This window comes from Muntiacus reevesi, chromosome 1, assembly GCF_963930625.1.
Source record: "Muntiacus reevesi chromosome 1, mMunRee1.1, whole genome shotgun sequence".
In the NCBI taxonomy this organism is placed as follows: domain Eukaryota; kingdom Metazoa; phylum Chordata; class Mammalia; order Artiodactyla; family Cervidae; genus Muntiacus; species Muntiacus reevesi.
Window position 1 is genome coordinate 144992423 of NC_089249.1, and position 72089 is coordinate 145064511.

At 40.9% G+C, this 72089-nt stretch overlaps 1 protein-coding gene across 1 annotated transcript; it reads left to right on the forward strand.

Annotated features, from left to right (window-relative positions):
- Positions 1-17217: 17217 nt before the first annotated feature.
- On the forward strand, positions 17218-49500 carry LOC136163986 (cytochrome P450 2J2-like). The gene is made up of 9 exons (XM_065928804.1): positions 17218-17427; positions 25497-25659; positions 28381-28530; positions 28757-28917; positions 33059-33235; positions 35639-35780; positions 36132-36319; positions 44605-44743; positions 49322-49500. The coding sequence occupies exons 1-9, from the start codon at positions 17218-17220 to the stop codon at positions 49498-49500; spliced, it is 1509 nt and encodes a 502-aa protein (XP_065784876.1).
- Positions 49501-72089: the final 22589 nt, after the last annotated feature.

Genomic DNA, 72089 nt, shown 5'->3' on the forward strand with positions numbered 1-72089 from the left:
CATGCTGGGTGCTGAAACTCAGGCTTTAAAGGACAAGACCAGGGAAAGGACTCGGATTGGCAGCTGCATAGAAACAGCCTGAAGAGACTTGAGTGTGGTACAGCATAGAAGTAAAGCACCATGGTTAAAGGGCATTCAAAGAAGGGGCGGGGCCTGCTGGAGCAGCCTGTGCTATCTCAGCCTCACAGCACTGCCTCTGCAAGTCCTGGAGGCATAGTTGCCTACACACAGGTAGGGTTGAAATCAGAGCGAAGCCCCATGGCTGTGAAATCCATGGATTTACACCACGGCAGCCTGCTTTGTAAAGTCAGCACCTGCAGGACAACCACATGGACATTGGGTGCCCCCACAGCTGGGTTGAGTCTGGCTTTGTGGGCATATGCCCATGCAGGCTGGGCTGGGCCAGGGTCTAGGCTGCCTCCATAGCTCCCATGGTAGATCCCAGAGTGCAACTCCGGTGGTTCTGGTACCTGACATTGGTGGATCTGCACTGGTGGCTTTGTGGAAACACCACCTGAGATCACCAGGGCTGACTGCCAGCATACCAATGGTTGAAGCAGGGCCAAGGGGCAGTGCCAACAGCAGTGTATTTTGTGAACCCCATAGTGGGTGCCAGGCAATACAACAGAGCACATGCCCCAGTAGACTGCTCCAGTGGAGGAATGCTCAGTGGTTCCTCTCCCAGTGGGAGTGCTCCAATCCCATCCACCTCACATGCAGCTCAGAAATGGATCTGGGGCTTTCCACTCCAACAACTAGGGAGCAGACCCTGCCCCTACAGGTGTATGACAACCACAGAAAAAAAGAAAGCGCCACTCAACATCCGTGTAGGCTCTGGTAACTGAACATCAGTCACACCTCCTGTCAAGGGGATAATGGCCAGCATACACTGAGAAAAGAGGCTGCATGCATCCATACTAAAAATAACCCTCACACCAAACATATTAACCCATGCAGGCTATACAGAGATGGTCTCAGATAAAGATATCTCACCAAGAACATGGTAGATAGTTGTTTCTCCTAAACTCATAGAGTAAGAAAACTAAAAGTAAAATGAGAAACACAGGACCCACGCCCAATCTTTTAATTTTCAAGAGAAGTCCCCTAAAAGAACAAACAATGAAACAGATCACTTTGGTCTATTAGATAACAAATTCAAAAAGTAGATGATGAAAATATTACAGGATTTAAGAAAGATTATTGATAAAAATGCAGATTAAAAAGAGCTAGAAACTAAAGGGAGGAGCAAGAAAAATGAGAACACATTTGCCAAAGTGAAAGCTGAGGTACAGGCAATGAATAACAGATTGAATAATGCGGAAAAGCAAATGATCTCAAAGACAGAATAATAGAAATCCCCTAATCAGAACAGCAGACAGAAAGTCAAATTAAAAACAAACAACAACAGACAAACAAAGAAAGAAAGAATCTGAGAGACATATGAGATAGTATAAAGTGTACCAATCAATGCATAATAGGGATTCCAGAAGAAGAGGAAAGAGAAAAGGGGATTAAAAATGTATATGAAGTAGTTATGGCTGAAAACTTCCCAAACCTAAAATGGAAAGAGGTATCCAGGTACAGGAATCACAGATGGTCGCAAACAAGGTGAACCCAAACAAACCTACACCAAGATGTACTATAATTAAAATGGCAAAAGATAAAGATAAAGAGAAGACTCTAAAGGCAGCAAGAGAAAAACAAAGAGTTAATTGCAAGGAAACCAAACAAATGTTGCAGTCCTGAAGGAAGTGATAAAATATTCAAAGTCGTGAAAGGGAAAAAATACCTAGCATATTCTGCCCAAGAAGATTATCATTTAGAATAGAAGGAGAGAGAAACTCTCAGGAAAGCAAAAGATTAAAGAATGTAGAAATACTAAATCAATCCTAAAGGAAATATGGAGAAGTCTTTAAATATAAAAGAAGTAAGAATCTAAAGAAAAGAGAAAATCACAGTTGGAAAGTAAATCACTTAAATAACCCAGTATACAGTTAATTTTGTGTGTGTGTGAAGGCAAAAATAACCACAATGAACAGCAAAAGGATAAACATGAAGATGTAAAAGAAGACATCAAAATCATAAAATGAGGGAAGGATGGTAAGAAAATGTAGGGTTAATTTTAAGAATATGATTGAGCCTCCATGATTTTTAGTCTAAAGCAAGTATATATAGGAGGGGATTAACATATTTGAAAAACAAGCTAACCACAAATCAAAATATGCAATAGACTTAAAAAAACCAAAAAGGGGAAACACAAGCATGACATGAATGAAAATTGTCAAACCACAAAAGGAAAAGCAAAAAAAAAAAAAAAAAAAAAATGAAAGGATCAAATAAGAAATACAAATATCACCTGGAAAACAAGGTTTGAAAAGTGGTGAAAATGTTAGTTGCTCAGTTGTATCCAACTCTTTGCGACCCCAGAGATTTCAGCCTGCCAGTCTCCTCTGTCCATGTAATTCTCCAGGTAAAAATACTGGAGTCAATAGACTTTCACTTCTTCAGGGATCTTCCCAGCCTAGAGATGGAACTACTACTTCTGCACTGGCAGGAGATTCTTTACCATCTGAACCACCATGGAAGCCATTAAATGTTAATAGACTAAATTCTCCAATCAAAAGACAGAGTAACAGATTGCATTTAAAAAAAAAAAAAAAAAAAAAACCCAAGAACCTACAATATGCCACCTACCAGAGACCCCATTTATGGCAAAAAACACACATAGACTGAAACTGAAAGAATGGAAATATATATTTCATTTCATGCAAACAGAAATGACAAAAAAGCAGGGGTAGCTTTACTCATATCAGACAAACTAGAGTTTAAAACAAAGTTTATAAAGAGAGATAAAAGACATTATATACTGATGAAAGGATCAACATCCTTGTCAATATTATGCATCCAGTATAGAGCACCTAGCTTCTCAGGTGGCAGAGTAGTAAAGAACACCTCTGCCAATGCAGGAGCTGCAGGAGATGTGGGTTCGATCCCTGGGTCAGTAAGATTCCCTGGAGGAGGGTATGGCAATCCACTCCAGTATTCTTGCCTGGAGAATCCCAAGGACAGAGCAGACTGGTGGGCTACAGTCCATAGGGTCACAAAGAGTCAGACATTACTGAAGCAACTTAACACACATAGGAGCATCTAAATATATAAAATAAATACTAATAGACATAAAAGGAGAGATTGACACATATACAATAATAGTTCAAGACTTAAACACCCTACTCACAGATCTTCTAGTTAGAAAATCAACAAGGCAACAGAGATCCTAAATGATACAATAGAACAGTTAGACTTAATTGATACATCCAACATTATCAGTTCAGTTTAGTGGCTCAGTCCTGTCTGACTCTTTGCAACCCCATGAATCGCAGCACGCCAGGCCTCCCTGTCCATCACCAACTCCCGGAGTTTACTCAAACTCATGCCCATTGGGTCAGTGATGCCATCCTGCCATCTCATCCTCTGTTGTCCCCTTCTCCTCCTGCCCTAAAACCCTCCCAGCATCAGGGTCTTTTCCAATGAGTCAACTCTTCGCATGAGGTGGCCAAAATACTGGAGTTTCAGCTTCAGCATCAGTCCTTCCAATGAACACCCAGGACTGATCTCCTTTAGGATGGACTGGTTGGATCTCCTTGAAGTACAAGTGATTCTCAATAATCTTCTCTGACACCACAATTCAGAAGCATCAATTCTTCAGCACTTAGTTGTCTTTATAGTCCAACTCTCACATCCATACATGACTACTGGAAAAACCATAGCCTTGTCTAGACAGACCTCTGTTGACAAAGTAATGTCTCTGTTTTCTGATATGCTGTCTAGGTTGGTCATAACTTTCCTGCAAAGGAGTGTCTTTTAATTTCATGGCTGCAGTCACCATCTGCAATGATTTTGGAGCCCCCCAAAATTAAAGTCTGCCACTGTTTCCACTGTTTCCCCATCTATTTACCATGAAGTGATGGGGCCAGATGCCATACCTTAGTTTTCTGAATGTTGAACTTTAAGCCAACTTTTTCAATCTCCTCTTTCACTTTCATCAAGAGGCTCTTTAGTTCTTCTTCACTTTCTGCCATTGGACTTCCCTGCTGGCTCAGAGGTTAAAGCATATGCCTGCAATGAGAGAGACCTGAGTTCGATCCCTGGATCAGGAAGATCCCCTGGAGAAGGAAATGGCAATGCACCCCAGTATTCTTGCCTGGAGAATCCCATGGATGGAGGAGCCTGGTGGACTACAATCCATGGGATCGCAGAGTCGGACATGACTGAGCGACTTCATTCACTTTCACTTTCTGCCTTAAGGGTGGTGTCATCTGCGTATCTGAGGTTATTGCTATTTCTCTTGGCAATCCTCATTCCAGCTTGTGCTTCACCTAGCCCAGCGTTTCTCATGATGTACTCTGCATATAAGCTAAATAAACAGGGTGACAATATACAGCCTTGACATTCTCCTTTGCCTATTTGGAACCAGCCTGTTGTTCCATGTCCAGTTTGAACTGTTGCTTCCTGACCTGCATACAGGTTTCTCAAGAGGCAGGTCAGGTGGTCTGGTATTCCCATCTCTTTCAGAATTTTCCACAGTTTATTGTGATCCACACAGTCAAAGGCTTTGGCATAGTCAATAAAGAAGAAATAGATGATTTTCTGGAACTCTCTTGCTTTTTCGATGATCCAGCTGATGTTGGGATTTTGATCTCTGATTCCTCTGCCTTTTCTGAAACCAGTCTGAACTTCTGGAAGTTCACAGATCACGGATTTTTGAAGCCCGGCTTGCAGAATTCTAAGCATTACTTTACTAGTGTGTGAGATGAGTGCAATTGTGCAGTAGTTTGAGCATTCTTTGGCATTGCCTTTCTCAGGGATTGGAATGAAAACTGACCTTTTCCAGTTCTGTGGCCACTGCTAAGTTTTCCAAATTTGCTGACATATTGAATGCAGCACGTTCACAGAATCATCTTTTAGGATTTGAAATAGCTCGATTGGAATTCCATCACCTCCAATAGCTTTGTTCGTAGTGATGCTTCCTAAGCCCACTTGACTTCACATTCCAGGATGTCTGGTTCTAGGTGAGTGATCACACCATCATGATTATCTGGGTTGTGAAGGTCTTTTTGTAGAGTTCTTCTGTGTATTCTTGCCCCCTCTTCTTAATATCTTTTGCTTCTGTTAGGTCATCCCATTTCTGGTTAAGTATGAATGAATAGAAGAGATGGAAAGAGAAGGTGGTTTCTTTGTCTTCAAGAGTGGAAAACTGTCATCCCCACTGGCTCCCTGGTAAAGAACCCACTTGTCAATGCAGAAGATGTGGCTTTGATCCCTGGATTGGGAAGATCCCCTGGAAAAGAAAAATGGCAACCCACTCCAGTATACTTGCCTGGGAAATCCCATGGAGAGAGGAGCCTGGCGAGCTGCAGTCTATGAGGTTGCAAAGGAGTCAGACACAACTTAGCGACTAAACAACAACAACTTGTCTCCATGACTGTTTTGTTTTCTCCATCAACTCTACAATTTCTTTCCAAGGATAATGAATTTTCTTCCAGGACCCCACCAACTTCTCTTTAGTAAATGGGAGAAACTGAACATGTTTATTACCAGTGTGATTGAAAACCACAAGAGAGACTGGAATCCTGCAGAAGCAAGAGACTTCATTGATGCTTCCTTCTGGGAAATAGAAAAGATGAGAAACCAGACTTTTCTCCTGAATTTTGTTCTTAAAAAGAAATGAGGGGATTCGGGCTTCTTACTGCTGCTGTACCAAATCACCAAAAATGTGAAATCTTAAAAAAACACATTTATTCTCTTATAATTCCAGAGGTTAGAAGTCTGAATCCAGTTTCTCTGGACTGAAGTCAAGGTGGGGGCGGGGCTGCTACTTCTGGAGGCCCTTGGGTAGAATCCATCGATGGACTTTTCCAGCCTGTAGAGGCTGCCTGTACTCCTTAACTCAGGGCCCCTTCCTCCATCTTCAAAGCCATCAAATTAGCGCCTTCTCTGTTCCCATCCTCACATCTTCCTTTACGCCTTGCTTTTACCCCTCTTATGAGACTCTTGTGATTGTATTCGGCTCCCTAGGATAGTTAAGGATAATCTTGCCATGTCAAGATCTTTAAGTTGATTGTATTTACAAAGTTCTGTCTGCATTTAGCATTCATGGGTTCCCGAGATTAAGACATGGACATCTTTGGGGGCCATTATTCAGCATACCACAGGGAGGAAAAATATAGGCAATATTTTATAGAATATAGGAATGACATAACTCAGCATTGTTGATACAAGTAAAAATAAAGATAGAGATTTAATGGTATTTGACTTGAAGTCTTTTGAAAGCCGAAATACTGCCTTTTTGAGGTCTGTTCTCTATTCTTCCCCCATATCTGAAGGAGATACACACAAAAGGAGAACTAAGTATTGTTTCGTGGTTCGTTGGATCAATACTCAGTCTCCTACCCCTTCCCCCGGCTCTCCAGTGCAGAACACAAGTGAAACTGAGTCAGATGCCAGATTTAAGCGTGAGGAAATTTTGCTTTCCTCCCTCATCCCCATATCATACACTTTTCCAACATTATAGGCCAGAAGCAGGAAAAAAAACTGAAATTGTATGTATATTCTTTAGCACAGTAACCCCTCTGGTTAATACACATCACTGTATGGTGGTATCATCTTTGACATAGATTATTTCTTCCTTCTCCTAGAGTTGGCAGAATTGTACACTTCTTTGCAGCTCCTTTTTTATTTCCCCTTATTGGTATACCATTAATAGAAGCACTGATATCTCCTCGGAGGAGGATACTTCACTTGCTGTAAGGTGTGCAAATGTGGAACCACACACAGGGAGGAGTGTTGACACTTTGAAGCTCCTGGAGGAAGGTGGGAAAGATGCTGGAGTGCCGGGAGGAATGGCTGATGGAAGCAGACATGTTTAAATTAACCTAAAAATTTGAGCACAACGAAGGACAGAAACGGATTTGAACATAACAGAAGCAGAATATATTAAGAAGAAGTGGCAAGAATACACAGAAGAACTATACAAAAAAGATCTTAATCACCCAGGTAACCACAATGATGTGATCACTCACCTAGAGCCATAAATCTTGGACTGTGAAGTCAAGTTAGTCCTTAAGAAACATAACTACGGACAAAGCTATTGGAGGTGATAGAATTCCAGTTGAGCTGTTTCAAATCCTAAAAGATGATGCTGTTAAAGTGCTGCACTCAATGTGCCAGCAAATGTGGAATTCTCAGCAGTGGCCTCAGGACTGGAAAAGGTCAGTTTTCATTCCAGTCCTAAAGAATGACAATGCCAAAGAATGTTCAAACTACTGCATAGAAGCACTCATTTCACATGCTAGCAGAGTAACGCTCAAAATTCTCTAAGCCAGTCTTCAACAATAGATGAACCGAGAACTTCCAAATGTTCAAGCTGGGTTTAGAAAAAGCAGAGGAACCAGAGATCCAATTGCCAACATCTGTTGGATCAGAGAAAAAGCAAGAGAATTCCAGAAAATCATCTACTTCTGCTTCATTGACTATGCTAAAGCCTTTGATTGTGATTGTGTGGATCACAATAAACTGTGGAAAATTCCTTAAGAGATGGGAATACCAGACCACCTTACCTGCCTTCAGAGAAACCTGTATGCAGGTCAAGAAGCAACAGTTAGAACCAGACATGGAATAACAGACTGGTTCCAAATAGGGAAAGGAGTATGTCAAGGCTGTATATTGTCACCCTGCTTATTCAAATTATATGCAGAGTACATTATGCAGAGGTGGGATGAGATGGGGTCAAGCCTGCGTAGGGAGCCCTGGGAGGGAGATTCCAGGTCACAATGGAGGGAAACGTGGTATAGAGAGAGCATGCCTCATACTTGAGAAGCCTTCATCTGATATTCACTTTCTTATACTTCTCAACAATTTTCTTTGAAGATCGAAAAAAATTAAAACAGAATTTTGCTTTTTGTGTGTTTTTATAGTCATTGTTTGCTCATGGATTTTTGAAAGATGTTAGGCTAGATGTCATTTGTAGGTCAACTCAGCCCCTCACTTGTTCTGTCCACAGCCTGCATCTTCACCCTGTGCCTCACCTGCCTGATCCCTGAAGGTACTGAGTGTGCACTTGTGGACTTAGCTCCTTGGGCTTCAGTTTACCCAGGTGGCTGTGATTAAGTAAGTTGAGTACATAAAACCCCAGGGCCTAGTCAAGTATGTGAACCCCTCCCCCCCACTTTGCTCAGATTTTGCAGAACTTCATAGAACTTTGGTTTTCATCTAGGAAATATAAAGTAGAAAATGATCCTTCTCTAAAGAATGAATTACTATAAAAACCAGAGGAAATAATGGACTTCAAGTGGCTTGGAAACCATAAAGTGTATCACAAAAGTCATAACTCTGATCTGCCTCCTTCTGTTTCCTTCCTTAGATGGGGACTTGCTTCTGGCCTGTTGAGATGGCCTGGGTCAAAGTGATGCCAAGTGGCAGATAAGAGTTAGAAGTTTGGCCTGGGGCAGCCATGGAGGTCTCTCAGAAAGGCCCTCACACTTGGTAGCATTGGGAAAGCTTATCCTGCTTCTGCCTAAGACTGGCCCCCGGGAAGTCAGTGGACAGGTAAATTCCTGATTGATAGGCAGAATTCTATAGACAAGCAGTTTATCTGGTTTACCTAAGAAACCTTACCTTGACCTTGGACACTAGAGCTAAGAATAATGTCACTACATATATAGAAATGTGGAAACCAGGTTAGGGGGAAACAAATATGGAAATATTTCCTGTCTGTAAGGTGCTTCCTTACCTTCAATCCTCTCTCATGCATTTATTCTCAACCCCATTATTGCTGTTAACAATGTGGTTGTTGTGATCTTTTCTTGAAAATTGATTGCCAGCTGTGGTTGAAAAGCATTTCCAGTCTAAACACAACTGATGAGCACTGGTAGAATGGCTTATGCTGAAGCTGATACTTTGTGAAATATGTGAAGAGCCAACTTATTGGAAAAGACCCTGATGCTGGGAAAGATTGAGGGCAGAAGAAGATGAGGGCAACAGAGGATGGATGGGATGGTTTGATGGCATCACTGACTCAATGGACATGAGTTTGAGTAAACTCCAGGAGATAGTGAAGAACAGGCAGGAGGCCTGGTTTGCTGCAGTCCATGGGCTCGCAAAGAGTCAGACATGACTTAATGACTGACAGACATGACTTAATGACTGAATAACAACAACAACAGCGTATTTTATAGCAGGAAACAGAAATGTGGGAATCCTGCTCAGCCCTCCTGTGTGGGATCACTGAGGGGAGAAAATGGCATCAACCAAAGGGCCAGGTCCCACTGAGCATCCTTGGGGTTTGGATACCGACCCCCATTTAGACATAAAATGAAACCCAGTAAACTGCCCTAAACCTTATAGAAGGTCTTTTTTCCTAAGGCTGTTAGAATTAAGGAATTTAAATAGCTCAAAACAAAAAGGACCGTGAGAACATGGGGATATTCATTCCTATTGCTTAGGATTCAGTAAAATCCAATTCAATGAATACCATTAGAAAGGGAAATAGACCAAGTTAGGGGGAGAGAAAGAGAATCTGATGGAGCTAACCTGAGCCTGTTGGAGCCAAGAGTAAGTCTCGGTGAAATGATTTTGTTTCCTAAACAGGAAGATTTTGTTTCCGATACAGGAAACAGAGGGAGAGCTTGGTGTAGACTAGACAGGCATGGCCTGGAACCCCAGTCTGGGGTGCTTTTCAGTAAAAGCTGTGTCTCATCCAAAATGTCATAGAACTTGTCACAGAATCTGAATTTGGTCATAGAATTTGGTCTGAATCCCCAGCCACCCCCAACTGGAATGCACTTTCTGTGTAACTTCCTGGAAAGTTGCATGTCTGCAAAGCACCATAAATGATATTTCTAGAATACAACCAATATAACCAGGCCTTGAACTTCCTGAATATCTGAGACCTTGTCTTCCACTTCTTTTTTCCCCAATCGGATCATCCATATAGGAAACAGAAATCGGCCAAATTTCTATCCATTATGTGCTCAGTCTTAACTGTTTAATGAAGGACTGTGTTGGAGTCATATCTGAGGTCTATTCCTGCTCTGCTGTACATTTTCCATGATTCCAGAAGAAGAAGCATTTACCTTCTCCAATGGAATTAGTGGAAAACCCCTGAATACTCATCCTGCCTAATAGATGCAGCAGGACCCAGGCTCAAGTAGCATGTCACCACAGTTAACCAAAAGCTTGGGGACACAAGACTGGGAGTAGCTGAATTTTCCTCAAGCTCATATTTTAGAGACTCTAAAATATTAATTCACTAGTGTAAAAGCATTACACAAGGATTTTGTTTTCTGTCCTTTTGTAACTCTCTTATTCCTCATCTGTTTTGGAAGCTCCCAGTCCCCTTTCCCTCTTCCTTTGTATCTGCATGTGACACATAGTGTGGACAGCATATGACATGTTCTGTGACATCGTGGGTGAGATGCAGATTTTACTAAAAAGCACTCCAGACTTGAATATTCCCTTCACCCTTGTCCTGCCTTAGAGATTGTGCGCCAGAGAGGGGAGTCTATCAGACCCCTATATATAAATACATAGGGGCCTGACAGGAGGTGAAGGCTGGCAGATGATTAAGGAACAAGGGCAGCTACCTGGATGTTTCTTTGTTAGACCTGGGAACTCCACAGTCTACCTGCATGTCAGGCTCTTCTCCCTGTGATCTGACTCAAGCCTGCTTGTTGCTAAGATACCATGACAGAAGCTGAAGGGCACTAAGAATGAGAGTCCACGGTCATTCGTCCATGTCAATCATCCCAAACTCCAATCTATATTTTCTCTTCTTAGCAAGATGAGACTACTCAATTCTAAATCTACCCCACCCCCCAACTTTCTTGTGTTTCAGTGAATTGGCCCATTTCATCTAGGTTATCACATCTGTGTGCTTATAGTTATTCATAATATTCCTTTCTTACAATGTCCATAAGATGAGTAGTTATGGCACTTGTTCAGTTATGATAATAATTTATACACTCTCTTTCTTTTTCTCAGCTACTTGGCTAGATGTGTGCCAATTTAGAAAGCATTTTTTAAAAAAATTTTTATTTTCTTCAATTTCTCCATTTTGTTTCTATTTTCAATTTCATTCGCTGCTGCTCTTGTTTTGTTATTTATTTTCTTGTGCTTTCTTTAGATTTAATTTTCTTTTCTTTTTATACAATCATGAGTTTGGCATTTAGATTGTTTATTGCAGACCTTTCTTCTTTTCTAGCATATGAATTCAGTGCTTTAAATTTTCCACAAAGCACTGACTTCACTTCAGCCACACATATTGATAAGCTATATTTTCATTTGTTCAAAGATATTTTTATTTTTTGGAGATTTCTTCTTTGAGCCATGTTTATATGTATCAGTATGTTGTTCAATACTCAAGTGGTTTGAAGTTTTCCACCTGCTATTCTTTAATTAATTTCTAGTTAACTCAGTTTTGTTATGAAAGCATAATTTGTGTGATTTCTATATTGATATTTGATAACGTGTGTTTTATATTAGAATGTAGCCTATTTGGTGAATGTTCTACATGAGCTTCAGAAGAATATGCATGCTGTTCTTGTTGGATGATGAATTCTATATAGATTAATTGGATCAAGGTAATCGATAATGCCATAGAGTTCAACTTTGCTTTTACTGGTTTTCTGCTGCTTTTCTTTCTGCCATTGATGGTAGAGGGGTATTCAAGTCTCTAACTATAATAGTACATTCATCTGTCTTTCTTTGGCGTTCCATCAGCTTGCCTGCATGTATTTTCAAGCTCCCTTGTTAGGTGCACACACATACAATTACTATGTCGTCTTAGAAAGCTGACCTGGTTTCGTTACATAATGCCCTTTTAAAGTTTTTGATACTTCTCCTTGTTCTGATATCAGCAATTAATACAGTTACTTCAGCTTTCTTTGATTGGTGTTAGCATGATATATCTTCCTTTAACCCTTTAATTTCAAACTATCTATGTCTCCATAATTAAAGTAGGTCTGTTCTAGACAGCATATAGTTAGGTCTTTGTGTGTGTGTGTGTGTATGTATGATCAAAGCCAATTAATAAGAGATCTACTTAGGAGCTTCCCAGGTGGGACTAGTGGTAAAGAACCCGTCTGCCAATGCAGGAGACACAAGAGACACCAGTTCGATCCCTGAGTTGGAAAGATCCCCTGGAAAAGGACACTGCCACCCTCTCCAGTATCCTTGTCTCTGTGCATGGAGAATCCCATGGACAGAGAAGCCTGGGGGCTACAGTTCATAGGATCACAAAGCGTTGGACACAACTGAAGCAACTTAGCATGCACACTCTTGTTTTAGAGCTTCTCTGGTGGCTCAGTGGTAAAGAATCTGCCTGCCAAGCAGATGTGGGTTTGATCCCAGTAGGGAAGATACCCTGGAGGAGGAAATGACAACCCACTCCAGTTTTCTTGTCTGGGAAATTCTACGGGCACTGGAGCCTGTTGGGCTGTAATTCATAGGGTCCCAAAAAAGACATGCAACTGAACAACAGCTATTTGCTGTATGAAATTTATGTATGAAGTATAATACTCTTAACTCTAAAGACAGTTGTGCACAAGACTTCTAGAAATTTTCCATCTCACATGGCTGGAACTCTACTGATGGAACAGAAATTTTTCATTTCCTGCTTCCCCAGGGGCTTCCGGGTGGCACTAGTGGTAAAGAACCCACCTGCCAATGCAGGAGATATAAGATATGTTGGTTCAGTTCTTAGGTCAGGAAGATCCCCTGGAGGAGGGCATGGCAACTCACCCCAGTATTCTTGCCTGGAAAACACCATGGGCAGAGAAGCCTGGAGGGATACAGAATCTCAGAGTGTCAGATATGACTGAAGCGAATGTCACACACTCATGCCAGTCCCTGGAAACTACTAAGTGTAGGGGAAATTGGGACATTGGGCACTGTTGGTGAGAATATAAAATGGTGCAGTTAGGCCAGAAAAGAGCTTGGAGGTTCTCCCGTTTGATCCACTGATCCCATTACGTGGCATTTATCAGAAAGAATAGAAATAAAAATCTTAAAGAGAGATTTTCGTTTCACTGCAGCATAATACATAATAGCAAAGAGATGGAAATAAATGTCCATTAATGAATAAAGAGATAATGAAAATGTGGACTGTACATACAATGAAATATTCCTCAGAAGTAAAAAAGGAGGGAATCCTATCAAATTCTAGAAATAGATAAGCTGTGAGGACTTTATGCTAAATGAAATAAGCCAGCCACAGAAGGACGTGATTATATGATCCTGCTTCTCTCAATTATCTAGAATAGACAACTCTTACATGAAAGTGTAAGGTCTCCAAGGCTGTTTGTCTGTTTACAGTTTTGAGGTTTCACATGGATTTTAGGGTTATGTTTTCTATTTCTGTATAAAGCATGCCTTTAGGATTTTGATAGGAATTGTTTTGACTAACATGAACAATTTAATAAAATTAATCCTTCCACTTTGTGAACATGAGATATATTTCCATTTATCTGTGACTTCTTTCATTTTCGTCAGCAATATTTTATAGTTTTCAATGAATGAATCCTTTGCCTTCTTGGTTATATTTATTCCTAAGTATCCTGTTCTTTTTGATGCTGATCTAAAACTCTCTTTGTGTGCAAATGACATTATCTTAATATTTAAAAAGCCTAAAGATTATACAAGCACACACATAGTCATAAATGAATTCAGCAAAGTTGCAGGATAAAAATCAACCTACAAAATTCAGTTGTGTTTCTGAACATTGAAAACAATCATCTGAAACAATTCTTGGTCTTTTTTAATGGGCTCTGGGAAACAGTCTTTTAATTGGTGTGTTTAGAATATTAACATTTAGTGTGGTTATTGATACAGACTGTTAACTACTGTAGTCATTACTATATTGTATTCATTGCTTTTGGGGGTTTTGCCTTTCACTTTTTCTCCTCTCTTGTCTGGTTTTAACTGAGCATTTTGTATAGTTCCATTTTCTTTTCTGTCTTAGCATGTGAGTCATATTTCTTTTTTAAAATATCAGTGGTTGCTCTATAGTTCACAGTATACATTTCCAGCTGACTCAAATCCACTTTGAACTCCACTACAATGCTTGATCATTAGTGCAAGTACCTTATAATAGAACTTTCCTAATTCCTTCCTCTGTCCTTTCCAACTACATCATGCATACCACTATCTCTAAGCTAGAATCACTGAATACAATGTTAATATTTTATTTTGAACAAAATCTTATGCATCAGACCAGTTAAGAAAAAGAAAGTAAGAGGTTTAATGCACCTTAATTTTTTTCCTCTAATATTCTTACTTTATTTAGATCTGAGTGTCTGATCTACATATCTTCCCTTTTTTCTGAAGAACTTATTTTAACATTTCTTATGAAGAAGTTCTTCTAGCAACAAATTTCCTCAAATATTGCTTGAAAAGATGTTTCCTTTTCCTTAACTGCTAGATGGAACAAAGGACTGTATCTGCACAGTTTTATCATTGAAGAAATCCATGTAAACACGTGAGTTCAGGGCTTCACATATAAGAGCTCACAAGAAATGTGCTGCTGCTGTTTTTCTGATTGTTCATGAGGCTGGGTTTTAATCCTTTAGTGAGAAGTTGATTGAAAAGCACAGCTCAAGTGTCTGGTGCACTCTGAGATGCATGACCATAAACCCTAGAGCACCATTGGTCTCAGAGAATAACACACTTGGAGATGGAACAAAACAAAAAAAGCAAGAGGAGAGGATCAGGTGGGGGCCAGTTGGCAGGATGTTGGCAATTTGATCTCTGGTTCCTCTGCCTGTTCTAAATCCAGCTTGTGCAGCTGATATTTCTCAGTTCACGTACTGTCCCCTGATGGATAAGAATCTTGTGCAAGCTCCCTGATTGGAGAGACTCATTTGTTAGTTCAGTCACTCAGTTGTCTCCAACTCTTTTTGACCCCATAGACTGCAACATGCCAGACCTTCCTGTCCTTCACCATCTCTTGGAGCTTGCTTAAGTTCATGTCCATTGAGTTGGTGATGCCATCCAGCCACCTTGTCTTCTGTCGTCCCCTTCTCCTCCTGCCCTCAATCTTTCCCAGCAGCAGGGTCTTTTCCAATGAGTCAGCTCTTCCCATCAGGTGGCCACAGTATTGGAACTTCAGCATGAGTCCTTCCAGTGAATATTCAGGGTTGATTTCCTTTAGGATTGACTGGTATGATCTCCTTGCTGTCCAAGGGACTCTCAAGGGTCTTCTCCATACCACAGTTCAAAAGTGTCAATTCTTCAGCACTCAGCCTTCCTTATGGTCCAACTCTCACATCCATACATGACTGCTGGAAATACCATACAGTCCTTTTTTGGCAAAGTAATGTCTCTGCTTTTTACTATGTCGTCTAGGTTTCTCATAGCCTTTCTTCCAAGGAGCAAACATCTCTTAATCTCATGGCTGCAGTCACCATCCACAGTGAATTTGGAGCCCAAGAGAATAAAGTCTGTCACTGTTTCCTTTGTTTCCCCATCTATTTCCCATGAAGTGATGGGACCAGATGCCATGATCTTAGTTTTTTAACTGTTGAGTTTTAATCCAGCATTTTCACTCTTCTCTTTCACTTTCATCAAGAGGCTCTTTAGTTCCTCTTCACTTTCTGCCTCAAGGCTGGTGTCATCTGTATATCTTAGGTTGTTGATATTTCTTCTGGCAATCTTGATTCCAGCTTGTGCTTCATCCAGCCCGGCATTTTGCATGGTGTACTCTGCATATAAGTTAAATAAGTAGGGTGACAGTACACAGCCTTGATGTACTCCTTTCCCGATTTGGAACTAGTCTGTTGTTCCATGTCGTTTTAATTGTTGCTTTCTGATCTGCATACAGATATCTTAAGAGGCAGGTAAGGTAGTCTGGTATGCTCATCTCTTCTAAGAATTTCCTGCAGTTTTTGGTGATCCACACAGTCAAAGTCTTTAGCATAGTCAATGAAGCAGAAGTAGATGTTTTTCTGGAATTCTCTTGCTTTTTCCATGATCCAATAGATGTTGGCAATTTGATGTCTGGTTCCTCTGCCTTTTCTAAAGCCAGCTTGTACATATGGAAGTTCTCGGTTCACATAACTGTTGAAGCCTAGCTTGGAGGATTTGGAGCATTACTTTGCTAGTATGTGAGATGAATGCAATTATGTAGTAGATGTTTGAACCTTCTTTGGGAGCCACTGGCTGTGGGGGAAACTGGGTCTTGTTCTGGTGGGCAAGGCCATGCTCAGTAAGTCTTTAATCCAATCACTGCTGATGGTGGGGCAGTGTTCCCTCCCTGTAGTTTGGCCTCAGGTGGTAGGGGTAACAGCGATAATGGCTACCTCCTTCAAAAGCACTTATGCAAGCATGCCGTGGCTCCCAGGACTATTTTAGTCAGTGCTCTTGACTCCACAGCAGGCCACTGTCAACCCATGCCTCCGTCAGAGACTCCCAAACACACAAAGGCAAGTGTGATTCAGTCTCTTGTGGGGTCACCTCTCCTTTCTCCTGGGTCGTGGTGCACACAAGGTTTTGTTTCTGCCCTCCAAGAGTCTGTTTTCCCAGTCCTTTGGAAATTCTGTAATCAAATCCCACTGACCTTCAAAGTCAGATTCCCTGGGGCTCCTCAGTGTCTTTGCCCGATCCCCAGTTTGGGAAGTCTGTTGTGGGACCTAGAACTTTCCCAGCAGTGCGAGAACTTCTTTGGTATAACTGTTCTCCAGTTGGTGAGTTGTCCGCCTGGTGGCTCTTTAGTGGGGCTAGTGGTGATCTTCAAGGGGACTTACGCCACATGCTGTGGCTCCCAGGACTGCTATTGCCAGAGCCTCTGCCCCTGCAGCAGGCCGCTGCTGACTCATGGCCCAGAGAAGCCTGATGTGCTGCCTCCATGGGGTGGGGAAGATTCAGGACTTAGGGACTGAACAACAAATTGGAAAGAGGAGAGGAAAAGGTGAGTCATGGAAGGGTAAAGTGGACCAGGTGCCAAGAGGAACAAGGGGCAAGGCTCACTTGAGTGGAGGTGGGGAGGGAGGAGGAGAGGTGGGGGCAGGGAAGGACAGAAGAGGAAGGGAGGGAAGATAGGGCCTGACAGGAAGGGAGGGGCAGGGCCTGGACACAGGGCAGGAAAGGCTTTGTGCAGGGATTATAAATTCATAGGTGCAGGGCCCTTCCTTACCTCTCATTGCTAAAGAGGAACCAGACAGAGCAGCCATGCTGGAGGCACTGGGCTCCCTGGTGCCTTCCCTCTGGACCACGCTCCGTCCTGGCACTGTCCTCCTGGGAGCCCTTGTCTTTCTCCTCTTTGCTGATTTCCTCAAAAGGCAGCGCCCAAAGAACTACCCTCCAGGGCCCCTGCGCCTGCCCTTCATAGGCAACTTCTTCCAGTTGGACGTGGGGAAGGGGAACCCGATTCCTCAGCAGGTAGGAGCAGGTGAAAGTGCCCAAGTGCATCCTGACCCTGACCTGCAGGACCAGGGCCATTCTGGGTACCAAGGGTAGGAACCTGGGGATTCAGAGCCTAAAGTGGTCACCCAGGTACATCCAGCTACAAGCCTCTCTCTTCTCCTATGCAACTGGCATGATTCAACCTGTGATTTGTAGGGATGAAATATTGTTAACTGTTTACTATTTAAGTGTACTAGACAAGATGTGCTTTTGGGGTATGGTGGTGGTACAGGTTTATTGTGCAAAATATAAAGAGCTTCTTGGTCCATCTAGATGATGGAAAAAGTGTAAATATTGAGCTGTAGCACTCAAATGAAGCCTCACATACTGCCAGGAGCTTTGTTGTTGTTTAGTCTTCTCCACCACCACAGTTCAAAGACATCAGTTCTTTCACATTCAGCCTGTTTTGTCATCGATCTCTCACATCTGTACGTGACTACTGGAGTTTAGTCATATGCATATTTTCTCTCATGCCAGGGATCCTTGAATAGAGTATGGTTCAGAACCCACTCTGCATCCTCCGTAAATCTTTTTGATTGACCAAGTGACCCTTTGTCTCTCTCTCTCTCTTTCTTTTTTACTGGAGCCTCAAGTGTAACAGACACAATACATATTTTAAATCATTTAATTATGTCTTTTTACATATTACTGGGACATTCTATTTAGAGCATGATCACTTTGTCTTTTTAATATTATTATCCCTGGTTAGGGGAGGGGGAATGCTAAGCTTTCGCTCTTAGAGGTTCTGTTTCCCATGTGTAAAATGGTGATACTCCTTGCCACTTTTCAACTACATTGCTCCCATCCCTACCAAGACAGAGCCCCCACCTTCAAGCTCCTCCATCTGCAATCACTGTCAAGTATTCACTTAAAAATGTCATCCTCTGCCTAGGTTTTCTTAGTGCTTCCTGCTCCTTCCCAGAGCTCATATTCCTAGAGCTCACTCCAGGATCCCTTCTTGTAGCCTCTTTCCACTTTATAGTCTTCTCCCTTCAGGGTTCCCTAACTGTGGTCACCCAGAATTCCTTAAAATTCTCTTCAACCCAATACTATCTCAAGAATCTATCCCAATACTATCCCTGTTTCCCTGCCTCTCAGGACAGGTACCTTCATGACAGGCAGCTCTGTGGTAGGTGCTTGTGATGATGAAATAAAAGGAATGTTCAGTGTTAACATAGCTTATAGTCGGCACTCAACAAATAATAGGTCTAGTTCCCTAGGAAGGCCTGGAAAAGGTTAAACACAAGCCTATATTACAAAGTTCAGACGCACATGACTTTACCGGTTTCTGGAAGAAGCACCCCATTGCTATTGCTAAGTGATAGGATTAGTATTAAAATATTAAAGTCCTTAACCTATACCCTTTTTAAGAAATGCGTTGTTTTTCACGTATTGTGAAATATTCTTGTTTTCTTTCTGTTAATAATTTCCAACTGGAGTCCATTAGGGCAGAGGGCATACACTGTGTGATGTTCACCTTGAACAAATATGTAACGGTTGATTTTATGACCCATGATAGATACTTGAAACAATATGTCTTCTGCTATTGTTGAGAAGTGTGTTCTGTACTCTGTGTCAGGTAGACCTTATTAGATGTTTGTGTTGTTTAAGTGCGTCTGTACCCTTGTCTAGTCAATGCTATGGTTTCTCCAGTGGTCATGTATGGATGTGAGAGTTGGACTTGAAGAAAGCTGAGCACCGAAAAATTGATGCTTTTGAACTGTGGTGTTGGAGAAGACACTTAAGAGTTCCTTGGGCTGCAAGGAGATCCAACCAGTCCATCCTAAAGGAGATCAGTCCTGGGTGTTCATTGGAAGGACTGTTGCTGAAGCTGAAACTCCAGTACTTTGGCCACCTCATGTGAAGAGTTGACTTATTGAAAAAGACCCTGATGCTGGGAGGGATTTAGGGCAGGAGGAGAAGGGGACAACAGAGGATGAGATGACTGGGTGGCATCACTGACTCGATGGACGTGAATTTGAGTAAACTCCGGGAGTTAATGATGGACAGGGAGGCCTGGCGTGCTGCGATTCATGGGGTTGCAAAGAGTTGGACAGGACTGAGTGACTGAACTGAACTGAACTGAACTGTACCCTTGTTGATTTCTTATCTACTAATTCTATCAATTACTTTAACAGTCCTGATATCTGCAACTGGAAAATAGAGGTTTGTGTATGTGTTTATTCAGTTCTGGTGTGTATGTATGTATTGTTGTGTTATATGTACTGGTCACTCAGTCATGTTCAACTCTTTGCGACCCCATGGACTAGAGCCAGACATCCTGGAGTGTGAAGTCAAGTGGGCCTTAGAAAGCATCATTATGAATAAAGCTAGTGGATGTGATGGAATTCTTTACCATCTGAGCCACTAATAAATTTGGCAGCTCTGTTATGGCATACACACAGACACTAAAATTGCTATGTCATCTTGGTGAATTGGCACTTGGTGAATTGGCATCTTGGTGAACTTAATTATTACATAATGTCTCTCTTTATCTGTGATGAGTGTTTTTGCCTGAACTTTATCTGATATAACCACAACAACTCTCCTCTGGTTAATGTTTGCATAGCATATGATTTTCCATTCTTTCACTTTTAGCATACTTCTATGATTATATTTAAAATGAGTTTTTCTATGTAACTTATAGGTCAGTTATTTTTTCATTCTACCAAACTCTTTTAATTGGTGAATTTAGATCATATATATTTAGTGTATTTTTTGATGTGTGAATGCTAAAGTCTATTGTTTTACTATTTCTGTTTTTCACTTTGTTTTCTATTCCTCTGTTTCCCCTTTCTACTCTTACTGTGAGTCACTTAAACACTTTTCAAAGGATCCATTTTAATGGATCTGTAGTGTTTTTTAGTATATCTCTTTATATTCCACTTTAAGTGCTTGCTGTAAAGCTTACAGGCTATGCATACGTATCTTACTGCCTCATCTGATATTGTTTCCATTTTAAGGCTGAGGAAACTGACTAAAATCTGTCAAATGATTTGCCTAAGTTATTCAAAACTGATAATGGTCAATAAAGGACTTGAACCTAAGACTATTTGAATCCTACACCCAATCTCTACTTAGGCTATCTGACTTCTCTTGATATCAGTTCAGTTCAATCACTCAGTCCTTTCTGACTCTTTGAGACCACATGAACCGCAGCACGCCAGGATTCCCTGTCCATCACCAGCTCCTGGAGCCTACCCAAACTCATGTGCATTGACTCGGTGATGCCATCCAACAATCTCATCCTCTGTCGTCCCCTTCTCCTCTTGCCTTCAATCTTTCCCAGCATCAGGGTCTTTTCAAATGAGTCAACTCTTTGCATGAGGTGGCCAGAGTATCAGAGTTTCAGCTTCAACATCAATCCTTCCAATGAACACCCAGGACTGATATCCTTTAGGATGGACTGGATGGATGTTCCTGCAGTCCGAGGGACTCGAAAGAGTCTTCTCCAACACCACAGTTCAAAAGCATCAATTCTTCCATGCTCAGTTTTCTTTATAGTCCAACTCTCACATCCACACATGACTACTGGAAAAACCATAGCCTTGACTATACAGACCTTTGTTGGCAAAGTAATGTCTCTGCTTTTTAATATGCTATCTAGCTTGATTATAACTTTCCTTCCAAGGATAAGCGTCTTTTAATTTCATGCCTACAGTCACCATCTGCAGTGATTTTGGAGCCCCAAAAATAAAGTCAGGCAGTTTCCACTGTTTCCCCCATCTATTTGCCATGAAGTGATGGAACTGGATGCCATGATCTTAGTTTTCTGAATGTTGAGCTTTAAGCCAACTTTTTCACTCTCCTCTTTCACTTTTGTCAAGAGGCTCTTCTTCACTTAGTTCTTCTTCACTTCCTGCCATAATGGTGGTGTCATCTGCATATCTGAGATTATTGATATTTCTCCCAGCAATCTTGATTCCAGCTTGTGCTTCCCCTAGCCCAGCGTTTCTCATGATGTACTCTGCATAGAAGTTAAATAAGCAGGGTGACAAATTACAGCCTTGATGTACTCCTTTTCCTATTTGGAACCAGTCTGTTTTTCCATGTCCAGTTCTAATTGTTGCTTCCTGACCTGCAAACAGGTTTCTCAAGAGGCAGGTCAGGTGGTCTGGAATTCCCATCTCCTTCAGAATTTTCCACAGCTTATTATGATCCACATAGTCAAAGGCTTTGGTGTAGTCAATAAAGCAGAAATAGATGTTTTTCTGGAACTCTCTTGCTTTTTTGATGATCCAGCGGATGTTGGCAATTTGATCTCTGGTTCCTCTGCCTTTTCTAAAACCAGCCTGAACATCTGGAAGTTCACAGTTCACTTATTGCTGAAGCCTGGCTTGGAGAATTTTGAGCATTACTTCACTAGCATGTGAGATGAGTGCAATTGTGCAGTCGTTTTAGCATTCTTTGGCATTGCCTTTCTTAGGGATTGGAATGAAAACTGACCTTTTCCAGTCCTGTGGGCACTGCTGAGTTTTCCAAATTTGCTGACATATTGAGTGCAGCACTTTCACAGCATCATCTTTTACAATTTTAAATAGCTCAACTGGAATTCCATCACATCCACTAGCTTTGTTCGTAGTGATGTTTCCTAAGGCCCACTTGACTTCCCATTCCAGGATGTCTGGTTCTAGGTGAGTGATCACACCATTGTGATTATCTGGGTCGTGAAGATATTTTTTTTACAGTTCTTCTGTATATTCTTGCCACCAGAGGTGGTCACAGGACTGGAAAATGTCAGTTTTCATTCCACTGCCAAAGAATGTTCAAGCTACCGCGTAATTGGAGTCAAAATTCTCCAAGCCAGGCTTCAGCAGTAAGTGAACTGTGAACTTTCAGATGTTCAGGCTGGTTTTAAAAAAGGCAGAGGAACCAGAGATCAAATTGCCAACATCTGCTGGATCAGCGAAAAAGCAAGAGAGTTCCAGAAAAACATCTATTCCTGTTTTATTGACTATGCCAAAGCCTTTGACTGTGTGGATCACAATAAACTGTGGAAAATTCTGAAGGAGATGGGAATCCCAGGCCACCTGACCTGCCTCTTGAGAAAACTGTTTGCAGGTCAGGAAGCAACAGTTAGAATCAGACATCGAACAACAGACTGGTTCCAAATAGGAAAAAGGAATACATCAAGGTTGTAATTTGTCACCCTGCTTATTTAACTCATAAACAGAGTACATCATGAGAAACACTGGGCTGGAAGAAGCACAAGCTGGAATCAAGATTGCTCGGGGAAATATCAATAACCTCATATATGCAGATACCACCTTTATGGCAGAAAGTGAAGAGGAACTAAAGAGCCTCTTGATGAAAGTGAAAGAGGAGAGTGAAAAAGTTGGCTTAAAGCTCAACATTCAGAAAACTAAGATCATGGCATCTGGTCCCACCACTTCATGGCAAATAGATGGGGAAACAGTGGAGACAGTGTCAGACTTTATTTTTTGGCCTCCAAAATCACTACTGATGGTGATTGCAGCCATGAAATTAAAAGATGCTTACTCCTTGGAAGGAAAGCTATGACCAACCTGGACAGCATATTTACCTTGCCAACAAAAGTCTGTCTAGTCAAGGCTATGGTTTTTCCAGTAGTCATGTATGGATGTGAGAGTTGGACTATAGAGAAAGCTGAGCATGGAAGAATTGATGCTTTTGAACAATGGTGTTGGAGAAGACTCTTGAGAGTCTCTTGGACTGCAAGGACATCCATCCAGTCCATCCTAAAGAAGATCAGTCCTGGGTGCTCATTGGAAGGACTGATGCTGAAGCTGAAACTCCAATGCTTTGGCCACCTCATGCGAAGAGTTGACTCATTTGAAAAGACCCTGATGCTGGAAGGGATTGGGGGCAGTAGTACAAGGGGGGCGACAGAGGATGAGTTGGCTGGATGGCATCACTGACTCGGTGGACATGAGTTTGGGTAGACTCTGGGAGTTTGTGATGGACAGGGAGGCCTGGCGTGCTGCAGTTCATGGGGTTGCAAAGAGTCAGACACGACTGACAGACTGTACTGAACTGAACTTCTTAATATCTTCTGCTTCTTGGTATAGTTAATGAATAATTGACTTATTCAAAGATTCCTTTATCCAAGAGATGTTTATGGATTGCTTATCATATGGCAGGTATAGTACAAGAGAATGTATGATGTAATGTGTGTTATAACCCACTTTTGGGTAACCAAATGAAATATCATTATGTGGATTCACTGTGATTAAGAAGCCATGTGATAACCTCTGTAGAGTGTTGAAATAAATTTGGCTGAACTTGAAAGGCTTGTTAGGCAAGTGGTTATGTGGAATAAAGTAGACAGAAGATTTTTAAATAGGAGAAAGTGACATGAGCCAAAACAAAGTGACAGAGCAGTGAAGAAATAGGCCTATTTGTATGGCATGATGGGAACCTTCCTTATTTTCTCCCCCTTTTCTAAACTTCTTCTGCCATAGCTATATGACTTATTAAGAGAACATTCAGGAAATATGAAGAACTCTTATTGGCTATGGTTGGGAAATGATAGATAAGGTGGATAATGGTATTATGAGGATATACATCAGGCTACTTGTAACAAAAGTTTTCAAAATACAGTAGTGGGAAACAGTTGAAATGTATTTATGTCTCACAAGTAGAAATAGATGTAGGCAGGAAGACCAGGATAACAAGGCTGCTTTGTACCTCAAGGTCATCCGAAAACTGCAATGCTTCTGTCTTTCTGCTCTGGTCCTGTAACAGTGTCATGTGTGAGTACTGTACCATGACAAGGAGAAAGTGGGAGGTGATGAGAAGCAACTTTCCTTTAAGGACACGACCCAGAAGATGCACATATCACCACTACCCACATCCCATTGGACTCGTGAAATTGATAAAGTAAAATGACCCATTAACCCTAGAGAATTCATCACTCAGAAGGAAAGAGAGTATCTTCATGCTTTCATTTAAGGATGAGTCATACAGAGGGAGCTAGAAAGAGCCCTACTTTATGCTCATTAGCTAGGCTCTATATCTCTGTGCCTCTTTTTCTGAAACCTGGGAATAAATCCTAGGGTTGTTATAAGAATTAAACAAGTCATGAATATCAGTTAACTGCCAGGATGCCAAGCACATAGTCGATGCTTATTTCTAGATCTACCACCCTCTCCCATTCTTCAAAACTTTATAGTAACAAATTCAAGGAAAAACCAGTTGTTGGTTGCATACCAGGCATCACTTGTCTGGCCTGATCACTGCGTGGGCTCCATCCATCCAGTCTCTGGCCACTTCCTTCAAATCCTTTCACTAAAATACACTTCCAAGTAGATCAATAACAATAAATAATTTATTATTAATTTTAGTATTGTGATTATTACTTTTGCTGGTCAAAATCTTGACTTTCTCTGTCCCCTGAGGAAGAGTTTTCTGCCTTTCACAGCTGGGGACCTGAGGCTCCAAGAAAAGTGAAGAAACTATCCCGAGATCTCAGTCAATCACAGAGTTAACATGACTCCCGAGCTAGTATTTGCTTCTCCATATCTAGTCCCTGCCTCAGAGTGACATTTTTGTCATCTAGAACCTGTTGAGGAAGGAGACATCCTCTTGTGATGAAACAGATAGCATGCACTAAGAAGTCCATGCTTGATATGTTAGTCTTTCACTAAACACCTCTGACTTCTCTGGTGAGTCACATGTGCTGAATTGTCTCCATTCGCTAAATTCTAAGATGCGTAAGGTAAGAGACCTTTGTTTACTTTATTATATTTTTATGCCTTATTCTCAGGACACATAAGCTCACTCAATTCAAGTAAGTTGAATATATGCATGAGTTTTATAATGAATGTCTATGTTCTCTAGTGAATTGAATGGAAGTCTAGTTGAGCACAGGAGAAATGGAAACAGGTAGATATATTCCCAATAGCCCAAGATGCACACACACACACACACACACACACACACACACACACACAGATTCCACTCGTTACAACTCTCCACTCCCACCCCCCACCGCAGCTCCGCACATCCTCCATCCAGGACACGAAGACATGTACATATCCAACTGTGACTCTTCTACTTTTTTTCAGATTGTGAAGAAATATGGGAACATTATTAGCCTGGATTTTGGTGCAGTTCATTCCATTGTTATAACTGGATTGCCCTATATCAAAGAAGCCCTTGTCTACCAGGAACAAAACTTTGTAAACCGCCCCAGGGTACCTCTTCAGAAACGTATCTTTAACAATAGAGGTAAGTTCCATGACCAAAATAAGAAGCATGTGTTTGATATTCCTGTGGTCTCTGAAAGTGCTTCCAACACTCCCAGGAACCAGGCCCCTCATAAAATCTCTGCCCCTCAAAGAAGCTGAGTGACCCCATTTCCTGTTGAAGTCACCTCCTCAGGGAACCTGGCCCAGTCAGCCCTAATGTCAAAGGATTTGGGAGAAGTGGCATCACCTGCATGAACTCACTCTGGATGCTTTGATAAATAAGTATCCTCATCACTCAGTGATGTGATGTGTTTTTTTAAGGAGAGGAAAGGCAATGCTGCGTTCTCAGGCTCTCTTCTATTTTCTCATTCAAATCTTCAAATCTTTCCCCCTAGAAAAATATGTAGATCATCTTCCTCCTACTGACTCTGTGATCCCTTCTTGTTTCTAATTCCTTATGCTCTATTGTTAAAGCTGTGCCTACAAAGTATCTCAAGTTTTCTGTCAATGGAAGAGTTTGGCGTGAATACTTAAAATGATCACAAAATAAACTTGGTAAATGAACTTACATTTTAAAAAATCTGAATGAAAAACTAAGATCTATTCTTCTACCAAAGCACTCTTTTTTTCCCGTAGTGGTTTGTCAATTCCTCTTTGAAATATTGCATCTATTAACTTTACATCCGTTTACTCTATGTCTATAATGTGAACCTAGTGCTTGGCTCTAGTTATATAACAGTGAGTAGAACGGACAAAATCCTTGTTTTCCTATAACTTACAAGTGATCAGGAAAGACAATATCAATTACACAAATAATTTAAGGCCTCGTTGTTATGAAGAGTAGGATTCACTTATGACAGATATCTAATCTAGTCTTGAGGCTCAGGAAAAGCTAATGAAGTAAATGACAAGTATTAAAGTAAAGAAGCAATCCAGAAATCTGCTGAAGAAGAAATCCAGAATAGAATATGAAAAGTTTCTGAGGTGGGAAGGACAGTGAACTGAGGAATTGAAAGGGGGCCAGTGAAGTAAATGCAGAGATTCAATAGAGATAATTAAGTGCAGATGAAGCTGGTGAGTGTGGCCAGAAACAGTTCATGCACGTTCTTGTTAAGGATGTTGCTTTTTATCCAAATAACAATGGAGACTCCTGAATGGTTTCAGGTAGAGGAAGGAATCACCATATTTACATTGTACGTTTTAGAGACTAATCTAAGCTGCAATATCAAGAATGGAATAAAAGGAGCAAGAGACTATGGAGCCTTGGAGGTTAGAGGAGGTAGTGTCCTGGATGAGGGAGGTAGCAAGAAATGATAGCACAGTAGGTTAGAAGAGGAAAGTGACTGTGAAGATACATGGATTTAAGCTACTCAGGAGGCAAGTCCAATAGGACATGATGACCTAGACAGAGGGAGAATGAAGTGTTGAGATGGATACCCAAATGGGTAGGTATAGGAAAGAAGGGACTTGTGAAGGAGGACAGGTGTTGGCTAGCCTGTGTGGGAAGTTGTATGGAGCAAACCATGAAGTCGGTCATAGATATGCTGAATGTGAAGCCAGGAGAGTCGAGCAACAGGCAGTTGTGTATGCCCCTGAAGCTGAGAGACAATAGCACATGTTGACTATCAGTAGATGTCATTTGAAATTTTGGCGTGGAGGAGATTTCCTAGAAATGGAGGATAGGGAAAGAAGAGAAGAGGCTTCAGACCTAATCTTGAAGAGCTCCATCATTTCAAAATTGAATCAAAGAAGGTAAGTTAACCAAAGGTGTGATAATTTCTCTGAAGTCAGAGAATTAGCAAAAAAATCTGGAGAGTGTGATGTTCTGGTCTTCATTGGCAGAGAGTGTTTCAAGAAGAAAGCATCTCATGCTGCTGAGACATCAATATGAGGCTGAAAAGGATCCTGGATTGAACAGTAGGAAGAGCTATTTCACTAAGGTGATGGAGGCCAAAGGGAGATATTAGAAGGAGTTGAAGAGTGCAATGAAATGAAGAAATAAGAGGATGGTGGCCTCACCTGTGTTATAAAATAAATGCAGTCATATGGCACACATTAAGATGTGTTCTTTTTTCCTTTTTCTGTGGTATTCTTTCTGCACAGTGTTCACATTTTTTTGTTTTATTGGGTGATTTATAAGATCTTTTATTATTTATTTTATTTGTTATATTTATAATATTTATAAATATTTATTTATATTTATAATTGTTTATAATTTATAATTATAAATTATATAATTTATAAATAAATATTTATTTATTATATGTTTTACTATTTATAAGATCTTTTCTCCTTATGAATATTGACTTTGTCTAATCCATAAATTCATACTTAGTATGTAGCATAGCAAATTCTTAAATGTGTTTATGTGACAAGTAATCAAAGTGTGGGGTTTGGAGTCAGGAAGACTTGAATTTGAATGTTGTTCAGATGTTTACTAACTCGATGACCATGTAGAGTGTAGTTTTTGCCCTTGAGCCTCATTTTTCTCATCATCAAAATTGGAAGGCTGATTTGGCAGTAATGGTTATACTTACATTAGAGAGATTCTATGAGTACTAAATTACATAATGCGTTAAAAATGCTAATGTGCCCAGCATTGCAAGCAATCAGTAAATTCAAGCCATTATATCCATTGCTTAGGGATTACTTCTCTGAATAATTTTCAAGTGCCTTAAAGTGCTTCTCCTTTTCATCTGATATGTTATCACCCATGGACCTTGTTGCCTTGCTTTTCATAACATTGCATTCATTTCCCCAGGCTTGATCAGGTCCAATGGCCAGGTATGGAAAGAGCAAAGAAGGTTCGCCCTGATGACTCTGAAGAACTTCGGTTTAGGAAGGAAGAGCTTAGAGGAACGCATTCAGGAAGAGATCACCTACCTCATCCAGGCAATAGGAGAGGAGAATGGTGAGTGGGTCATAGGACAGATGCAGGGACTGTGGTTCATGCTTTCACTAACCAGAAGCTTATCAATACCTACATGCCTGTCCTAGTACCAGCACTTTGTAGGGTCCTGGGGTCGTTGTCTTGGTGGTGGTTTTGTAGTGTTTATGTCACACATCATGTAGAGTAGGCTTTTAGTGGAATGAAAAAGAAACCTATCTGAAGGCTCCATCTCTTCTTCTGTCACCAGCACAGCCTTTTGACCCTCACTTCATAATCAACAATGCTGTTTCCAATATTATTTGCTCCATCACCTTCGGGAAGAGATTTGACTACCAGGATGATCAGTTCCAGGAGCTGCTGAGGCTGCTGGATAAGGTCTTGTGTCTGCAGACATCAGTGTGGTGCCAGGTAAAACAGTTCATATTCCATGTCTTGAAAAAAATTTGGGGCTGATATCAGAATCAGATGAGATGGAGTCACCCTTTCCTTTTTAGCTGAAATCTAATCTTTTTCAACACAAGCTTATTTGAAATCAATCTGTTGATTTTACTGTTTTGGGTATTATTCTTTAATATTTACTATAGACAAAGAAAATTTCCAGCATTCATATAAAGTGCAAAACTTTACATGACAAACCATGTATGCACTTGTGTTTTTTTCCTTAAAAAACATAACATTGCCATCACTTTTGAGTTCCTCCTATCCATATCCTCCCTAGTTCCACACCTGCTTGATCCTCACATGTGTGCTTCTATGCCTGGCTCTTCCTTGGTCCATTGCTTTGAGATTCATTTCTTAGTTGCTCTTCTTTTACTCTGCATAGTATTTCACTGCATGAACATGAAACTGATTTTTATTCTCTTGAAAAACACTTTGGGATTGATGGACGCCTGGGGATTTCCAATTTGGGGATGTTATAAATAAATCTGCCATGAACATTCTTGTTCAGTCATTCCTGTGGGCACACACACTCATTTCTCTTGCATATACACCTGGACATAAAAATAATTAAAGCTGTCGAAGTGGTTGTCCAATTTACAATTTTATCTACACATGATATTATCCATTTCCTAAACTTGTAAGATATGGATTTAAGGGACCCAAACCTCGCCCCTTCCTTAGTAGTCCCCGTCCTCCCCTTTTGTCCTGCTAGGGTTTTGAGCCTGTCAAAACCTCTGCTCAACCCATTGGCCTCTCAGCCCCTTTACTGGATTTGGAAGACGCTTCTAGGGGAAAATCAGACCCAAGTGTTGAAGTAAATGCTTGAGTATCTAGAGGAGGATTTACTTTCATTCATTTTTAACAAGCAACATTGCCTGAAAGTTTATGGACCCATCTCACCAAAACTGAATAAGAAGTTAGCATGAATCCTAGCACAGTAAAGGAATATAGAATCTGCCTGCAATGCAAGAGACGCTGGAGACCTGGGCTCAACACCTGGGTCAGAAGGTTCCCTGGAGAAGGAAATGGCAACCCATTCCAGTATTCTTGCCTGAGAAATCCCGTGGACAGGGAAGCCTGGTGGGCTATAGTCCATGGGGTCACAAGAGTCAGATATGACTGAGTGACTAAAAAAAATGAATCCTAGTACAGGAAAGGGGTATAATGAATGTGAGCTATTATAATTATTATTGTTAATGTTATTTTTGAAAAACATTCTGTATTGTCACCTCTAATCATGATAACCCCTCATTCAATAATTCCATTTTCTACTCTCTTAGGAAGTCTGGGACCTCACTGAGTACCTGGCTGAGTATTCCCACTGAAAAGAAATTCCTGGGATGGTTGGATGGGGTAGTAGGTCAGGGGTAAGGAAAGGGGTACCATGCAGATGTTCAAGCTGGTTTTAGAAAAGGCAGAGGAACCAGAGATCAAATTGCCAATATCTTCTGGATCATCGAAAAAGCAAGAGAGTTCCAGAAAAACATCTATTTCTGCTTTATTGACTATGCCAAAGCCCTCGACTGTGTGGATCACAATAAACTGTGGAAAATTCTGAAAGAGATGGGAATCCCAGACCACCTGACCTGCCTCTTGAGAAACCTGTTTGCAGGTCAGGAAGCAACAATTTGAACTGGACATGGAAAAACAGACTGGTTCCAAATGGGAAAAGGAGTACATCAAGGCTGTAATTTGTCACCCTGCTTATTTAACTTCTATGCAGAGTACATCATGAGAAACGGTGGGCTGGATGAAGCACAAGCTGGAATTAATATTGCTGGGGGGAATATCAATAACCTCAGATATGCAGATGACACCACCCTTATGGCAGAGACTGAAGAGGAACTAAAGAGCCTCTTGATGAAAGTGAAAGAGGAGAGTGAAAAAGTTGGCTTAAAGCTTAACATTCAGAAAACTAAGATCATGGCATCTGGTCCCATCACTTCGTGCGAAATAGATGGGGAGACAGTGGAAACAGTGGCTGACTTTATGATTTTGTGCTCCAAAATCACTGCAGATGGTGATTGCAGTCATGAAATTAAAAGACACTTACTCCTTGAAAGGAAAGTTATGACCAAGCTAGATAGCATATTAAAAAGCAGAGACATTAGTTTGCCAACAAAGGTCCGTCTGGTCAAGGCTATAGTTTTTCCAGTGGTCATGTATGGATGTGAGAGTTGGACTGTGAAGAAAGCTCAGCGCCGAAGAATTGATGCTTTTGAACTATGGTGTGTTGGAGAAGACTCTTGAGAGTCCCTTGGACTGCAAGGAGATCCAACCAGTCCATCCTAAAGGCGATCAGCTCTGGGTGTTCTTTGGAAGGACTGATGCTGAAGCTGAAACTCCAGTACCCTAGCCACCTCATGCAAAGAGCTGACTTATTGGGAAAGACCCTGATGCTGGGAGGGATTGGGGGCAGCAGGAGAAGGGGACGACAGAGGATGAGATGGCTGGATGACATCACCAACTGGATGGGCATGAGTTTGAGTAAACTCCGGGAGTTGGTGATGGACAGGGAGGCCTGGCATGCTGCTATTCATGGGATCACAAAGAGTCGGACATGACTGAGCAACTGAACTGAACTGACTGACGATGCATTTTTAGAAACACAAAGTAGTTCAGCAACTGTGATGGACAACTGCACATACTTTATTTCAGTTAATTATTTAAACAATTCTTTAAGGATGAAATGAAGTATCCTGATGTGTCCAAGCAGATATTGGAATGTGTAAGCAAATCCAGATAGTGGTTCACTGACTGTCCATTAGGTACACTAATGATCTCATGTGATTTGGTCATGAAAGTAATCCTGACACCCCAATGTCATGACAAATTACATCACCATCATTATCATCATTATTATTGTCCCCCAAATTTCTGAGAAAGCAGCAGAGCTAATAGTTAAACCCATGTCGGTTTCATTGTAAGTCTAGGAAATTTTCCATTATGTTGTGCTATCTATTTTATATCAGAAAGTATTAGAAAAAATATATCCAAAAGTCACTTAATTTTATTAAAAAATCTTACCCACATGGAGAATACATCATAGTAGGCAGATAATCAAATATATATCTATTTTTAACATAGGTGACTAGCTAGCCAAACAGTGGTATTTTACACACACAAAAACAATAATAAACACACATATGCTAGAGACAGTGCTTCCCTGGTGGCTCAGACGGTAAAGCGTCTGCCTGCAATGTGGGACACCTGGGTTCAGTCCCTGGGTCAGGAAGATCCCCTGGAGAGGGAGATGGCAACCCACTCCAGTACTCTTGCCTGGAAAATTCCATGGACTGAGGAGCCTGGCAGGCTACAGTCCATGGGGTTACCAAGAGTCGGACATGACTGTGCAACTTCACTTTCTTATGCTAGAGACAATTGCCATGAAAAAAAAAAAAAAAAAGCAAAATTAAGGGAGTGGGGAAAGGGTTCCAGAGGTGCTGCTACCTAGGGGATTATCAGGATGAATGAAATAAAAGGCTAGTGTTATACAGATTCCAGAGGAAGACCAATTGCAATTGAAAGAATAGCAAATGCAAAGGACTAAATACTGTCTTCCTTGACGTTATCACAGAGATCAATGGGGATGAACTAGAAAGACTAAAATAGACTTAAAATGGCAGTGAGTTACAGCAGAGGAAGGGACAGGAGGGTGAGGGGCCAGGACACGGAGAGCTCCAGGCCAGGAGAAGGATGTAGAATTTGTCTAAACATCTTCAAAAGTCACAAGAATATTGAGGAATAAACAGTGAAACAATCTATTAAACTGTTAAAGGATCCCTCAGGCTGCTCAGTAGAAGAAAGACTGGGAAGGGAGTTAAGGAGAGAATCAGGAAATCTGTTGGAGGCTTTACAGAATCCAGGTAAGAAATGGTGGTGGTTTTTACTAAAATGCCAAATGCATGGAGCAGTGAAAAGTGGTTCAAAATTGATTATATTTTGAATGAAGGGCTGAAACGCTTTGCCAGATGGAAAGAAGTGGATTGAGGCAAAGAAGATGAGTCAAGGATGATGCCAAGGGTCAAGTGTAAGTAAAGAAAAGACATAGAAAGTGGAACACTGTCTCAGCCCCTTGTCCACTTGACTGTTTTGTTTTCTCCATCAGCTCTACAATGTCTTTCCAAGGATAATGGATTTCCTTCCTGGTCCCCACCAACAACTCTTTAGTAACTGGGAGAAACTGAAAATGTTTGTTGCCGATGTGATTGAAAACCACAGGAGAGACTGGAATCTTGCTGAAATGAGAGACTTCATTGATGCTTATCTCCAGGAAATAGAAAAGGTGAGGGAACCTGGGTGTTTTCCTGAGTAGTGTTCTTAAAGAACAAGTGAAAGGATTCTGGTTTCTTATGCTGCTGTGACAAATCACCACAAATTTGGGGGCTGAAAACAACCAGGGCCCCTTCCTCCATCTTCAAAGCTATTGATGTAGCTTATTCTCTGCCCCCATCCTCACATCTTCTCTTTATGTTCTACTTACTTCCCCTTATAGACTCTTGTGACTATAATGGTACACTGGGATAATCTAGGATAATCCTCCCATATCAAGATCCTTAATTTCATCATATCTGCAAAGCTCCATCTGTCAAAAAGTATTCGCCCATTCCAGAGATTAGGACATTCATATGTTTGTGAGTCATTATTCAGTCTATCACAGGGGAGAAAAACAGAGGCAATATTTCACAGTGTGTATGAATATCATTAACTCAGAATTGATGATGCAATTAGAAATAAAGATGTTGGTTAAAGAGTATTTGGTTTGTGTGCATGCTCAGTCACTAAGTCATGTCCAACTCTTTGTGACCTCATGGTCTGTAGTCCACCAGGCTCCTCTGTCCATGGAATTTCCCAAAAAGAATACTGGAGAGGGTAACCATTTCATTCTCCAGGGGATCTTCCCACATCTCCTACATCGCAGGAGTAACCCATTTGGCTTGAAATCTTTGGAAAGGCCAAATCATTCCTTTAAATCTATTCTATCCTCTACCCATACATGAAAGATCTGTACACAAAGGAAAAAGAGGCATTGTTTTATTATTACTTGTCAATACCTAGTCTCCTACACTTTTCTCAAGCTTCCCAGTACAGAATACAAAAGTGAAACTGAGTCTGATGCCCAGAGTTTAGCCTCAAGTGGGAGGGACTTTTGCCTTCCTCCCTCATCCCCATGTCATCCACTTTTCAGTATTATTTGCAAAAAGCAGGAAAAAGGCTAAATTGGATGTATATCCTTTAACACAGTGAACCCCCTGGTTAATGTTCATCATTGCATCAGTGTCATCATTTTGGACTCATTAGATTGTTTGTTCCTTCCCTGGAGTTGAAAGAACGATGCATTTTTTCTGTCTCCTCTATTTCACCTAATTTTTATAGTATTCATAGAAGCATTGATTCCTCCTGAAAGGAGACTTCACTTGCTATGAGGTGTGCAGTTGTGGACAGCACACAGGGCACCGCTGACACATTGAAGCTCCCGGAGGAAGGTGGTAAAGATGCTGGAGTGCCTTTCAGAATGGCCATTGAAATCAGAGATGCTTAACTGGGGAGACCTGAGAATTGTACTTTAGTAAAATACATTTTATTCATTCTGGTGTCAGTAAAAGCATTTGTTGAGGATTTGTTATATGCCATTTCCTACTCTCATAATCCATAATGCCACTTGATGGGTGAATATTGTTATTTCCTTTTTATGGAAAAAGCAATTGAAATAGAAACAGGGTTGTGTGTGTGCTAGTCACTCACTTGTGTCTGACTCCGCAATCCCCTGGACTGTAGCCTGCCAGGCTCTTCTGTCCATGAAATTCTCCAGGCAAGAATACTGGAGTGGGTTGCCGTTTCCTTCTCCAGCGGATCTTCCTGACCCAGGGGTCAAACCCCAGGCTCCTGCATTTCAGTCAGATTCTTTACTATCTGAGCCACCAGGGAAGCCCAAATAAGTTGTGGGCCTTAGTTCAGGGCTGAGATTAAAGCCCTGGAGGTGTGGGAGTTGAACCCAGGGCCTCATGCATGCTAAGCACAAGCTCTACCACTGAGCTACACCCCAGTTATAGACATGATTAGTGGTTTAGGAATTGATCTAGTTGTACACATAGTGAATGCTGTGGCTAACGTTGGAACTGAAGGCTGTTTTTCCAATGTAATAACACGTGTGTGTATGCAGTCTCTTAGTTCTGTCCAACTCTTGTGGTCCCATGGATATAGCCCACCAGGCTACAATGAACAGAGGAGTCTGGTGGGCTACAGTCTAAGGAATTTTTCCAGAGTATGATGGGCTACAGTCCATGGTATTTTGCAGACAAGAATACTGGAGCAAGTTGCCATGTCCCACTCCAGGGGATCTTCCCAACCTAGGGATCAAACCGGTGTCTCTGGTGTCTCCTGCATTGGCAGGCAGATTTTTTACCACAAGACCCAGGATAATAACAGATTCTCTCAAATTATGGTAGTAAAATAAATTAACTGACCCGTTTTCATCCATCAAAAGTAACAAAAGCTTCCAGCACTTGAACAGGAGGATGATAATGATACTGCAGTAATAAGTTTCTGCATCCTGGGATGGCTAAAGGGAAAGTCATTTCTCCTAGAGGGAGGAGGTGTCTTCTTCCATATTCTCTCTTGAGTGAAGCCCCCTGTGCTGTGGCAACTTAGAATCATCTGAAAAGTCAATAATCACTATGCTTTCTAGCATAAAGGCAATGCTACTTCGAGTTTCCATGACGAAAACCTCATCTACAGCACCCTGGACCTCTTCCTTGCTGGAACAGAGACAACTTCAACCACCCTGCGCTGGGGGTTGCTTCTCATGGCCCTGTACCCTGAAGTCCAAGGTGAGCACATCCATGTGTGTGCCTGGATCAGGTCAGAGTGCTTCCATACATCAGTTCTTATAAATCTTAATGTTCCTAAAAGGAAAGTTGATTTATCCTCACTAATAAGATGAAATTGAGGCTCAAGAAGTTTTAGGAACTCGTAGCAGGAATGTTGTTGAGCAAGAGTTCGGTGCCAGATTTGTCTCACAACAGGGCCCACTTCCCACTCACATACCTCCCTGAGGAGTAGTCTGGAGAGCCCACTATAGCTTTAGCCATTTTGATCGTGGTTATTCCATTCCTTAGCTTAACCAGGTTTAAGGAAATTTATGGAATATTAGAATAATACAGCCTCCTCTTCTTTCCCAGAGAAAGTCCAAGCTGAGATCGACAGGGTGCTCGGCCAATCACAGAAGGTGAGCATAGCAGCTCGAGAGTCCATGCCCTACACCAACGCTGTCATCCACGAGGTGCAGAGAATTGGGAACATCATCCCCATGAACGTGCCCAGGGAGGTGACGGTGGACACCACCCTGAATGGATACCACCTGGTCAAGGTAATTAGAGGCTCACTCACAGCCTCAGATCTCCAAGTTTCTATGTTAAATGGTGTGAATCTCAACTGGAAAAGTGACATGTTTTCCTTACTTATGGGGAGAGGTATTTTTGCTGGTGGAATACTAGATTTTTTCTTTCATTTGGGATCTTCAGAAGATTAGTTCAAATATAAGTTAATAGGTGTTTTGGAGGAGAAGGGGGATTCCTAGGTAAATATGTTTATTCAAAGACTGGCTTTTCTTTGCTACGAGATTGCTCAGTGTTCTTACTCCGTGATGTGCCTTGTGAGTATTTCTGGGGACACAGCTGCAGCAATTCTCAGACAGACTTTGCTAGGAGGTCCTTTCGTTTGCCTTGGGAGAGCTTCTCACAGGATAGGGACCTGCCAGGCTTATGTTGGAAAATTCTGCTTCTTAATCCTGGGGGCAGAAAGTGTTGAATTATGAGGGACATGTGGGACCACTTGAACCAAAATCACATCAGTACTGGTGTTTCTAACATAATATTGTTTCAAGCGTTAACTCACAGCCCCTTGATGGGACTACCTCAAAAGGGAAAAGAGTCCAAGCCTGCGCTGTATTTTTTTTTTTTTTTCAAATGTTGTCAACCTCTTTCTCTCTCTCTTTTTTTTTTTTTTTAATTTTATTTTATTAGTTGGAGGCTAATTACTTCACAACATTTCAGTGGGTTTTGTCATACATTGACATGAATCAGCCATAGAGTTAAACGTATTCCCCATCCCGATCCCCCCTCCCACCTCCCTCTCCACCCGACTCCTCAGGGTCCTCCCAGTGCACCAGGCTCGAGCACTTGTCTCATGCATCCCACCTGGGCTGGTGATCTGTTTCACCATAGATAATATACATGCTGTTCTTTCGAAACATCCCACCCTCACCTTCTCCCACGGAATTCAAAAGTCTGTTCTGTACTTCTGTGTCTCTTTTTCTGTTTTGCATATAGGGTTATCGTTACCATCTTTCTAAATTCCATATATATGTGTTAGTATACTGTAATGTTCTTTATGTTTCTGGCTTACTTCACTCTGTATAATGGGCTCCAGTTTCATCCATCTCATTAGAACTGATTCAAATGAATTCTTTTTAACAGCTGAGTAATATTCCATGGGGTATATGTACCACAGCTTCCTTATCCATTCATCTGCTGATGGGCATCTAGGCTGCTTCCATGTCCTGGCTATTATAAACAGTGCTGCGATGAACATTGGGGTGCACGTGTATCTTTCAGATCTCGTTTCCTTGGTGTGTATGCCCAGAAGTGGTATTGCTGGGTCATATGGCAGTTCTATTTTCAGATTTTTAAGAAATCTCCACACTGTTTTCCATAGTGGCTGTACTAGTTTGCATTCCCACCAACAGTGTAAGAGGGTTCCCTTTTCTCCACACCCTCTCCAGCATTTATTGCTTGTAGACTTTTGGATAGCAGCCATCCTGACTGACATGTAATGGTACCTCACTGTGTTTTTGATTTGCATTTCTCTGATAATGAGTGATGTTGAGCATCTTTTCATGTGTTTGTTAGCCATCTGTATGTCTTCTTTGGAGAAATGTCTATTTAGTTCTTTGGCTCATTTTTTGATTGGGTCATTTATTTTTCTGGAATTGAGCTTCAGGAGTTGCTTGTATATTTTTGAGATTAATCCTTTGTCTATTTCTTCATTTGCTATTATTTTCTCCCAATCTGAGGGCTGTCTTTTCACCTTATTTATAGTTTCTTTTGTAGTGCAGGAGCTTTTAAGCTTCATTAGGTCCCATTTGTTTATTTTTGCTTTTATTTCCAATATTCTGGGAGGTGGGTCATAGAGGATCCTGCTGAAATTTATGTCGGAGAGTGTTTTGCCTATGTTCTCCTCTAGGAGTTTTATAGTTTCTGGTCTTATATTTAGATCTTTAATCCATTTTGAGTTTATTTTTGTGTATGGTGTTAGAAAGCGTTCTAGTTTCATTCTTTTACAAGTGGTTGACCAGTTTTCCCAGCACCACTTGTTAAAGAGTTTGTCTTTTTTTCATTGTATATCCTTGCCTCTTTTGTCAAAGATAAGGTGTCCATAGGTTCATGGATTTATCTCTGGGCTTTCTATTCTGTTCCATTGATTTATATTTCTGTCTCTGTGCCAGTACCATACTGTCTTGATGACTGTGGCTTTGTAGTAGAGTCTGAAGCCAGGCAGGTTGATTCCTCCAGTTCCATTCTTCTTTCTCAAGATTACTTTGGCTATTCGAGGTTTTTTGTATTTCCATACAAATTGTGAGATTATTTGTTCTAGTTCTGTGAAAAATACCGTTGGTAGCTTGATAGGGATTGCATTGAATCTATAGAATGCTTTGGGTAGAATAGCCATTTTGACAATATTGATTCTTCCAATCCATGAACACGGCATGTTTCTCCATCTGTTTGTGTCCTCTTTGATTTCATTCATCAGTGTTTTATAGTTTTCTATGTATAGGTCTTTTGTTTCTTTAGGTAGATATACTCCTAAGTATTTTATTCTTTTTGTTGCAGTGGTGAATGGTATTGTTTCCTTAATTTCTCTTTCTGTTTTTTCACTGTTAGTATATAGGAATGCAAGGGATTTCTGTGTGTTAATTTTATATCCTGCAACTTTGCTATATTCGTTAATTAGCTCTAGTAATTTTCTGGAAGAGTCTTTAGGGTTTTCTATGAAGAGGATCATGTCATCTGCAAACAGCGAGAGTTTCACTTCTTCTTTTCCTATCTGGATTTCTTTTACTTCTTTTTCTGCTCTGATTGCTGTGACCAAAACTTCCAACACTATGTTGAATAGTAGTGGTGAGAGTGGGCACTCTTGTCTTGTTCCTGATTTCAGGGAAAATGCTTTCAATTTTTTACCATTGAGGATCATGCTTGCTGTGGGTTTGTCATACATAGCTTTTATTATGTTGAGGTATGTTCCTTCTATTCCTGCTTTCTGGAGAGTTTTAATCATAAATGAGTGTTGAATTTTGTCAAAGGCTTTCTCTGCATCTATTGAGATAATCATATGGTTTTTATCTTTCAATTTGTTAATGTGGTGTATTACGTTGATTGATTTGCGGATATTAAAGAATCCTTGCATTCCTGGGATAAAGCCCACATGGTCATGGTGTATGATTTTTTTAATATGTTGTTGGATTCTGTTTGCTAGAATTTTGTTAAGGATTTTTGCATCTATGTTCATCAGTGATATTGGCCTGTGGTTTTCTTTTTTTGTGGCATCTTTGTCTGGTTTTGGAATTAGGGTGACGGTGGCCTCATAGAATGAGTTTGGAAGTTTACCTTCTGCAATTTTCTGGAAGAGTTTGAGTAAGATAGGTCTTAGCTCTTCTCTAAATTTTTGGTAGAATTCAGCTGTGAAGCCATCTGGTCCTGGGCTTTTGTTTGCTGGAAGATTTTTGATTACAGTTTCGATTTCCTTGCTTGTGATGGGTCTGTTAAGATCTTCTATTTCTTCCTGGCCGTATTAATGTAACACAAAGGAGGAGAAGGAAACCAATGCTTCCTTGGTTCCTAAAGCAGTCGGGACTATATGTATTCTTTCAAAACGTCTGATTCAGTTCTCAGAATAATTCTGCTATCCTCATTTTACAAATTTTATACCCAGGCTCAGAGAGTGATTAATCTTGTTTAAGAATTCTCAGTTACAAAGTGACAAGAGTTGGGTTCCAGAAACAGACTTGTTCTGAGTCCCAGGCTCACCCTTGTCTACACCACGTTCTCTCTATAGGAGGTGCTTTACTTTGACTTTAGAAGAGTCTCCCTGCAATTGTTCTCAGTGGTTCTCTGTTAAATTCCGTGTTCACAGAGGAAATTCTGCTCGCCCTCTGCCCTGCTCTCTCAGGGTCTCAGCAGACAGCTCTGCTGTGCCCCAGTGTCCTCTCTACACACCGCACATTCACAGTCTGCTTTCTCACTGCCCTGGTCCATCTCTGAGGATGCACTGCAGTTGTTCTGAGTTCCTGTGTGTGTGGGACCTGGGGTTGACCTCAAGGGAAAAACACAGGAGCTTCTCCCGTGGGCTCCCCTTGGGCTCTGTCCCTACAGAACCTGTAAATGCAGCTATTCCTGCAGCAACTGCATTTCCGATTTTCTTGCTGATTGACTATCTTGTGTGTGAAATATGAGGTCTAAAGATTTTTGCAGGTGATCTTTGCATATTCACAGCAATATATTTAACTGCAGAGAACTATCCTAGTTCAAAAGATTCATTCCAACAGTATTTTTCTGATGTAATCTTCTGTGAGACCCAGGGAACCAACTAAACCTGATTTTTATTTTATTTATTTATTTAATTTATTTTAATTTGAAGATAATTGCTTTACAATATTTTGGTGGTTTTTGCCATACATCAACATGAGTCAGCCACAGGTGCACATGTTTCACCCTATCTTGAACCCCTCTCCCACCTCCCTCCCCACACCACATCTCAGGGCTCTCCCAGGGCACCTGCTTTCTGTGTCCTGCTTCATGCATCGAACTTACACTGGGCATCTGTTTTATATATGGTAATGTACACGTTTCAATGCTATTCTCTCAAATCATCCCACCTTTGCCTTTTCCCACTGAGTCCAAAATTTTGTTCTTTACATTTGTGTCTCTTTTGCTGCCTTGCATATAGGATCATCATTACCGTCTTTCTAAATTCCATATATATGCATTAATATACTGTATTGATGTTTCTCTTTCTGACTTACTTCACTTTGTATAACAGGTTCCAGTTCCATCCACCTCATTAGAGCTGACTCAAATGTGTTCTTTATAGCTGAGTAATAGTCCATTGTGTAGTACTACAACTTCCTTATCCATTTGTCTACCAATGGACATCTAGGTTGCTTCCATGTTCTAGCTATTGTAAACAGTGCTGCAGTAAACATTGGAGTAAATGTGTGTCTTTCAATTCTGATTTCTTCTGTGTGTATACCCAGCAGTGGGATTGCTGGGTCATATGGCAGAATGGAACTGGAGAAGTCAACTTTCCTGACTTCGGCCTATACTACAAAGCTAGTCATCAAGACAGTATGGTACTGGCACAAAGACAGAAGTATAGATCAATGGAACAAAATAAAGAGCCCAGAGATAAGTCCATGGATACCTTATTTTTGACAAAGGTGGCAAAAATATACAATGGAGAAAAGATAATCTCTTTAACAGGTGGTGCTGGAAAAACTGGTCAACTACCTGTAAACAAATGAAACTAGAACACTTTCTAACACCATACAGAAAAATAAGCTCAAAATGAATTAAAGATCTAAATATAAGACCAGAAACTATAAAACTCTTAGAGGAAAATATAAGCAGAACACTCTCTGACATAAATCACAGCAAGATCCTCTAGGACCCACCTCCCAGAGTAATGGAAATAAAAACAAAAATAAACAAATGGGACCTAAGTAAACTTAAAAGCTTTTGCACAATGAAGGAAGCTATAAGCAAGGTTAATAAAGCAGCCTTCAGAATGGGGGAAAATAATAGCAAATGAAACAACTGACAAAGAATTAATCTCCAAAATATACAAGCAGCTCATGTAGCTCAATACCAGAGAAACAAACAACTCAATCAAAAAGTGGGCCAACGAACTAAACGGGCATTTCTCCAAAAAAGACACACAGATGGCCAATAAACACATGAAAAGATGCTCAACATTACTCATTAGAGAGATGCAAATCAAAACCACAGTGAGATATCATCTCACACCAGTCAGAATGGCCACCATTAAAAAGCCTATAAACAATAAATGCTGGAGAGACTGTGGAGAAAAGGGAACCCTCTTACACTGTTGGTGGGAATGCCAACTGCTACAGCCACTGTGGAGAAGTGTGGAGATTCCTTAGGCTGATTTTTAATAGCAACTGAAAAGTCACCCTGGAGGATGTCATGTGCAGTGCTGCTCCACAAAGCCCTGATATGGGAGCTCTGAAGCACTGGTTGCCAGGCTTCAGGATGCACCCCTCTATTAGCAAGTGAAACTGACTAAAAAGAAGAGAAAGGAAGATGAGGTAATGGATGCTGAGGAAAACCAGGTACATGACCAAGGATACACAATGAGAGTGATCCTCAAGTTGTGTAAGATTTAGGTCCCACAAAGCTGGCCTGGTAGATTAGCTCACGATGATGAAATAGCAGGACATCAACTTAAGTCTTCTTATGTAAACACAAAAATCACAATTATCTTCTGGGTACTCAGTTGCTCAGTCATGTCTGACTCTTTAATCCCAATGGACTGTTCCCCACTAGGCTTTTCTGTCTATGAGATTTTCTAGGCAAGATTATTGGAGTGGGTAGCCATTTCCTTCTCCAGGGATCTGCTGAATAACCATTAACAAAACTGCTGAAATGTACCAAAAAAGACACCCTAAATAGATAGCCAGTGGGAATTTGCCGTATGACTCAGGGAGCTCAAATTGGTGCTTTATAACAACAGAGAGAGGTAGGATGGGGTGGGAGGGAGGATCAGGAGGGCAGGGACACGTGTATACCTATAGTGGATACATGTTGCTGTATGGCAGAAACCCATCACAATATTGTAAAGCAACTATCCTTAAATTAAAAATAAATAAATTTTTAAAAGGATACCCTAAATCTAAAGACAAGAGGAAGCCACAAAAAGATATCAGGAGGGGTGAAATTGCAACAAAATCAACTGCCATACCCACCAGGTGCTGTGCTTAATCACTCAGTCATGTCCTTTCTGTGACCCCATGGACTGTAGCCCACCAGGCTCCTCTGTCCATGGGGATTCTCCAGGCAAGAAAACTGGAGTGGGTTGCCATGCCCACCTCCAGGGGATCGTTCCAATCCAAGGACCAAACACAGGTCTCCCACACTGCAAGCAGATCCTTTACAGTCTGAGCCACCATGGAAACCTATCCGCCAGGTGGGCAACCTGCCAACTGGAAAGCAATTATACTACAGAAGTTCTGCCACAGTAGTGAAAATCCTGAGCCCCAAGGCAGGCATTCCAGCCTAGGGGTCTGGTAACAGGAGGAAGAGCCCCCAGAGAATGTAGCTATGAAGATGAGCAGATTCTGATCTCAGGAATTCCACAGGGCTGGAAGGAAAGAGGACAGTCTTGGAGGGCACACACAAGATTGTGTGCACACCAGCACACAGGCAAATAAAGCAGTGATCTCATAAGAGGCTGGACCAAACCAACTGCTAGTATTGGAGGGTCTTCTGCAGAGGCAGGGGGCAGTACAGCTCACAGCAGGGACAAAGACTCTTAGAGTGGCAGCTCCAGCAGGTACTCATTGGCATGAGGATGCCCAGAGTCTGCCATACAAAGAGGTCTGGAAAATATTGGGAACAAATGACAAATTGAGAAACTGAAAGAGACGTGATGCAGTAAGCATGCAGGCAGAAGGCTGGTGACTCAGAGTGGGCAGGTGATGTGCCCATAATCAGAGATGGAAGCCATTGAGGGGTATCTATCAAGATCCAAATATGGTGGGGGGATAGGAGGGACATAATTAAATCATGTCCAAAGCTAACTCAGCTTTCAATGTGTCCAGCACATTGAAGGGGAAAGAAAGGATATGGATGTAGTTAGGACTAATGTAGGAGTGTGGGCAACCAAGGTAGTAACTTGGACCAGGCAGTGATGGACCTAAAATGGAGGTGATAGAATCAAGAGAAATTTCAAGTAAAATTTCCAGCCCGGTGAAGGACTGGATGAAGGGAGAATGAGGGAAAGGGAGGCATTAAGGAGGACTCCTGAGTTTCTTGCTGCATACCAGGAAGGACAGTGGCTTCTTCCACTCAGTGATCTTGTTCTATTATTAAACTTTCTGTGGAATTTACTAGGTAATGGAGGGAAGAGAATGGGAGAAACTTAGACGAATGAGACATTTTTCATGCTGGGCAAACTGCCATAGTTACCACTTTAGTAAGCAACTGGGTCAATTATAGTCTAGAACTGCCTGCCCACTGTCACATTATTCATATGTGTTTCATACATGTTCATTGATGCATATGTGTTCCCTCCCAAGTTCTACACTGGCAAGTCCCTGCAGAGATCCATTCTGCACTAAGAGCAGTCACACTTCCCTGATAAATTCCCAGCAGACAATTCCAGTCCATCACTGTCAGCTGTCCTATGGCAAAAAAAAAAAAAACATGCTAGGGATTGGGTTCAGAAGGTGGTGGGTTGGTGAGGTTGAGGGAGTTTAGGGTGCTGTCAACCCAGGTGTGGAAGTGCCGGAGGACTGCCGCCCCTCTGTACATGTATGTTGTGTGGGTCAAGTCTTGCCTGGGTCTCTTCTGCTTTCTCCAGGGATCCATGGTCCTGACCAACCTGACTGCACTGCACAGAGACCCCGCAGAGTGGGCCACGCCCGACACGTTCAATCCAGAGCATTTTCTGGAGAATGGACAGTTTAAGAAAAGGGAATCCTTTCTGCCTTTCTCAATAGGTGAGTAGTAAGAAATAGGACTGTGGGAACCCAGGACTCCTCTGTCTGCCCTTGTGTACTCGTCTCCTTGTGATGCTTTGCTTTAGATGGAACGTCTCCTGATAGCCCTGCCCAGCATGACTCACTCTTGTTGTGGTTGCACCTCAAGAGTCCATGGGCTGAGCATCCCCAGGACCCAAGCCCTGGCTTGACTCTGATGGAAATTTCAGCTTCACATTGTTATGTCCCTGCCAACATGGGGACAGAAGCTTAGCCTCCTCCTGTTACCCACAAAGAAGGTTGAAACCTTACCATCTGAGTAGAGTTTTATGTGTTCCAAGATCGTTTTAGGACCTCCCACTCACAAAAATGTAAAGTGAATAACTAAGAAAGGGATGGGGGAGCTGCCAGTAAAGGGGCTGATTGTCATTACGGGCATGACTAGGAACTCAGTGTCATGGACTTACATAGATGAGATTCTACTCTTTAAGATCTTCCTGAAGAGATCTTTTTAAATTTTGCCTTTTTAAATTCTAATAACCCTTTATAAATATAGTTACATCATTCACACGGTGCACAACCTGAAATGTATGAAACAGAATGCAGGGAACTCTCTCTCATATTTCCAAGGCAGCCAGTTCCAAAAGTTCCAGAATCTCCAAATGTTTTAACTCATAACTGTGAAATGAGTAACAAAATTCTTCATATGTACCAGATAATGAGTTATGTATTTTGTTGAAATCGTTTCAAATAGTTTCCGAAATCCTTAATTCTATAAATGTTGCCTGAGCACCTGTTATGTGTAAAATATTCATTCCTAAAGATATGAAAAATGATTCAGTAGACAAAAAGACCATGCAACTCTCATGAACCATTTGTTCCCCTGTAACCTTACAAGGTTAAAATTTGAATCACCACTTTGGGTATAAGGAAGGTAACTGAAGTTTAGCAGGGTTAGCTATGGAATATACAGTCATAAAAGTCATGGGGGACAGTCCTAGAACTGAGTGTTATTCAGGTTTATCCAATACTAATGCCCGGGTCTCTTCCTAACAGTGTCTCCTAAAACAATAACTAAATGCTACACTGAGTTGACATTCTGAAATCCATAGTAGCTTTCTTATCATTAAGTTAAATTAAATACAGATTAATTTTATGTGACAGTATCATTTTGTTGATCATGCCACAAAGGCACAGAGAGGAAGGGTCTGGAATTTGACCCCATGTAGGCATGATCCAGAGCCCAGGCTTTCCTGCTATAGGACACTGTCCTGAGTGTATTTGAACTCATTCAATTAGATCTTCTGTGTCTTTCTTCTCCAATTCTGTGCCACTTTTGCTCACACTGGGCAAGTCACATTCTAATGTGAAAGCAGAAATGAGATGTAAGAAAACCTTCTAGTCTTCCTGTCTACAAGAGCTTCAGATTTCCTATTATAGTACAAAGTTTTAGCTGTTTTAAGTGTTATAATTATTCTTCTTTAAGTTTTTGTTGTTGTTGTTGTTGTGAGAGTTGTAACACTCTTCCAATTACAGATTTTATTTGCAAGGAAATTATTTTATTTAATATGTACAGCAATCCAGTTATTAACAGTTTGACAGGAAAGAAGTCAGTATTTCCTTTCCCAATGTAAAGAAATTAGGATTTAGAGAAAGCTGTTTCTTGTCCAAGGTCATGTGCCCAAGGAATTGGCAGAAAACAGCCTAAGACTCGTTTGTTGTTTCTTTTAATTTTTTTTGTAAAGTAGAGTTGATTTACAATGTTGTGTTACTTTCAGTAGTAGAGCAAAGTGATTCAGTTATACATATATACTTATAAATATATGTGTGTGTGTGTGTGTGTGTGTGTGTGTATAGACACACACACCTTTTTTTTTTTTTAGGTTTTTTTTTCCCTTACAAGTTACTACAAAATACTGGTATACTTCCCTGAGCTGTACAGTAGGTCCTCGTTGGTTATGTGTGAAGTTCTAATCTAGCGTGCTCCCTAACACAATTAGAATGTAACACACTTACTTACTTAAAGGTCCTTCCATTTTAAGATTCCCCAAGTTCACGTCATACATATCCATTGTTATATTGCTGTATTGCAAAGGTGGTAAACTCAGTGACATAAAACGGTAAGTGCGCATTGTTGCACGAAGTCTACAGTTGAGCTGGGAGCTTGCCTGGCCTTAGCTGGGCTCTCTTGCCTGTGTAGGAGGTCAGATGCCTGAAGACTGATCTAGGACTACCTCGGCTGGGTCAGTGGGGCTCTTTTCCAAGTTTCCTCCTCCAGCAAGCTAACCCCAAAGGGGTACATGCGGATGACAAGACCCAGGAGGGAGGAAAGCACACAGTGCCTCCCGAGGGCCAGGCTGGGAACTGGCAACCATCACTCCCACTGCGTTCCAGGGCCCAAGCAGGTCATATTGTGAGCCCCGGTTCAAGGGAAAGGGAAAACAGCACAGTTTTTAATGGGAAGGGCTATGAAATCCCATTGCAGATGATGTGGGTACAGGGTGGGGGTGGGAATTGGAACAAGTGTTGCAATCAGGTAATATCACTCTTTCTGCCTGAGAAGAATGAAATTCATAGAAGGTAAGCAATTTGGGGTTTTCCTCGGCTGTGGCAGAATGCAGCCTACTTAAATAGAGTAGGAAAAACAAACCTGAAAAATGCTCTAAATCAAAAAGTCAACACTATTATTAGGTTTTTCTCCCACCAAACTCAATTTGGGGCACAGTTGCTTTGACTCATTCTTGATCCAGCACTTTGTAAAGAGAGCTTCCTTGAAGAATGGGGTGTGGAGAGCTCCCTCCCTTCTCTTGGAGAGGTGATTAGGTGTAGAAGTAGAACACACACACAGTCAGGGCAGATGGCAGAGGTATTATTGCAAACATATTTTTTTTCTTTTTTTTTTCATTTACATTTTCCCCCCTTGATGCAGCAAAGCAACAGACATCCTCATGAAAGACAAGAGACTGAATCCTCATTTTTCAAAATAATCACTGGATCATAGGAGACAAGAAGAGAAAGACCTTTTTTCAGAAACCCTAGACCAATTCTCTCATTCCTAGTGAGGTGATTGATCTAGTTATTTAGTGGGAGCACCAGGGAGAAGGTCCACAATTCCCATAGTCCAGAATGAAGTTGTAGAATCAAGTAGCTCTCCTTTTCATGATTTTAAAATCAAATTCATGTCTCCTGTATTACTCATATCTTTGTTTAGCCACATAATGTAGTTAGGAGATTATTTTACAAGTTTGACAACTGAAAATGGTGTAGGTTGGTGTGAATATTTACTCATAGCCCAGAACTGGTTACTGATGAAACAAACACGGTAGACCTGGACCCTCACTCTGTGGGTCCATTTTTGTCACAAATCTGGATTGCTCGAGAAGAATTTTCAGTATTTACAATACAGCTGGTTTGGTACCATTTGAACAAATTTCTTCATTTGCTTCATTTTTAACTGATGTCCTCACTGTACTGTTCTATTAGTGATACATAAAGAGAGCAGAGAGAGGGGAACAGAGATGATTAGAAACTGCTAGTGGGAAACACAGGCACAAAATTATATAAAAAGGACATAATTCTGAAGCATATTTTGATTTATTAGACACGTTTGCAGACATTCTCTAATCTTATTTTTCAACAACTGCTTACAGGCAGAGGACAAAATTGAGGCATACATACAATAACTATTTTTGAAGAATATTTCATGACATGGGGAAAAACCAAAGTAACAATAGCAATGCCCAGAATTAACTACAGAGAATAATCCCAGTGACGGGTATGCAGGAGAATCTTTACAAAGACAGTGAGGAAATATGTCAAATGTTAACAAGGATTTTGTCTGGATTATGGGATTACAAACATCTTTTATATCTTTATACTTCTCAGACTTTTTTTTTCATTTTTGCAGTGAACATGTATTAATTAGTGAAAAAGTAAGTCATTAAAACACCCACAAGAGAGATAATGGAGACCCGAGAAGGGTGTTGTAACCCAAGTGGGGAGGAGGGCATCATGAAGGGGAGGGGCTGGGGGAAACCTGGAAGAGATGGTGCAGAGGTGGGATGAGATAGGGTCGGCCCCGCACGGGGAGCCCATGCAGGGAGATTCCCAGTCACGATGAACGGAAACATGATGTAGAGAGAACATGCCTCATACTTGAGAAGCCTTCATCTGATGTTCACTTTCTTATACTTCTCAACAGTTTTTTTTTTAATAATGATTGAAAAATATTAAAACAGAATTTTGCTTTTTGTCTGCTTTTGTCATCATCATTTCCTAATGGATTTTTGAAAGACTTTAGGCTAGACGCCATTTGTAGGTCAACCCAGCCCCTCTCTTGTTCTGTCCACAGCCTGCATCTGCACCCTGTGCCTTACCATCCTGACCCATGAAAGTGCTGAGCTGTGCGATTGTAGATTCACTTAACTGGGCTTAGGTTTACAAGGCGGTTGCCATGAAATAAGCCAACTACATAAAGGCCCGGGGTCTATCAGGCTCTCACTTTGCTCAGGTTTTTTAAGACGTTGTAGAAGATTTCAGTCCTTGTGAGACACAGTCACCATCTGAGCAGGTAACTCATCTCATATTTTTGTATTTTAGGAAAACGGATGTGCCTTGGAGAACAACTGGCCAGGACTGAGTTGTTTATTTTCTTTACTTCACTTCTGCAAAAATTTACCTTCAGGCCTCCAGCGAATGAGAAGCTGAGCCTAAAGTTCAGAGAAAGCGTGACCAACTCCCCAGTCAGCTACCGCCTCTGTGCTATTCCTCGGGCCTGAAGTTGTCAAGAGGGGGTGGGGAAGGAAAGCAGGAAGAATGGGCCTGTCCCCCACCCCAAGGCAGGGCGCCTGCTCAGAAGTGAGGGAGCAGCATCCAGTGCCTCTAGGACAGGTCCCAGGAACTGGACTCAGAGGAAACTGGATCCAAACCCCAGCTTTACCATCTCCAGTGGGGCCTTGGACAAATCACTTGTGAGTGATTTCATTTTCATCTGGGAAATATAAGGTGGGCAATGATTTCTTCTCAAAAAGAAAAACTAATGCAAAGATCAGAGGAAATAAAGGGCTTTAAATGGCTTGGAACCCATAGAGCACATCATAAAATTCATAGTTGTGATCTACCACCTTCTGTGTCCTTCCTTAGAAATTTGCTTCTGGCTTATTTAGATGGCCTGGATCAAAGTGGTGCCAAATGGTGGTTAAGAGTTAGACGTTGGGCCCTGGGCAGCCATGGAGGTCAGCCAGAAAGGCCCTCACACTTGGTAGCACTGGGCAAGCTTATCCTGCTTCTCCCTCAGACAGGCTGCAGGGCAGGTAGATTCCTGATTGATAAGCACAGTTCTATGGAAAAGCAGTTTCTCTGGTTTACCTAAGAAAACACTACCTGACCTTGGACACCAGAGCCAAATAGAATGTCATCAAATTTAAACACACATGGAAAGCAAGTTGGGGGAAGTAAATGTGGAAATATTTTCTGACTTTAAGGTGCCTTCTTACCTTAAAACCTCCCTCGTGCATGATTTCTGAACCCCCTTATTGTTTTTAAAAACATGGTGGTTGTGATATTTTCTTAAAAATTGATTGTCACTGTGATTGACATGTATCCCCAGCCTAAACACACCTGATGAGCATTGACAGAGTATAGTATATAAGGAGACAGAAATGCAGGAATCCTGCTCAGCCCTCCTGTGTGGGTACTAAGGAGAGAAAATGCCATCAACTGGAAGGCCAGGTCCCACTGAGAGCCCATGGGGTTGGGATGCCAACCCGCATGCAGACAAGCAATGAAACCTGGTAAACTGCATTAAACCTTATAGAAGGTCTTTCTTCCTAATGCTGTTAGAATTTAAACAGCTCAGAGCAAAAAGGGCCATGAAGACATGGGGCTTTTCAATCCTGTTGCTGGGATTCAGAGAAAAACTAAATCAGTGGGCACCATTAGAAAGGAAAATAGAAATAGGGAGGGAGGGAGTGAGGGAGAGAGAGTCTGGCTGGATCTATCCTGCATCTGTCAGAGTCAACTGGAAGTCAAACAGAAATGGTTGTGCTTCCTAAAGTGCATGGGGAGGGTTTGAGCTAAACTAGAACTCACTTCATGGAAAAGAGACGGAAAAAGTGAAAACATTAGCAGACTTTATTTTCTTGCGCTCCAAGATCACTGCAGATGGTGACTGCAGCCATGAAATTAAAAGACGCTTGCTCCTTGGAAGAAAAGCTATGACATAACTAAACAGCGTTAAAAAACAAAGACATCACTTTGCCAATAAAGATCTGTAAAATCAAAGCTATGACTTTCCAATGGTCATGTACAGATGTGAAAGTTGAACCATAAACAAGGCTGCGCACTGAAGAATTGATTCTTTCACGTTGTGGTGCTGGAGAAGACTCTTGAGAGTCCCTTGGACAGCAAAGAAATCAAATTAGTCAATCCTAAAGGAAATCAACCCTGAATATTCATTGGAAAGACTGATGCTGAAGCTGAAGCTCCAATACTTTGGCCACATGATGCAAAGAGCTGACTCATTGGAAAAGACCCTGATTCTGGGAAAGGTTGAGGGGAGGAGGAGAAGCAGGCAACAGAGGATGAGATGGTTGGATGGCATCACCGACTGAATGGACCTGAGTTTGAGTGAGCTCCGGGAGTTGGTGATGGATAGGGAAGCCTAGCGTGCTGTAGTCCATGGGGTCACAAAGAGTTGGACACAACTGAGTGACTGAACAACAACAGCAGGAAACTGAGAGCCCCAGCTGCATCACCTGAATGCACTTTCCTTGTAACCTCTTGGAAAGCTGCCTCTCTGGAAAGCACTGCAAATTATATTTTCAGAATAAAAGGAATCAAACCAGACCTCGAACTTCCTGGACATCTGAGACATTTTCTTCCACTCTTTATTCCCCCAATCAGTTCATCCTCTTTGGAAATTAAGAATTGGCCAAAATACTTTTCATTATGTGTTCAGACTCCTAAATTATAAAATACAGGGCTTTGTATAGTCATCTCTGAGGTCCATTCCTACTCTGTTGTGAATTCTCCATGACTCTATAAGGGCAGGCATCTTTTTAACGTACTCCCATGGAATCAATGGAAAACCTCTGGACACTCATCTGGCCTGATAGATGCAATGGGTCCCAGACCCAAGTAGCATGTGACCACAAGTGACGAGAAACTTGGGACACAGGACTGAGTGTAGTTGAACTTTCTGCCCATGCAAAACGTCTCTTCTTTTCTCAAAGCTCATTGAGAGACTGTAAAATATAAATTCTCGATCTGCAAAAGCATTACAAATTTTTTTTCTGTCCTTTTATAACTCTCTTATTCCTCATCTATTTTGGAAGCTCAAGCTCCCCTCTCCCTATTCCTTTGTGTCTGTGTCTGATACATAGCATGCCAGCATATGACATGGTCTATGACATCATGGATGAGGCACTGATTTTCCTGAAAAGCACCTAGGTTGTGAATATTCCTTTCACCCCTGTCTTGCATGGGTCTCAAACAGACATACTTTAGATATGGAGACACAGAAGAAATTAAAGAGTTGGAGGAAGACATACCATCCTAAAAATTGAAAGTGTTAATCTCTCAGTCTTGTATGAGTCTTTGTGACCCCATGGACTGTAGCCCACCAAATTCCTCTGTGCACGGGATTCTCCAGGCAGGAATACTGGAGTGGGTTGCCATGCCCTCTGCACATATAGCATCCTAACACCAATCAAAAGAAAAGTGAAGTAGCTGTACTAAGTGCTGATATCAGAGCAAGGAAAATTATCATAAACTTTAAAAGGGAAGTACATAACAAAAGGATCAGGTTTCCACAAAGACATAGCAATTCTATAATGTGTATGCACCTGCAAACTGATGGAACTGCAAGGGAAAATAGATGAATTTCTTACTATAGTTAGACACTTGAATATCCCTCTACCATCAGTGGACAGAACCAAGAGTCAGAAAATCAGTGAAGGCAAAGTTGAGCCATGAAATATTACCAGTTACTTGGATCCAATTGACATTTATAGAATTCATAATCTAACTAGAGCAGCATGCATATTCTTCTCAAGCTCATGTTGAACATTCACCAAATGGGCCACATTCTAAGTATAAAACACACTTTATTAAATCACACAAATTATGCTTTCATAACAAAATGGAGTTAACTAGAGAGAAATAAAAGAATAGTACATGAAAAACTTAAATCTACTTGAATATTGAACAACACATAAATAAACATGGATCAAAGAAGAAATCTCAAAAGAATATCTTTAAACAAAGAAAATATAAGCTATCAAAATGTGTAGATGCAGTGAAATCAGTGCTTTGAGGAAAAGTTATATAGAATAAAGAAAGGTTTAAAATAGACAATCTATGTTTCTACCTCATGGTTCTAGAAAAGGAAGAAACAATTAAATCCAAAGAAAGCATAAGAAAATAGATAATAAAAATGAAAGCATCAGTGAACAAAATGGAAGATAGCAAAATAGAGAAAATGAGCAAACCCAAAAGTTTTAATTTTTTTTTAAATTGGCAAACATCTAGCCAAGTTAACTAAGACAAAGAGAGAGGTGGTATAAGTTACTATTATAGATGAACATGCAATATCACTACTCATTTCATGGATATGAAAGGAATATTATGAACAGCTCTGTGCCCACAAATTTGATAGATGGGCAAGGTCATTGAAACACAGTCTAGAAAAACTCACAAGGAGAAACAGATATCTCAATAGGCCTATATCTATTGAAGAAATAAAATAAATAGTAAACTCTGAAAAGTGAAAGCACCAGATCCAGAAGCTTTCAAATATATATTCTACTGAACTTTAAGAAGAAAATTATAGCAAGTTGCTACAGTCTCTTTCAGAAAATCAAAGCATAGAAAATACTTAATAATTCAGTCTTTGAGACCAGCATTGCACTAATTAAAAAAAAAACAAAAAAACAAAGACATCAGAAAAAGGGAAAAATCAAGCTCTCTCTGAATATAAGTGCAAAAATCTTCAAACAAGTATTAGTAAATCAAATCCAGAGATTACACAAAGAGTTATACAGCATGATCAAGTGGGATTTCTTTCTATGGTGCAAAGTGGATTTGAAATTTAGTTAATGAGGCTCCATCACATCAACAGGCTAAAGAATATTCATATGATTTCATCAACAGATGCAGAAGGAGCATTTGACAAACTCCAACATGCAGTAGTAATAAAAACTCTTAGCAAATGAAGAATAGAGAAGGATTTCCTCAACTTGATAAAAAAATATCTACAAAGAACTCATGGCTAACTACCATCACAGTCAATGATGAGAAGCTAGATGCTTTCTTCAGAAGATCAGTAAAAACTTGGGTATCCATCTTATTCAAGATGAAACATGAAAATGAGACAAAAGATATATATATATACACACACACACACACACACACACACACACACACACTACCAAGAAAGAAACAAAATCTCTATATAGAGAATCACAAGAAATTAATAAAATGCCTTCTGGAACTAGTAAGCAAGGATAGCAAGGTTCTAGGATAGAACATTGGATTATACTACAAAAATGTTAAATAAAAAAAGATTAACACAGAAAAGTTAATTTCTTTAAATACCAGCAAAGAACAATAGGAATTTGAAATTAGCAACTCAGTATCATATGCAAGCTAAATATGGGAACTTTCTTTACTTATCACTCATTTTTATATAAATTCATAATACAAAATTGACGATCTGTTCTTCAAGGTTTTATGGAAAGACAAAAGATCCAGAATAATAAACACAAAATTGAAGGAGAAGAGCAAAGTTGGAGGACTAACACCAGCAGACTTCAAGACTTAACTATAAAGCTGCATATCAGGGTGTGTGGTATTGGTGGAGAATAGACACATGGATCAGTAGAACAGAATAAAGACCCCAGAGATAGACTCAGAAAAATGCAGCCCTTTGACAAAGGAGCAAATGCAATTCAATGTAGAAAAAAGTAATATCTTCTGAAAGTGTTGCTGGAATAATTGGACATCCCTATAGAAAAAATGAACCTGGACACAGATCTTACTTCTCACAAAAGTTGACTCAAAATGGATCACAGATGTAAATGTAAAACTCAAAACTATTAAGCTCCTAGAAGATAACAAGGAAGCTATCTAGATGACCTTGAGAGTTTCTCAGTGATTTTCCATACAACACCAAATGCATGTTTTATGAAACAAAACAGTAAGCTGGACTTTATTAAAATTTTTAAAAAATTAACACTTATTTGAAAGTACACTTTCAAAATTAGCCATATTTCTTTCAGATAGTAGCTGTTCAAATAAGTGTGGTTGAGAACTTCTACTGGACTGTATCCAGAGGAAACTGATTAGAATGGATAAGATTCCCAAATTCACCGAAAACCTAGTAGATATCAGATATCTCAGAACTTTTGCCTTAATCTGATTTAATTCTTACAGCTCTCTGTATGAAAGTGAAAATATTATTCTCATTATACAGACGGTCCAAAAGAGTAAAGTGTTTTGCCAAAGCTCACCAAGGCAGAATGAATGGCACAGCCAAAATAAGAACCTGGGTTTTTTTAGTCAAAGACATTTGTCAACTATATTCAAACATGACTTATAAAAAATTAACTATAACAGTGATAGTAATGAAATAGGTTACCAGTGAGTGCTCAACATTACTTACCATTAGGGAAATGAAAATGATAATGAGCTATCCCCTCATACTTGTCAGAATGGCTATAATCAAAAGACAAAAGATATCAAGTGTTGGCAAGTACATGAACAAACCCTTGTACACTGTCAGTGAGTAAGTAAATTGGCACAACCATTATGGAAAACATAAACATTACTAAAAAATTTAAAATAGATGAACCTTATGATCCAGTAATCCTACTTCTTGGTAAATATCTAAAGAAAGGGAATTAGATTAATGAAGAGCTATCTGTACTACTGTGTCCACTGTAATATTATTCACAAGGGCCAAGACATGGAAACATCATAAGTCTCTTTCAAGGATTCAGTGAATATAAAAAAATATAAAGAATACATATAAACAAATATATATGTATATGAAGTGAACTGAAGGTCACTTAGTCGTGTCCAACACTTTGTATGGACCATAGACTCAATGGGATTCTCCAGGCCTGAATACTGGAGTGGGTGGCCATTCCCTTCTCCAGGGGATCTTCCCAACCCAGGGACTGAACCCAGGTCTTCCACATTGCAGGAAGATTCTTTACCATCTGAGCCACCAGGGAAGCCCATATATGTGTATACATAGTACTTTACACAAACACACCAATAAGGGTAGCTTCAGAGATGACCTATGTTAATGTAGCTTGATTGCAGTGATCTCTCATTTTATGTACTTAACATATAAAAAATATCAAGTTATACTTCTTTGGTTCAGTTCAGTTGCTCAGTCATGTCTGACTCTTTGCAATCCAATGAACTGCAACACGGCAGGATTCCCTGTCATCACCAACACCTGCAGTTTACCCAAATTCATATCCCTTGTGTCAGTGATGCAATTCAAATGTCTCATCCTTTGTCGTCCCCCTCTCCTGCCTTCAATCATTCCAGACATCAGGGTCTTTTCAAATGAGTCAGCTCTCTGTATTAGGTGGCCAAAGTATTGGAGTTTCAGCTTCAACAGCAGTCATTCCAATGAATATTCAGTACTGATTTCCTTTAGGATGCACTGATTGGACCTCCTTGCAGTCCAAGGGATACTCAAGAGTCTTCTCCAACACCACAGTTCTAAAGCATCAATTCTTTGGTGCTCAACTTTCTTCATAACCCAACTCTCACATCCATACAAGACTACTGGAAAAACCATAGCTTTGACTAGACAGACCTTCATTGGCAAAGTAATGTCTCTGATTTTTAACATGCTGTCTAGGTTGGTCATAACTTTTCATCCAAGGAGCAAGAGTCTTTTAATTTCATGGTTGCAGTCACCATCTGCAGTGATTTTGGAGCCCCCAAAAATAAAGTCAGCCACTGTTTCCACTGTTTTCCCATCTATTTGCCATGAAGTGATGGGAGCAGATGCCATGATCTTAGTTTTCTAAATGTTGAGTTTTAAGCCAACTTTTTCATTCTCCTCTTTCACTTTTATCAAGAGACTGTTTAGTTCGCTTTCTGCCATAAGTGTGGTGTCATCTGCATATCGGAGGTTATTGATATTTCTCCTAGCAATCTTGGTTCCAGCTTGTGCTTCCTCCAGCCCAGCATTTTTCATGATGTACTCTACATATAAGTTAAATAAGTAAGGTGACAATATACAGCCTTGATGTACTCCTTTTCCAATTTGGAACCAGTCTGTTGTTCCGTGTCCAGTTCTAACTGTTGCTTCTTGACCTGCATACAGATTTCTCAGGAGGCAGGTAAGGTGGTCTGGGATTCCCATCTCTTTAAGAATTTTCCAGAGTTTGTTGTGGTCCACACAACAAAGGCTTTGGCATAGTTAATAAAGTAGAAGTAGATGTTCTTCTGGAACTCACTGGCTTTTTCGGTGATTCAACAGATGTTGGCAATTTGACCTTTGGTTCCTCTCTCTTTTCTAAAACCAGCTTGAACATCTGGAAGTTCATGGTTCATGTACTGTTAAAGTCTGACTTGGAGAATGTTGAGCGTTAATTTGCTAGCACATGAGATGAGTGCAATTGTGTGGCAGTTTGAGCATTCTTTGGCATTGCCTTTCTTTGGCACTGGAATGAAAACTGACCTTTTCCAGTCCTGTGTCCACTGCTGAGTGTTCCAAATTTGCTGTTATATTGGTTGCCACACTTTCACAGCATCATCTCTTAGGATTTGAAATAGCTCAACTGGAATTCCATTACCTCCAGTAGCTTTGTTCATAGTGATGCTTCCTAAGGCCCACTTGAATTCACATTCCAGAATGTCTAGCTCTAGGTGAGTGATCACCCCATCATGATTATCTGGGTCATGAAAATCTTTCTTGTATAGTTCTTCTGTGTATTCTTGCCACCTCTTCTTAATATCTTCTGCTTCTGTTAAGGCCATACAATTTCTGTCTTTTTTTTGTGCCCATCTTTGCATGAAATGTTCCCTTGGTATCTCTAATTTTCTTGAACAGATCTCTAGTCTTTCCCATTCTATTGTTTTCCTCTATTTCTTTGCATTGATCACTGAGGAAGGCTTTCTTATCTCTCCTGGCTCTTCTTTGGAACTCTGCGTTCAGATGGGTATATCTTTCCTTTTCTCCTTTGCCTTTAGCCTCTTGTTTTCTCAGCTGTTTGTAAGGCCTCCTCAGACATCCATTTTGCCTTTTTGCATTTCTTTTTCTTGGGAATGGTCTTGATCACTGCCTCTTATACAATGTCATGAACCTCATCCATAGTTCTTCAGGCACACTATCAGATCCAATATCTTGAATCTGTTTGTCACTTCCACTGTATAATCGTAAGGGATTTGATTTAGGTCATACCTGAATGGTCTAGTGGTTTCCCTACTTTCTTCAATTTAAGTCTGACTTTTGCAATAAGGAGTTCATGATCTAAGCCACAGTCAGGTTCCAGCCTTGCTTTTGCTGACTGTATAAAGCTTCTCTCTCTTTGGCTGCAAAGAATATAATCAGTCTGATTTCGATATTGACCATCTGGTGATGTCCATGTGTAGAGACTTCTCTTGTTTTGTTGGAAGAGGGTCTTTACTGTGACCAATATATTGTCTTGGCAAAACTCTATTAACCTCTGCCTGGCTTCATTCTATACTCCAAGGCCAAATTTGCCTGTTACTCTAGGTGTTACTTGACTTCCTACTTTTGCATTCCAGTCCATCTAATGAAAAAGATACCTGTTTTTGTGTGTTAGTTCTAGAAGGTCTTGTAGGTCTTCATAGAACCTTCCAACTTCAGCTTCTTAGCATTACTGGTCGGGGCATAGACTTGGATTACTGTGATATTGAATGGCTTGCCTTGGAAGTGAACAGAGATCATTCTGTCATTTTTGAGATTGCATCCAAGTACTGCATTTCAGACTCTTTTGTTGCCTATAATGGCTACTTCATTTCTTTTAAGGGATTCTTGCCCACAGTAGTAGATATAATGATCATCTGAGTTGCATACACCCATTCCAGTCCCTTTGAGTTTGCTGATTCCCAAAATGTTGATGTTAACTCTTGCCATCTCCTGTTTGACCACTTCCAATTTGCCTTGATTCATGGACCTAACATTCCAGGCTTCTATGCAATATTGCTCTTTACAGTGTCAGACTTTACTTCCATCACCAGTCACATCCACAACTCGGTGTTGTTTTTGCTTTGGCTTCATCTCTTCATTCTTTCTGGAGTTATCTCTGTACTAATCTCCAGTAGCATACTGGGCACCTACCAGCCTGGGGAGTTTGAGAGAGTCAAATCCTAGGCAAGTTGATAAGAAGTCTAGGGGTCCCCATGGAGAGAAGGGTCTGGAATTCACAAGGAGGAAGAAAGGACAAACTTCCCCCCCCCCCTACATTCCTTAGGATTATACAACAATAATGTATCCTGCTTGGGGATAGTCTTGGAAAAAAACCTTCTGGCAAATCCTGTTAAATCCTGGGAGTAGGTCTGGTGAGGTCTTTACAACCTCTAGACATTCTTTTGATTCCCTGTAATAACTAATTTGAGAGTATATAATTCCAGTGCTAAGGCTAGCAAAGGGGTACTCTTTCTTCCCCCTTCTGATGTCTATGTCAGAAGCTTTCACTATCTCCCTTACACTTTAATAAAATTTTATTGCACAAAAGCTGTGAGCAATCCAGCCTCACCTCTGGCCCCAGATTGAATTCTTCTTCTCCGGAGGCCAAGAACCCCGGCATCTTTGCGTGATTCAGCAACAACCTTTCAAGTTCATCTTTCAGTGTCCTGTCTTTCTGCCTTTTCACACTGTTCTTGGCGTTCTCAAGGCAAAAATAATGAAGTGGTTTGCCATTCCCCTCTCCAGTGGACCACGTTTTGTCAGAACTCTCCACCATGACCTGTCCATCTTGGATGGCCCTACATGGATGGTTCATAGCTTCGTTGACTTAGAAGACTGTGGTCCACGTGATCAAATTGGTTAGTTTTCTGTGATTGTGGTTTTAAGTCTGTCTGTCCTCTGATGGCGAGGGATAAGAGACTTATGGAAGCTTCCTGATGGGAGAGACTGACTGAGGGGGAAGCTGGGTCTTGTTCTGATGAGAGTTCCAGAAAAATATCTACTTCTGCTTTGTTGAATATGCCAAAGTCTTTTATTGTGTGGATCACAACAAACTCTGGAAAATTCTTAAAGAGGTGGAAATATCTGACCACCTTACCTGCCTCTGAGAAATCTGTATGCAGGTCAGGAAGCAACAGCTAGAACTGGACACAGAACAACAGACTGGTTCCAAATAGGGAAAGGAGTACGTCAAGGCTGGTTATTGTCACCTTGCTTATTTAACTTACGTGCAGAGTATATCATGAGAAACACTGGGCTGTGTGAAGCACAAGCTGGAATCAAGATAGCTGGGAGAAATATCAATAACCTCCGATATGCAGATGACACCACCCTTATGGCAGAAAGTGAAGAAGTAAAGAGCCTCCTGATGAAAGAGAAAGAGGAGAGTGAAAAAGTTGGCTTAAAACTCAACATCCAGAAAACTAAGACCATGCATCTGGTCCCATCACTTCATGGCAAATAGATGGGGAAACAGTGGCTGACTTTATTTTGGGGGGCTCCAAAATCACTGCAGATGGTGACTGCAGCCATAAAATTAAGACACTTGTTCCTTGGAAGAAAAGTTATGACCAACCTAGACAGCATATTAAAAATCAGAGACATTACTTTGCCAACAAAAGTCTGTCTAGTTAAAGCTATGGTTTTTCCAGTAGTCATGTATGGATGTGAGAGTTGGACTATAAAGAAAACTGAGCACCAAAGAATTGATGTTTTAGAACTGTGGTGTTGGAGAAGGCTCTTGAGTATCCCTTGGACAGCAAGGAGATCCAACCAGTGCATCCTAAAGGAAATCAGTCCTGAACATTCATTGAAAGTACTGATACTGAAGCTGCAGCTCCAATACTTTGGCCACCTGATGTGAAGAATTGACTCATTAGAAAAGACCCTGATGCTGGGAAAGATTGAGGGCAGGAAGAGAAGGGGACAACAGAGGATGAGATGTTTGGATGGCATCACTGACTCAATGGACATGAGTTTGGATAAGCTCTGGGAGTTGGTGATAGACAGGGAAACCTGTCATGCTGCAATCCATGGGGCCACAAAGAGTTGGACACAACTGAGGGACTGAACTGAACTGAACTGATGGGCGGGGCCATGCTCAGTATATCTTTAATCCAATTTTCTGTTGAAGGGTGAGGCTGTATTCTCTCCTTCTCTGTGTGCAGATGATACTATATTAATATGTAGGAAACCCTAAAGATACCACATACACAAAAGCTGTTAGAAATAACAAATTAATTCAGCAAAGTTGCAAGATCCAAAACCTACAAAACTCAGTTATGTTTCTGTACATTTTTAATAAAAAGCCATCTAAAAGGGGCCTTGATTTTTTTTTTTATGGACTCTGACAGTCTTTTAATTAATGTGTTTAGAATATTAACATTTAATGTGGTTATTGATACAGACTATTATCTACCATATTCATTGCTATCTTCTGTTCATTGCTTTTGTTTTTTGTTTCTTTTTTTTCACTCTTTTTTTCTCTCCTTTTAACTGAGTATTCTGTATAATTCCATTTTCTCTTTGTCTTAGCATGTCAATTATATTTCTTTTTTAAAATTTTAGTGGTGGCTGTATAGTTCACAGTATGTATTTCCAACTGATTCAAATCCACTTTCAGGTAGAACTAGTCTATTTGATTGGTAGTGCAAGTACATTATAGTAGAATTTTCCTAATTCATTCTATCCCTTCCAATATTTTATCTTTCATATCATTTATGTATATGCTAAAATCACCAAGTATACTGCTGCTAATTTTATTTTAAACAAACTTTTATCAGCTCAATTAAGTAAAAGCAAATAAGAGTTAATATTTTAATTTTTTTTCTTTAATGTCCTTTGTTTAGATCTTTGTTTGTGTTCTATATATCTTTCCTTCTTTCTGAAGAACTTAATTAATCATTTCTTGTAAGGCAGGTCTACCAGCAACAAATTCTCTCAAACTTTGGGAAGATGTTTATTTTTCCTTAATTGCTAGATGGAACAAAAAATGCATACACATAATTTTTTTTACTGAAGCAATTTATATAAAACAGAGAGTTCAGTGCCTTGTTATAAAGTAGTTCACAGGAAATGTCAGCTACTGCTGTTTTTCTGAAAGTTCACCAGGCTGGGTTCCATCCTTTGGTGAGAAGGTGATTGAAGATTGGGAAGGTCAAGTGTCTGTGGAGTTCTCTGTGATACGATGAAACCATAAACCTTAGCACCCCTTTGGTCTCAGAGAATGACAGACTCTCTAGTTAGAGCAACAAACCAATGAAAAACAAACCAACACGTGAGAAATGGAGTATTTCCTGCTGTGTCAGTAAACAAAGGATGTCAGAGTCATCAGTGATTGCAGTCATCACAGATGGTGAGCTGATTAACCTCAAGGGAACTCAGGAAGAAAAGAATACTTGCCACCTAGAAGCCTTCAGACTGCAGCCACTCCCTATGTTGAGCCCTGAGGAAACTCAGGATGTGAGGACACAGGATACTGGCCCCAGAAAGGTGAGGTGCCTATCAAAGGAGTGATTTCAGTGATCCCAGACTCTTACATCTTTCCATACACAGAAAAGCGCTATATTTCTTAACTTGAGATATCTGGTTTTCCTTTAATTAACATAAATCTTTTGCCTTTCAGACTACCTGACCTTTGTTGCAAAACTTCTAAATAATTTGGCCCCCATCTTCACCTCCTCTGAGCAGTTCTCTCACTGTTACTTGAGATGCTGCCTTCAGGACTTAAAGTTCTAAAGTGAAAGTGAAATCGCTTAATCATGTCTGACTCTTTGCAATCCCATGGACTCCTAACTGGCTCCTCCATCTATCCATGGGATTTTCTGGGCAAGAGTACTGGAGTGGGTTGCCATTTCCTTCTCCAGGGGATCTTCCCAGCCCAGGAATTGAACCTGGGTCTCCCACATTATAGGCAGACGCTTTGACCATCTGAGCCAAGAGGGAAGTCCTAAAAATTCCCACCAAATAAAACATACCTTTATATATTTAGGTGGTGAATATTCTTTAAGTTAATGAAACAAAAAACTTCCAGCCTGTCCTTTTTCTGATATCTAAGCATGTTCTCCAGGGAATCCCATGCCTGACATCCAGTGGATAGCAGGCAGGCTGGACTACAGCCCAGAAAGGAAAAGAATCTATTAGGGGCCAGTTGTGGGGAGGGGAGGAGGAGGAGGGGCTACTCCATCTACAGTCCACTCTCACTAAAGTATTCATTTTAAAATGTTCCTCTGCCTAGGTTTTTTACTGCTTCCTGCTGCTTCCCAGAGTTCATATTCCTTAGGGAGCCACATGGATCCCTTCTTGTAGCCTCTTTCCACTTTATAGTCTTCTTACCTCAGCGTTCCCTAACTGGCAACTCTGAATTCCTTAAAATTCCCTTCAACACCCAACAGTCTCAAGAGTCATCAGCTTCTTCCCTGCCTCTCAGCACAGGTACCTTCCTGACAAACAGCACTGTGGTAGGTGGTTGTGATGATTAAATAAAAGGAATGTTCAATGTTAACATAGTTTATTGTTGGTACTCAGCAAAGAATAGTTCTAGATAGCTAGAAATGTCTGGAGCACTTTCAACACAAGCCTGTATTACAAACTCAAGTTCAGATTAAGATGGCTTCATCACTGTCTGGGAGAAACACCCAGTTGGTAGCACTAAGTGACGAGATTAGTATATAGAATTTTAAAGCTAAGATCCTAAACCTGTATACCTTCTTTGAGAAATATATTGTTTAATTTCCAAGTATTAGAAGCTTTTTTTGTTTTCTTTACCTGTTAATGATTTACAGTTGGAGATCATTAGGGTCAGAGGACATTTAACTATATGATTTCAACTTTGAACAAATATATAAACAAATATATAAAGGCTGGTTTTATGACCCAAGATAGAGTCCATGCATACTTGAAAAGATACGTCTTCTGCTATTGCTGTGTGGAGAATTCTGTACTATATGTCAGTTGAACTTGAAGAGATGAGTTTGTTGTTTAGTGCTTCTATACCCTTGTTGACTTCTTATCTACTAATTCTACCAACTACTAGGAGAGGCATGTTGAAGTTTCTAACTATAATTAGAGGCCTATTTCTGTATCTAGTTGGTTCTGGTAGTTTTACTTTATGTATTTGGCAGCACTTTTATTTGGCACATGCACATTAAAATTGTTACATTATCTTGGTGAACTGGCTCTTTAATGTCCTTCTTTATCCCTGATGATTTTCTTTGCCTGAACTTTATTCAATATAATTTAGCCACAGCAGCTCTTTTTTGATTATTATTTGCATAGCATATGCTTCTCCATTCTTTCACTTTTAACCTACTTATTCGGTTATATTTTAAATGTGCTTTTATATGTAACATATAGGTGGGTCATTTTTTTCATTCTGCCACTCTCTTTTAATTCATAAATCTAGATCATTTATATTTAGCACAATTTCTGAGGTCTGAACAATTAAGTCTGCCATTATACTATTTACTTTCTATTTTTCACTTTTTTATCCCTCTATTTCTCCTTTATAGTCTTCCTGTGGGTCACTTGAACATTCTGTAAGAATTCCATTTTAATTTATCTGTAATATTTTTGAGTATGTCTCTTTGTACTGTGCTTTAAGTACTTCCTATAAAGTTGTACACATAGTAAATGGTGTGGCTCATATTGGAACCAAAGGCTATATTCCAGTGTAATAATAGATTCTCCCAAATTACAGAAGCAAAAAATAATAACTGTCTCAATTTTCACCTATCAAAGATAAAAAAAACCTTCCAGCATTTGGGGCAGGAGGATGCTAATGAGACTTCAGTAATAAGCCTCTGCCTCCTGAGATGGCCAAAGGGAAAGTCATTTCTCCTGGGGAGGGATCTCCTTCCTTGTTCTCTTTAGGATGAAGCCCCCTTTGTTGTGGCAACTAAGAACCATCTGAATAAGCCAATAATCTGTGCTTTCCAGCATAAGGGCAATGCTGATTCAAGTTTGCATGAAGCAAACCTCATCTACAACACCCTGGACCTCTTCTTTTCCAGAACAGAGACAACTTCAATCACCCTGTGCTAGGGGCTTCTCTATATGGCCCTGAACCCCGAAATCCAAGGTCAGTGCATCAGTGGGTGGACCTGGCCCAGGTCAGTATGCTACCATAAATCAGTTCATATAAATCTCAATATTCCTAAAGGGAAATTGGATTCATCATCACTAATAATGAGAAGAAACTGAGGCTCAAAGAGCTTTAGGATCTCACAGCAGACATGTTGTGGAGCAAGAGTGCCACCAGATTTGTCTCACACCAGGGCCCACTTCCCACTCACATACCTTCCTGAGGAGCTAGTCTGGAGAGCCTACTATAGCTTTAGCCATTATGATCTTGGTTACTCCATTCTTTAGATTGACCAGGCTGCATGAAAGTTGTGGGAAAATAGAACAATAGAAGCTCCTCTGCTTTTTTCAGAATAAGTCCAAGCTGAGATTGGCAGGGTGCTTGGCCAATCACAATAGCCAAACTCAGCTGTTCCAGACTCCAAGCCCTACACTGATGCTGTCATCCACGAGGTGCTGAGAATGGGAAACATCATCCCCATGAACATGCCCTGGGAGGTGGCAGTGGATACTACTCTGGCCGGATACCACTTGCCCAAGGTAATTAGAGGTTCACTAACAATCATAGTCTTCAAGCCCCTATTTGTAAATAGTAGGAAACTCAACTAGAAAAGTCACATGTATTCTTGTCTTAGGGAAACACTTAAATGGAGGGAGAGATGTATTATTGTTGATATGATACCAGATTTTTTTTCTTCATTTGGTGTCCTTAGAAAATTAGTTCAAATAAATATTAACAGGTGTTGTGGTGAAGAAGGCAGATTCCTAGGTCAAACATGTTCAGGCAAAGATTGACTTTTCCTTGCTATGAGATTTCCCAGTGTTTTTATTATGTAATATGCGTTGTCAGAGCTTCCCTGGTGGTGCTAGTGGTAAAGAATCCACCTGCAAAGCAGGAGACTCAGGTTCCACTGCTGGGTTAGGAAGATCCCCTGGAGGAGGGCACAGCAACCCACTCCAGCGTTCTTGCCTGGGAAATCCCATGAAGAGAGGGGCCTGGTGGGCTGCAGTCCTTGGAACTGCAAAAAGTTGGACATGACAAGCGACTTAGCATGCACACATGCAAGCACATGCACTGTTAATACTCATGGAGATAAAGCAGGCAGCAATTCTCAGTCAGCCTTTGCCATGACGTCCTTTTCTTTGCCTTGGGAGAGCTTCTCTCAGGGACCTGCCACACTTACTTTGGAAAATTCTCCTTCACAATCCTGGAACTATAGAATGTTGAAATATGAATACATATTTGAAATCACCTGAACCAACATTACATTAAACAAGTGTTTCCAACATAATATCCCCAAAGGTATTTCTCCAGCTTTAACTTACAGCCCCTTAAAGAGATTACCTCACAAGGGAAAAGAATCCAAGCCTGTGCAGCATTAAGTATTAAAAACAGAAAAGAATTGTTAAGCAATGATTATGTGCCATGAACTATAAAGGTGCTTTCAAAATGTCTTTATCAGTCTTCATAATAATTCTGTTATCCTCCTTTTAGAAATTTGAAATTCAGGTTCAGAAAATGATTAATCTTGCATTTGAATTCTCAACCTCAAAGTGACCAGAGCTGGGTTCCAGAAACAAACTTGTTCTGATTTCCAGGCTCATCTTTTTCTTACTATACATGTTCTCTCCACAGGAGCTGCTTTACTTTGACTTTGGAAGAGTCTCCTTGCAATTGTTCTGTGATTCCCTGTTAAATTTCCTGTCCTTTTGGATAGTAGCCATCCTGACTGACATGTAATGGGACCTCATTGTGGTTTTGATTTGCATTTCTCTGATAATAAGTGATGTTGAGCATCTTTTCCTGTGTTTGTTAGCTATCTGTATGTCTTCTTTGGAGAAATGTCTGTTTAGTTCTTTGGCCCATTTTTTGATTGGGTCATTTATTTTTCTGGAATTGAGCTTCAGGAGTTGCTTGTATATTTTTGAGATTAATCCTTTGTCTGTTTCCTCATTTGCTATTATTTTCTCCCAATCTGAGGGCTATCTTTTCACCTTACTTATAGTTTCCTTTGTTGTGCAAAAGCTTTTAAGTTTCATTAGGTCCCATTTGTTTAGTTTTGCTTTTATTTCCAATATTCTGGGAGGTGGGTCATAGAGGATCTTGTTGTGATTTATGTCGGAGAGTGTTTTGCCTATGTTCTCCTCTAGGAGTTTTATAGCTTCTGGTCTTACATTTAGATCTTTAATCCATTTTGAGTTTATTTTTGTGTATGGTGTTAGAAAGTGTTCTAGCTTCATTCTTTTACAAGTGGTTGACCAGTTTTCCCAGCACCACTTGTGAAAGAGTTTGTCTTTTTTCCATTGTATATCCTTGCCTCCTTTGTCAAAGATAAGGTGTCCATAGGTTCGTGGATTTATCTCTGGGCTTTCTATTCTGTTCCATTGATCTATATTTCTGTCTTTGTGCCAGTACCATACTGTCTTGATGACTGTGGCTTTGTAGTAGAGTCTGAAGTCAGGCAGGTTGATTCCTCCAGTTCCATTCTTCTTTCTCAAGATTACTTTGGCTATTCGAGGTTTTTTGTATTTCCATACAAATTGTGAAATTATTTGTTCTAGTTCTGTGAAAAATACCGTTGGTAGCTTGATAGGGATTGCATTGAATCTATAGATTGCTTTGGGTAGAAGAGCCATTTTGACAATATTGATTCTTCCAATCCGTGAACACGGTATGTTTCTCCATCTGTTTGTGTCCTCTTTGATTTCTTTCATCAGTGTTTTATCGTTTTCTATGTATAGGTCTTTTGTTTCTTTAGGTAGATATACTCCTAAGTATTTTATTCTTTTTGTTGCAGTGGTGAATGGTATAGTTTCCTTAATTTCTCTTTCTGTTTTTTCATTGTTAGTATATAGGAATGCGAGGGATTTCTGTGTGTTAATTTTATATCCTGCAACTTTACTATATTCATTGATTAGCTCTAGTAATTTTCTGGAAGAAATCTACAAGCAATAAATGCTGGAGAGGGTGTGGAGAAAAGGGAACCCTCTTACACTGTTGGTGGGAATGCAAACTAGTACAACCACTATGGAAAACAGTGTGGAGATTTCTTAAACTGGAAATAGAACTGCCATATGACCCAGCAATACCACTTCTGGGCATACACACTGAGGTAACCAGGTCTGAAAAAGACATGTGCACCCCTATGTTCATTGCAGCACTGTTTATAACAGCCAGGACATGGAAGCAACCTAGATGCTCATCAGCAGACGAATGGATAAGGAAGCTGTGGTACATATACACCATGGAATATTACTCGGCTGTTAAAAAGAATTCATTTGAATCAGTTCTAATGAGATGGATGAAGCTGGAGCCCATTATACAGAGTGAAGTAAGCCAGAAAGATAAAGAACATTACAGCATACTAACACATATATATGGAATTTAGAAAGATGGTAACGATAATCCTGTATGCAAAACAGAAAAAGAGACACAGGAGTACAGAACAGACTTTTGAACTCTGTGGGAGAAGGTGAGGGTGGGATGTTTCGAAAGAACAGCATGTATATTATCTATGGTGAAACAGATCACCAGCCCAGGTGGGATGCATGAGACAAGTGCTCGGGCCTGGTGCACTGGGAAGACCCAGAGGAATCGGGTGGAGAGGGAGGTGGGAGGGGGGATCGGGATGGGGAATACATGTAAATCCATGGCTGATTCATGTCCATGTATGACAAAACCCACTGACATGTTGTGAAGTAATTAGCCTCCAACTAATAAAACAAAAACAAAAACAAAAACAAAAAAATTTCCTGTCCTCTCCTAGGCGATTCTGCTCTGCCTCTTCCCACCCCTCTTAACAATCTCAGCAGATGGCTCTCCTGCGCCCCCTAGTGCCGTCTCTGCACACTGCATGCCACTTCGGTCCACCTCTGAGGATCCATTGCAGTTTTTCTGAGTCCCTCTTGTGTGTGGGGCCTGGGGTTGTTCTCAAAGCAAAACCAGAGGAACTTTCCCAATGTGTTTCCCTTGGTCACCATCACTGCAAACCAGGAAAAGCAGCTGTTTCTGCAGTGAGTGCATTTACTATTTTCTTGCTGATTGACCATCTTGTGGGTGACATTGAGAGCTAAATGATTTCACAAATGATCTGTGCATATTCATAGCAATTGATTTAGCACCAGGGAACCATCCCAGCTCAACAGACTGGTTCTAACGGGTTTTCTTTTCTAACGTATCGTTCTGTGAGGCCCAGTGAGCCAACTAAGACTGATTTTTAATAACAACTTGAATAATAACCTGGGGGGGGGGGGGGGGAGGTTATCATGTGCAGTGCTTCTCCACACAGCCCCAAGCTGAGAAGTTCTGAAGTGCTTGGTACCAGTTCTCTGCATGCAATTTTCTATGAGCAAGAGAAACGACTGAACGCAAAGGGAAAAAGTAGGGGAGGTGGATACTAAGGTAAGCCAGATTCTTGCCCATGGAAACACAATGAGGGTGCTCCTCAAGTTGTGTAAGGTTTAGGTCCCACAAAGCTGGGGCCTGGTCAACTAGCTCAGGAGGGTAGGGTAGGAGGTTATGGACTTAACCCTTCTTATGTAAACATAAAAATCACAATTATCTGTTGAACAATCATTGACCAAAAAAAAAAACAACAACAAAGAAAGTTACCAAAAAGATATATTACATCCAAAGACAAAGAAGGAGCCATAAGAAGATGAAAGGAAGGGCACAAGTGCAGTAAAATCAAATCCCATACCCGTCAGGTGGGCCACCTGCAAACTGGAAAGCAATTATATTAATAACAAAGAAGTTCTGCCGCAGGTGTGAAAGTCCTGAGCACAGTGTAAGGCTTCCCAGCCTGGGGGTCTGGTAACAAGAGGAGGAGCACCCAGAGAATGTAGCTTTGAAGACCAGCAGCTTTTGAACCCAGGAACTCTACAAGGCTGTGCGGGGAAAAGAAACTCCATAAATGAAGGGCACACCCAACATCGTGTGCACACCAGGACCCAGGGAATAAGTCAGTGACCTCATAGGAGATGGACCAGACCTACCTGCGAGCACTGGAGGATCCCCTGCAGAAGCAGGGGGTCAGGGACTGTTTTGGCTCACACCAGGGATAAAGACACTGGCAGCGGCAGCTTCAGCCAGTACTCACTGGCATGAAAAGAGGCATGGAAAGAAGTGAGAACAATGGCATGACTGAGAAACTAAAAGAAGTTTGATGAAGTTGGAGTGCAGGCAGAGGGACAGCGGGTCACACAGGGGCAGGTGATGTGTCCTTCATCTAAGAGAGACGGAGCTATGGAAGGGTATCTATAAAGGTCCAGGTGTTGTGGGTGAATAGAAGTGGCATAAAAAAATCATGTCCGAAACTAGCTCTGCTTTCAGTGTGTTGAGCACATTGATGGGGAAGAGAAGATGGGCATGGATGGGGCTACTATAGGAGTGTGGACAACTAAGGCAGTAACTTGGACCAGGTTGTGGTTGACATAAAATGCCACCCTCAATAGAATCAAGAGAAATTTCGAGTAAAATTGACCAGCCCAGTGAGGGATGGAATGAAGGCAGAATGAGCGAAAGTGAGCCTCTAAGGAGGACGCCTGACTTTCTTGCTGCATTCCAGGAAGGATAGTGGTTCCTTCCACTGGGTGACCTGATTCTATTATTAAACATTCTATGGAGTGTGCTAGATAAAGGATGGCAGTTAATGGGAGAAAGTTAGATGAATGAGATTTTTTGCATGTTGTAGAAGCTCCCATAGTTACCTCTTTACTGATCAACTCAGTTGATTTTGGTCCAGAACTGCCTGCCCACTGTCACATTATTCATACATGTTGCATACATGTTCATTGATGCATACATGTTCTCTCCCAAGGTCTACACTAAGTCCTGTAGAGATCCATTCTTCACTCAAAAGGAATCACAGTCACCTGATAAAACTCATCATTTTAAGCTCTCCCATGGCAAAGAGCAAGGTCCTAGGGGTTGGGCTCAGAAGGTGGGGGGTTGGGGATGTTGAGGGACCTGAGGGTGCTGTCAGGCTTAGTGTGGGAGCCTGGGGAACTGCTGCCCCTTTGCACACATGTGTTGTGTGTGCCAAGTCTTTGTGAGTCTCTTTTGCCTTCTCCAGGGACCATGATCCTGACCAACTGGACTGCACTGCACAGAGACCTGCAGAGTGGGCCACCCCCAACACGTTCAATCCAGAGCATTTTCTGGAGAATGGACAGTTTAGGAAAAGGGAATCCTTCCTGCCTTTCTCAATAGGTGATAACAAGATATAGGCACCTGATAATCCAGAGTCCCTTTCTCTGCTCTCAGCTTCTCTTCTCCTTGTGATGCTTTGCTTTATTTGGAACGCCTCCAGATAGCCCTGCCCAACGTGACTCACTCTTGCTGTGGTTGCACCTCAGGATTCCTTGGGTGAAGCATCACCGGGACTCATGCTCCCTACTTCCTAAGCTCTGGCTTGTTTCTGATGAAGATGTCAGCTTCAAGTTGTTCTGTCTCCCAGAACACTAGGAACAGAAGCTTAGCCTCTGCCTGCTACCCACAGAGAAGGCTGGAACACTGCCATCTTTATAGAATGTTAAATGATCCAAGATCTTTTTATGGTGGCGTACTCCCTACTGGCTCGAGGGCTTCCCGAGTGGCTCAGATGATAAAGAATCTACCTGCAGTGTAGGAGACCTGGGTCCAATCCCTGGGTCAGGGGAGGCCCCCTGGAGATGGGAATGGCTACCCATTGCAGTTTTTTTGCCTTGGAAATCCCATGGACAGAGGAGACTGGTGGGCTACAGTCCATGGGATCACGAGGAGTCGGACACGACTGAGTGACGCACACTTTCACTTTGCTTCTCTGGTGGCTCAAACAGTAAAGAGTCTGCCTACAGTGCAGGAGACCTCGGTTTGATCCCTGGGTCAGGATCAAAACTAAAGCTAATTGCTAAGAAAGGAATGGAGGAGGCACCAGTAAAGTGGCTACTTCTTTATTTTTATGGGCAACACAAGTCACTCTAGGTGCCATGGACTCACTAAATGAGATTCTATTCTATATATTCTCTCTGAAGAGGTACTTTTGCCTTTTTAATTTCTAATAACCTTTAAAAAATATAGTTAATATGTTTACAGGGTGTGTAACCAGAAATGTGTAAGGAGAAAGC

Bases quoted from the DNA above. Each gene is read 5' to 3' on its own strand.
- LOC136163986 (XM_065928804.1), top strand. From the start codon at position 17,218: ATGCTGGAGGCACTGGGCTCCCTGGTGCCTTCCCTCTGGACCACGCTC. The intron at 17,428-25,496 runs GTAGGAGCAGGT...ACTTTTTTTCAG, and splicing joins GGAACCCGATTCCTCAGCAG to ATTGTGAAGAAATATGGGAA. The intron at 35,781-36,131 runs GTGAGCACATCC...CTTCTTTCCCAG, and splicing joins CCTGTACCCTGAAGTCCAAG to AGAAAGTCCAAGCTGAGATC.